The sequence below is a fragment of the Diadema antillarum genome, unplaced genomic scaffold (genome assembly GCF_040938485.1).
Source record: "Diadema antillarum isolate AM-2024a unplaced genomic scaffold, OU_Dant_1.0 seq00000718_RagTag, whole genome shotgun sequence".
NCBI lineage: Eukaryota > Metazoa > Echinodermata > Echinoidea > Diadematoida > Diadematidae > Diadema > Diadema antillarum.
The window spans coordinates 313,521-385,609 of NW_027271622.1; the positions used below are offsets into that span (position 1 = coordinate 313,521).

At 38.3% G+C, this 72,089-nt stretch overlaps 4 protein-coding genes across 4 annotated transcripts; 1 reads left to right on the plus strand and 3 right to left on the minus strand.

Moving 5' to 3' along the window:
* Positions 1-4,815: 4,815 nt before the first annotated feature.
* LOC139737981 (sulfotransferase 1A1-like) lies at positions 4,816-15,251 on the minus strand. Its single transcript, XM_071648646.1, has 6 exons — positions 15,236-15,251; positions 14,169-14,296; positions 12,880-13,201; positions 5,681-5,775; positions 5,096-5,273; positions 4,816-4,922 (listed from the first exon to the last, which is right to left on the minus strand). Exons 1-6 carry the CDS (start codon positions 15,249-15,251, stop codon positions 4,816-4,818), a joined length of 846 nt encoding a protein of 281 aa, XP_071504747.1.
* Positions 15,252-21,522: 6,271 nt separating this feature from the next.
* On the minus strand, positions 21,523-30,107 carry LOC139737982 (sulfotransferase 1A2-like). Its single transcript, XM_071648648.1, has 7 exons — positions 29,940-30,107; positions 25,736-25,918; positions 24,975-25,094; positions 24,239-24,517; positions 23,425-23,519; positions 22,719-22,902; positions 21,523-21,629 (listed from the first exon to the last, which is right to left on the minus strand). Exons 1-7 carry the CDS (start codon positions 29,953-29,955, stop codon positions 21,523-21,525), a joined length of 984 nt encoding a protein of 327 aa, XP_071504749.1. The 5' UTR covers positions 29,956-30,107.
* A 6,323-nt stretch (positions 30,108-36,430) lies between these two features.
* Positions 36,431-53,379, plus strand: LOC139738006 (uncharacterized). Its single transcript, XM_071648672.1, has 9 exons — positions 36,431-36,562; positions 37,629-37,761; positions 38,684-38,838; positions 39,956-40,117; positions 41,407-41,537; positions 47,630-47,732; positions 48,859-49,076; positions 50,953-51,039; positions 53,234-53,379. Exons 2-9 carry the CDS (start codon positions 37,656-37,658, stop codon positions 53,349-53,351), a joined length of 1,080 nt encoding a protein of 359 aa, XP_071504773.1. The 5' UTR covers positions 36,431-36,562; positions 37,629-37,655; the 3' UTR covers positions 53,352-53,379.
* Positions 53,380-65,790: 12,411 nt separating this feature from the next.
* Positions 65,791-68,767, minus strand: LOC139737983 (putative uncharacterized protein C7orf78). Its single transcript, XM_071648649.1, has 4 exons — positions 68,195-68,767; positions 67,597-67,693; positions 66,694-66,833; positions 65,791-66,096 (listed from the first exon to the last, which is right to left on the minus strand). Exons 1-4 carry the CDS (start codon positions 68,765-68,767, stop codon positions 65,791-65,793), a joined length of 1,116 nt encoding a protein of 371 aa, XP_071504750.1.
* Between the last annotated feature and the right edge of the window lie 3,322 nt (positions 68,768-72,089).

Genomic DNA, 72,089 nt, shown 5'->3' on the forward strand with positions numbered 1-72,089 from the left:
CAAACTTAAGATAATGAAGGAAGGAAAATGTATCAATTGAAGTCTCCTGACTAATGAATGAGCCCTTTGAGCTGCCAATGTAGAATGCCACCTCCAAAGAAGAATAGGTATAAGGGTATATTAGATAACCTGTCTCTATTGTATGGTGTATAGATAGAGTGGGGGTTAAATCCCTTGCGTGGGGGGGGGGGGGGGAATCATAAAAAGATAAGGGTATGAATGGGGGTGATATGAAAATATAGCAAGGTTATTTCAAGCTTCTACCTCTATTTGAAAGATATTTTTTGCTTCATCTCATCTGCTTCAGAACAATCTACTTTGAAATAATAGCAATCAGCGTCACCTGAGCTACCACTTGGTATGAAAAGTTAGTTTGCAGGCACCAACGCTTGTTTGTCAAAGAAAAAGTCTGCGTTTGCCAAGACTACTACACGCACCACTGGCACTGCTACAACCGCCAGTGCCAGTGGTGCGTGTAGTAGTCTTTTCGCGCGCAGGCTTTTTTTACGACCAACAAAGTCTTGTCACAACTAAAGTGGCCATTTTTACATAGTGAGTTTTCAAGTTTGAGACATTGTAACTCCTGAACCAAAAACGGTACTGACCCCTAATTTTCTCCAAGTATTGATTATATGTCAAACAAAATTATTGATATTTTTCAAGATAATCCTTCAGTCTTTCTCTGATTTATGAAGAATCAAGCACTTTCATGATTTTCCTTTTTTCAGAAGAATATCAAAAAAATGTGTGTTTTTTTCCTTAAAATCTCAATCCAGTTATAACAATAGCCCACAAAAATGGTATTAACTAGTAGAAAATTTCATTCTCTTTCATATGACATAAAATTTGTTGAAATTTGATGTTTCAATCAAATTCTATCTTTCAAATAACAAATTCAGTAAATATGGCGGCCATCTTGGACGCCATCTTGGATTTGGAGGCTTTCGCAACAAATTTTTTGAGGTAGACCAGTGGAATGTTGTTTGTTACAATAAAAACTTGAAAATAAGCGTGGTCTACTTAGTTTGTAGAGAGAGTGCAACTCGACCTCTGTTTTTAGCTTTTGCCCCCCCCCCCCCCCCCCCCCCCCGGTTATTAATACACTTCAACACTTCGCGAGTTTACTGAACAACAAAATGCAACTCTTATGCTACTTACTTTTCCAACAAAAATCCGATAACCAAAAATATCTATTAACAATACTTTCCCACAAAAGAAAACCCTAGTACAATTTCGTTCGTATTTACCCCAACAACATTGAAATATTCAGAAACAATTCAATGAAATAATAACGTTCAGGAGCAAATCAAGGATATCATATAATATGCAAAAAAATCCTTTCCTCATGTAAACACATCCTAGACTAATCTTATAAACCCGGGTGTAACCAAATACATGTTGTTCAATATTTTACTGTGCGCACGTGTGGTTTTACTTTATATTGTCCAACGGGGATGGGGGTGAAGTGGGTGGTGAAATAGTCCGTACGGTAATGCAGAAGTTGCCAGGATAATCGCGATGTCGAGGATGTCGTCCGGCTGGCGGGAATTGTTGTCGTGTCGACCGAGATGCCACCGCGTGCACCGGAGGACTCATACCAAGGTACGGGAATTCTGTCCAGGTAGCGGGAATTGCCCTCATGCTAACCGAGATGCCGTGGAGGTAATGGTGATGCCGTCAATATGATGCCGTCTATAGTTACCTGACGGTGCTGACGCCGTCGAGATAACGATGATTCCGTCGAGCGTATTAGCTATGCCGTCGAGCCCAGCTCGTCGGTGTCGATCTATATGGGGATATTATAACCACCTCTCATAACATTTATATTCACAGGGTAATATCAATCATGAACCACAGTTCAATATTTCCTTACACCTAAACAACAATGCTCCTGTATACTTCCGCCATCACAACCGACCTATATACATACTACAGAAATAGACCACTGCCATGTATATTATCATATATAAACATGACAGATCATCTCATATAAACTATCTCACAACACTATCTTCAACAACCAAAATTACATTCTAACTTATCACTTAACAAACATCTAACTTCACTCACTTTAATTATGAACAACAGAACCTGGATTGTATTTTCCTGATACAACCATGGAAAAACAAAATACACTGTATCCACAACTATCGCTGTTACTTTACCCATTTCACATATGATAACATTCACCTGCTGACTTGGCCTGCCTTCCTGCCAAACTAAACAAAATCCTATTTCATCATTATACAACATTATTATCCAATCTAACATACAGCATAACATAATCTTCACTCTAACATCATTAATCCACATATCATAGTGAACCAGCGAACATAACATAAATCTCTATATACAAAAAAAAAAATCACAATAATGACAAACTCAGAATATTACAAAAACAAATTAATACAGCCACAAAACTATTTACGTCTGATTTGGTGTTCAGACCCTGAAGTAATGGTGAGGAGGAGACTTCAGCTGTTGTCAGTGCCTGCAGCATGTCTTGCGCGTGCCCTGCCCTAATGCGTGGGGTTGCTGTGCCATGACTCTCCTGCCTGAAATGCAGCGCTGCGTTGTAGGCCGATCAGCTTCCTCTCTACTCCTATCACCCGTGAGTTAGAAGAGCATGTCCTGCTCTGACAGATGTTCAGATCCAACTGATTTTGCCCTTCAAATTTGCCTTCCTTGTCGCCTCTAATATAACTCCAACCTCTTCTGTGCTTAAACTGGTTCCAACTAGCTTTCCCCTTTTTATTACATGTCCCTTTTCTTTCCAACTAATTCTCCCTTTTTGCTTTAAACCTATCCCAACTATCTCCCCCTAACTAAATACCTATCCTTTCCTACAAACTCTCCCTTTCTAAATTAGCTATATTCTACCCTGACTCCACTGAGCTTCCCTCTTTCTTCTTCACTGTCCCTTCTCACTAACCACTTCTCTCCACCTGGCTTTCCCGATTTTGAATTTCTATGCTGTTTACCTCTGTTGTCCCCATTCCCACCTGATAACTTGCCTGAACAAAGGAATCTCACACATTCCACACTAGCACTCTCATTCACATCGTGACAGAGACCACAGACATTTATAAATTTCACAGATTTCTCAGATTTTCTCTTTCTCGACATACATTGTATAGTTGGTTTGTTTTTTATCCTTTCACGAAATATTTTCTCTCAATAAAGTGGGCATGTTGTATTTATCATGAAAGCTTAAAAGTCTGGAAAACTGGTCAACATCAGAACTAGAAAGCCATGTTCGATGACCATAATATGATGATTCTACTGTGATAAAAGATAACACGGGAAAAAGTAGAGTTTTGATTTTCTTCATTTATATTCTATTTCGTTTTCATAGTCAGTGATAGTCGGGTAGCCCTTTCAGCTTTAACCAAGAACTGTTCTGCTAAGGGGCCCTACTTTCCAGAGTATCCAATGATATTTTACAGACAAGGAGCTACACAGACCTCTTATTATACGACTGCTTTAGCAATTCATAAAACCTTCTATATGTCTCATAATATGTTACTTACATCGTTACATTGTACATGATTGGTTTTAATGTTTTCTTTAATTCTGTTGAATGGTTTTTAATTTACACATTTTGTACAATGTTGTAACTACATGCAAGATACAACTTTCGACTGTTCTCCTCACGGGTCATATAACTGCAGAAATTCATCACAATATAAAAGTACATTTTCAAAGTCCATCATTTCTATCATCTTAATAATTATTTCTCCCTTCTGAGATAGAGGTATACGTCTTCACAGTTTTGATATTCTTTGTATTGTTCATGCGCATAATCATAAACATAAATCAAACTTATCATGAGCTTATGATCTCTCTGAGCTAGGCTGATTTAAACCATCCGATTCATTCTCTGCTACACACGTAAGGTTGATTTTCACCATTGGTTGGTAATACATCGTACATACAGACGACATTTTCAATGTAAAGATGGGGCGTGCAGTGACATGGCTATTTTGATTTTATTTTCGCTAAGTTATCCTGCAGATCCTGTCTTGTGGATGGTAAGAATGATAAAGAATGCATAAAATTTAACGATTTAAGGTTAATGGTTTTCAAATACTTTCGAAGTTGGGACCACAAGGTCATTCGTAAAAGGTGTTCATTTTTAGACATGGCGTTATCATGATATGACAAATTATCAATGAACGAAACTTGCTAATGAGTTATAAAACGTTCAAAATACATAGACGCTAGTAAGCCTACTTAATGAGCAAGATTTTTTTTTTACTTGGCTTAGTAAGAATCATAGGGTTTGGACTTGCTTTTGAACAATATATTAATTTCTGATTGGGGACAATTCCTGAATATACCAGGGATGACTTGCAGTAGAATGAGTATCCTCTGTCGTTATGCATTCAAGGAGCCAACATGTGGATATTATCAAATTTGTCCGTAATTTTCTTCTTAGAGCAGGCAAATCGAAATTCTGCCGATCTGCTCCAGACTCATAATATCACGTAGTTTGTAAGCTAAGAATAAGTGTATTGTAGTAATGTCACGTGAGTAAGTGAGGGGACCGCACTATACGAGTTAGCTTTTTAGTAGCCCCTCAATTTTCATTTCCATCAAACAAGATATGTTGTATGTTACAATAATATATTGTCATTTTGATGTTTGTATCACCTCTGTATATTGTTTGGAAATCAAAATAAAAACAAGAATGAATGAAAGATATAATATCATGATTTAAAAAAGTTTGCATCACGCAGATCTAACTCTGGCAGCACTGAGGGCAATCTATGCATATAGTAGTCGGGAAACTTCGAGGTGGTGAGGTTGAGAGAGTCAACTCCTTAGTACCAGCCCTGTTCCAGCGAATTTCTTTTCGAAGAGAGCATCAACACGTCTGCTGTGGTCTTCAGACATGATGTTCTTCCAGTCACCGACAATCCCTGTAAGAGTATAATCGTAATGAAAATAAGATAACATCAACATACAGACTTGGTGACAGTTAAACAAACCGGTTACAGTTAAACAAACCGCTTTCTTCTAACTTTTCGTCACCATCAATTTCTTTTTATTTTGTTGTCTTGTTGTGCTGTGTTGTTTGACAGAGCGTACGAACCTTTTCTGAAGAACGACTTGTTGTCACTCTCATCAATCTCGTCCTTCAAGTCTTCAGAAAATTTGACGCTCTTTTTCATGGCGTCAAACGAACTGAGGGCGACTATTTTATCTATGACGTCATTGGGGAGCGACTTGCCCATGAATTCGGCAATCTGCACGACAGCTTTCCGCGGATCCTGTAGTGAGAAGAAAAACGAGGAGATTACAGAAAAATTTTACACCTCCATGTCCGCTCTCTCTGAAAAATAAATAAATAAATGAATAAATGAATGAATGAATAAATAAATAAATAAATAAATAGATAAATGAATAGATAAATAAATGAATAAATAAGTAAATAAATAAATAATAGCTCAATACACGAGTCACAAGGTGAGGGATGTTCCTATTACATACCAAGGCTTGTCATGTTCGGAGCAAGTTTCATTTAACTATTAAGCTTTTGCCCAACGTCAGTTTCCTTCGCACATGCGTAGACTACAAATTTCGACTTGCAGGAGGCTGTTGATTCTCCTGTAGCTACACTGTATTTTTAAATGGATTTTAGCATGTCACGTAAAGAAGAAACAATGATAGCTCTGACCTGTTTCATGTTTTCGTAGGTAAGAAAGAGGACGTTGGGGTGATTTCTCAGCTTGGTCCAGTACAGGGTGTGGTCAAAGTAGTCTCCTCCGGGCACTATGACATCAACATTGAAATAAACAAGGTAAATGTTGATACGTCTCATCAAATCTTGACAAAGCAATCCAGATTTGGCTTATTAATAACTGGGTTAATATTTTCTTTCCTTTTTTCCCCAGTGGTCACGTGCAGATAAAGCTTGATTAATGTGACGGTACAAAATCATAATTTATAATGCAATCCTCAAAAGACCTCATAGAAACTGCTAGATAAACAAGCGTCTTCAAGTGTTCGCGGTTGTTGCTTTTTAGTTTGGTGGGATTTACTTCTAATATTTTTTCGCAAATTTAAGAAAAACTTCAACATACTTTTATAAGTATTAAATAGTCAAGAAGAGAGCGATGTTCGCAACAAGCATCTTCAAGTGTTCGGGGTTGTTGCTTTTTAGTTGGGTGGGATTTACTTCTAATGTTTTTTCGCAAATTTAAGAAAAACTTCAACATACTCTTATAAGTATTAAATAGTCAAGAAGAGAGCGATGTTCGCAAGTTCTTTATGAAAGCCCAAACAGATCCTTGTAATTTGTACATTGTTTCGCATATGTAAAAGCTGTCAAGTTCTTTCCGTCATATCTCCCGCATTTTTAAGACATTCCAACGAACGTTTGGTACATGTTTCCATACAATGTCTTTTGATAATCATTACAAGCGAACAAATTTCTGTAAGGTTTGCCAAATATAGGGAATATGCATTCCGATGTAGTTTGTAAGTCATATCAATCCTTAAACAGTGATTGACATTTATGTCATTGACAGAATCTTGGTTCGGAAGATTTTCTTGTATAGGCGTATATACATGGAATCTGAGGTAAAATAGCGGGAAACTTATCGTAAGATATATCAGTGTGTATGACACGTATTTAGATATTCATTTGGCCACATAAGTGATGTTAAAAGTATCATGAATCAGCATAAATATGTATTTGCACTACATGGTCAGGTTTTGAGTCACGTGTTCTTCGTGTATTTGGACTTGCCTCAGATCAGCACTTCTTTTACTGGCCCCAAATTTTGGAACTTTCTCTATGATAGTATGAAACAAGTTCTAAGTTTAAACACATTCACATTCAAACTGAAGAAGTTCATAAATTCCTATAGAGCTGAATGAGTTACATTTTAATTAGCATTGATTTTGAGCCTTCTTTTTTATTCGTTATACTCATTCTTTTCTTTTCATTTATCTATTCCTTTCCTACATATACCTCGGTGATCCATCGCATCATATGCCTCGCGTGTGCTGGTATAGACCCTTTATCTCGTCTCCCTTCTCGACTTTTTTCTGTCCTCATGTCTCTTTCTGTTTCTTCTTTCAAAAATATTTCCTCCTTTTCCCTCACTGTGTTCTTTTTTTCTCTCTCTATCTTTCTTTTTACAAGAGAGGTTGCTTGTGTTTGATTGTCCGTCTGTTTGTTTGTTTGTTTGTTTGTATAGGTCTGTATGTGTTGTGCACCTTTTATATTATATTCAGCAAATTGCTTCTTTGATGTTATTTAGTCTGTTTGTCCACGAGGAGACTGCAAAATACAAACTTAGCTTTTTAGTTTGCATGTCTCCTCCATTTCCTGCAACTTTAGTTTTAATTCAATTTTCATTTGCTTTTGTGATGCGTAGTATTGTTAACTTTACGTATTTTTCTTTGTTACTACATTGTATTGATATTGTGTTATTACCCACGCCGATGAAAATCGGCAGGGGGTTATGTAAAGGGTTCCGTATGTTTGTTTGTTTGTTTGTTTGTTTGTTTGTTTTTTTGTTTTTTTTTGTTTGTTTGTTTGTTTGTTTGTTTGTTTGTATGTTTGTTTGTTTGTTTGTTTGTTTGTTTGTTTGTTTGTGTACAAGATAACAAGAGAACGGGTAAACGGATTTGCACGAAATATTCAGGGAATGTTTGGATAATGACAGGAAAGAATCGATTAGATTTTGGTGATAATCGGTTGACCCTTGCAAATTCTGTGTGACCTTGAAGTTTTGACCCCATGGTATAGTGACCATTCCGAAAATTTCCCGTTTCTCACTTTGCGATTTTCCGCTACCATACGAACACATAAACTCCCCAACGATCCGACTTCGCTGCTCAAATGTTCGTAAGAATTCCGAAATTTACGTTTAGGCCTATTTGAGGGACTATGTCCTTCTAGATTTATGAAAGTTCGTTCTCCGTCATCACAAACTGGCCCGTATTTTGATGATTTTTCAAATTAACATTGATTGTTTTTTTCGTTAGAGGAGCATTTTGCTCGGTCGCAGTCACACTGCACGATATGCGTGCTCAATGTCAATGCGTGTGCAAGGCCGCTGAAAATGCATCGCGCTCTACACTGTTGGTGCAAAATTGCACCGGGGACGTTGCGGCGCTCGTTGGTAGCCGAATACTGGTGCAGTAGACATTTGCATTCAACCCTTGCATTGAATAATTCCCGTAGACACTAATCATAGGGGTAATTGCCTAGGGGGTACGTAAATTTTGTTTTTCTTTTTTGCTTTTGTGGATACCATCAAAGATCGTACACTCATACGACCTTTGATATTTGATGATTTTTCAAATTAACATTGATTGTTTTTTTCGTTGGAGGAGCATTTTGCTCGGTCGCAGTCACACTGCACGATATGCGTGCTCAATGTCAATGCGTGTGCAAGGCCGCTGAAAATGCATCGCGCTCTACACTGTTGGTGCAAAATTGCACCGGGGACGTTGCGGCGCTCGTTGGTGGCCGAATACTGGTGCAGTAGACATTTGCATTCAACCCTTGCATTGAATAATTCCCGTAGACACTATTTCATAGGGGTAATTGCCTAGGGGGTACGTAAATTTTGTTTTTCTTTTTTGCTTTTGTGGATACCATCAAAGATCGTACACTCATACGACCTTTGATATTTGATGATTTTTCAAATTAACATTGATTGTTTTTTTCGTTGGAGGAGCATTTTGCTCGGTCGCAGTCACACTGCACGATATGCGTGCTCAATGTCAATGCGTGTGCAAGGCCGCTGAAAATGCATCGCGCTCTACACTGTTGGTGCAAAATTGCACCGGGGACGTTGCGGCGCTCGTTGGTGGCCGAATACTGGTGCAGTAGACATTTGCATTCAACCCTTGCATTGAATAATTCCCGTAGACACTAATCATAGGGGTAATTGCCTAGGGGGTACGTAAATTTTGTTTTTCTTTTTTGCTTTTGTGGATACCATCAAAGATCGTACACTCATACGACCTTTGATATCATCACACTCTCGGCTTGCTATAATCAAAATATCCCGTAAGAAAACGGCGTATTTCTCGATTCTTAGCGCTTTTTCCGCGACCCGTCGTGTAGACAATACTCTTAAAACTGGACTTAATTCGCGCGCGCTTGGAAAAGTTCCGATTCTGCACTTTTGACGGTGGAATTTGGGATTTTCGATGGATTTTTGGAGGAGACTTAAGGACTTTCCTGTACGTGAATGAGTGTTAATACCGTATGTGTAATGATGTGATTTGCGTGTGATGTGACTGTAGAACCAAAGATCGTACACTTCAGTGTACGATCTTTTGTAGAACTCACTGGCTGGTGATAAAGCACACTGGCAATTAAGTGGCCGAATTCTGGTAGATGACCGAATGCACATTATGTTTACCCCGACTTTGTACTTAGGCGTGGGTCTGCCGCCTTTGACGGCCCCTCTCTAGTTTTGTGTATAAAAATGTTTTACATTGTTGGAAATGAAATAAACGAAATGAAATTAAATTAAATGAAACATGACATTCACATACGTGTGAGAACTACGTACAAATTGCGCAAGGATTTTCGAGTTGCATACGGCTCCATTGTCGGAGGAAATGTCCCGTGACGAAGAAGATTTATGACGAAAATTTGATTACAGTTCGTTATTCCGAAGGTTCGTTATTCCGAAACTTCGTTTTTTTCCGAATATTCGTTATTCCGAAGGTTCGTTAATTACCCACGCCGATGAAAATCGGCAGGGGGTTATGTAAAGGGTTCCGTATGTTTGTTTGTTTGTTTGTTTGTTTGTTTGTTTGTTTGTTTTTTTTTTGTTTGTTTGTTTGTTTGTTTGTTTGTTTGTTTGTATGTTTGTTTGTTTGTTTGTTTGTTTGTTTGTTTGTGTACAAGATAACAAGAGAACGGGTAAACGGATTTGCACGAAATGTTCAGGGAATGTTTGGATAATGACAGGAAAGAATCGATTAGATTTTGGTGATAATCGGTTGACCCTTGCAAATTCTGTGTGACCTTGAAGTTTTGACCCCATGGTATAGTGACCATTCCGAAAATTTCCCGTTTCTCACTTTGCGATTTTCCGCTACCATACGAAGACATAAACTCCCCAACGATCCGACTTCGCTGCTCAAATGTTCGTAAGAATTCCGAAATTTACGTTTAGGCCTATTTGAGGGACTATGTCCTTCTAGATTTATGAAAGTTCGTTCTCCGTCATCACAAACTGGCCCGTATTTTGATGATTTTTCAAATCAACATTGATTGTTTTTTTCGTTGGAGGAGCATTTTGCTCGGTCACAGTCACACTGCACGATATGCGCGCTCAATGTCAATGCGTGTGCAAGGCCGCTGAAAATGCATCGCGCTCTACACTGTTGGTGCAAAATTGCACCGGGGACGTTGCGGCGCTCGTTGGTGGCCAAATACTGGTGCAGTAGACATTTGCATTCAACCCTTGCATTGAATAATTCCCGTAGACACTAATCATAGGGGTAATTGCCTAGGGGGTACGTAAATTTTGTTTTTCTTTTTTACCCACGCCGATGAAAATCGGCAGGGGGTTATGTAAAGGGTTCCGTATGTTTGTTTGTTTGTTTGTTTGTTTGTTTGTTTGTTTGTTTTTTTGTTTTTTGTTTGTTTGTTTGTTTGTTTGTTTGTTTGTGTACAAGATAACAAGAGAACGGGTAAACGGATTTGCACGAAATGTTCAGGGAATGTTTGGATAATGACAGGAAAGAATCGATTAGATTTTGGTGATAATCGGTTGACCCTTGCAAATTCTGTGTGACCTTGAAGTTTTGACCCCATGGTATAGTGACCATTCCGAAAATTTCCCGTTTCTCACTTTGCGATTTTCCGCTACCATACGAAGACATAAACTCCCCAACGATCCGACTTCGCTGCTCAAATGTTCGTAAGAATTCCGAAATTTACGTTTAGGCCTATTTGAGGGACTATGTCCTTCTAGATTTATGAAAGTTCGTTCTCCGTCATCACAAACTGGCCCGTATTTTGATGATTTTTCAAATTAACATTGATTGTTTTTTTCGTTGGAGGAGCATTTTGCTCGGTCGCAGTCACACTGCACGATATGCGTGCTCAATGTCAATGCGTGTGCAAGGCCGCTGAAAATGCATCGCGCTCTACACTGTTGGTGCAAAATTGCACCGGGGACGTTGCGGCGCTCGTTGGTGGCCGAATACTGGTGCAGTAGACATTTGCATTCAACCCTTGCATTGAATAATTCCCGTAGACACTAATCATAGGGGTAATTGCCTAGGGGGTACGTAAATTTTGTTTTTCTTTTTTGCTTTTGTGGATACCATCAAAGATCGTACACTCATACGACCTTTGGTATTTGATGATTTTTCAAATTAACATTGATTGTTTTTTTCGTTGGAGGAGCATTTTGCTCGGTCGCAGTCACACTGCACGATATGCGTGCTCAATGTCAATGCGTGTGCAAGGCCGCTGAAAATGCATCGCGCTCTACACTGTTGGTGCAAAATTGCACCGGGGACGTTGCGGCGCTCGTTGGTGGCCGAATACTGATGCAGTAGACATTTGCATTCAACCCTTGCATTGAATAATTCCCGTAGACACTAATCATAGTGGTAATTGCCTAGGGGGTACGTAAATTTTGTTTTTCTTTTTTGCTTTTGTGGATACCATCAAAGATCGTACACTCATACGACCTTTGATATCATCACACTCTCGGCTTGCTATAATCAAAATATCCCGCAAGAAAACGGCGTATTTCTCGATTTTTAGCGCTTTTTTCCGCGACCCGTCGCGTAGACAATACTCTTAAAACTGGACTTAATTCGCGCGCGCTTTTAAAAGTTCCGATTCTGCACTTTTGACGGTGGAATTTGGGATTTTCGATGGATTTTTGGAGGAGACTTAAGGACTTTCCTGTACGTGAATGAGTGTTAATACCGTATGTGTAATTATGTGATTTGCGTGTGATGTGACTGTAGAACCAAAGATCGTACACTTCATTGTACGATCTTTGGTAGAACTCACTGGCTGGTGATAAAGCACACTGGCAATTAAGTGGCCGAATTCTGGTAGATGACCGAATGCACATTATGTTTACCCCGACTTTGTACTTAGGCGTGGGTCTGCCGCCTTTGACGGCCCCTCTCTAGTTCGAAAATGTGATAAGGTTTGTTCCGAAGGTTCATTAATCCGAAAATTAAATAAGGTTCGTTAATCCGAAAATGAAACAAGCTCGTTATTCCGAAGGTTCGTTACGGACCCTATTTCATTTTCGGATCAACGAATATTCGGAATAACGAACCCTATTTCATTTTCGGATTACCGAACCTTCGGAATAACGAATCCTATTTCATTTTCGGACAAACGAGCCTTCGGAATAGCGAACCCTATTTCATTTTCGAATTAACGAACCTTCGGAATAACGCCACAAATGTTCGGATTAACGAACCCTTTTTCATTTTCGGATTAACGAACCTCTAGGTATAGGGAATTTGTGTGTTTCGGATCAACGAACCTTCGGGATAATGAACTTTCGTAATAACGAACAGCACCCACAATTTGATGGTATTCATGATGGCGATGATTGTTCCTTCCATTCTTATGTGTCAAAGGAAATGGTGCGTGGTATGGAATGGCGAATATGAGAGCTTGGCCTTGGGCATTGGGAGAAGCAGATGAAGAAAAGAAACACAAGGTAGAGAAGAATAAAGGGTGTAAGTAAACGACACAATTAGTCATAGCCATAAATGTGAGTGATAGGTTATAAAAAGAGGAGAGAGAATAAAATACTTGACCGAGAGCAATAGAGAAAGATAAGTATTAACAGGGAAATGAGTGTTCTAAATAGAGATGGAGTGATAGTGGTGTTGAGTAGATCTCTGTACCTCTTCCCGCGAGGAATTCTTCCATGAACTGGTCAAAGGACTCGTATTTGGGCATGGCTTTTATGTACTGGCAGAAGTGATAGTACGACACGGCCGTGTCCTTTGGGTTTCTGGCCACGTAAATGACCTTGACCTTCGGGTCATCGCGAAGGTCTTCCGGAAGCCACTGTGGCATCACGTGAGTCTTGAGAATTCTGGGAGAATCGTGAGGCATGTCGTCAGCAGCATCACAGTTTGTACGGGCAGTTTGCAACTGTTGAAGAAGTTTCAAAACATTCGATCCCGTGCTAGGTTCATTCGTTGCTTCCTTTGTAGTCTGCAACTAGAAAGAAACATGTAACAGGACATGTAAATGCATAACATGAGGTAAGAATCACAGTGGTCTAAGATGCAGTCGCGAATAGTTGCGAGAGGGTTACAAAAAAGAACGAGCTAAAAACGTTTAGAAACATTTTATTCCCCATAATTATTGAGATAGACCTCTATGCCTATAATTTTAATGTAAGATTCCTTCAGTTTTCTTTCGTTGTAGCTTTGCTTTAGTTTTGTTGTAGTTGTTGTGGTTGTTGTGGTTGTTGGAGAGGATAATTTGATCAATTCTTTCTAGGACTAATGTCTTGTGTGATCTGTTATGGGCCTCGTCACACAAACGCGAAGAGTGGTCGCCAACCCCAGCACACGAAAAATATCTAGCGGCCATCGACAACCAATCGACGACCACATCCCAAAATATTTGAGCAGCAACTGGTTGCCGACTATGATTACTGACCAATGGAAAATCATTTGACGACAATTTGAAAAGCGCTTCAAAGATCAGCATCGGAAACTTTTCAACTGACTAAAACCGGTCACCGACTGGTCTTCGCTCATGACTTTTGACCAGGGCTAAAACCTAGGCAGAACATATTTTTTCACTTACACAAACATATATATATATATATATATATATATATATATATATATGATATAGCGCGACAAAAGTTTCGTGCGACAAAAGATCAACTTTCTTTCTTTCAGTTTCTACCGCGATGATGAACATCTTCCGTACTATATGTATGTATATATATATATATATATACATATATTTATATACAGATATGTATATAAATACTGTATACATTTCATTCATTATATATATATATATATACATATATGTATATAAACACTGTATATATTTCATATATATATATATATATATTTCATTCATTATATATATATATATATATATATACATATACATACATGTTATATACACATACTGAGAAAGAGAGGAAATGAGATCATAGTACTTCGTGCATGGACTCGAAATCTGGCGTCTCCAAGAATTTCACTTCGTTCGAGATGTTCTTCCCTTCCAGCGCCTTCTCGTCCCCGTCCTCCTTTACGAGGTACGCGATTAGCTGAGCCCATGTGGTGCCTGGACAGGGGCAAGAGAAGAGACTAACACTGATGTTAAAATGAGGTCAAATGATATGGTCTTCTTAAGAGGAAACCCAAACCCAAAGAGAAATGCGGATGGAGTGATAGCAGCAACATCAATAGAATACATCAGTGAAAGTTTGAGGAAAATCGGAAAATCGATACAAAAGTTATAAATTTTTAAAATTTTGGTGTTGGAACAACTGGTTGAGGGGTCTACTAGAGGTTATGACACTACTAGTGTGGTCAACAATGTAAAGAAAATATAAAGGGAATTCCACAAATATTCCCTTTTTTCATGAAAATTACACATTCCATCAACTTGATACTGCAGACATACAGTGTATGTTACTAGGTAGCGATTATTTCTGAAAGCGGTTAGTCAAGTATTCTTTTATTATGCTTGAAAAGCAAATATTTGTAGAATTCCTTTTCTATATTCTTTAAATTGTTGTCCACACTCAAAGAGATTTTCCCTAGTGACCTTTTAGAGTGCGGAGTCTTCATACGCCCTGTACTATTGTTTTGTGAGCGCAAGGGGAGCACTGGATGACAACAAGGCGGTAGGCTCACCCCTCGTGCTAATAGGGAGCTTTAGATTTTAGACGCGAGGACGTTCAAAGGGAAAAAAACATGGTCTGAGCGTGCGTAGTAGCGCACGTCACGTTACTGCGCACGCTCCGACCATGTTTTTTCCCTTTGAACGTCCGCGCGTCTAAAATCTAAAGCTCCCTATTAACACGCTAGCAAGAAACGAGCAACCGAGGAGCAGCCTAAATCAAGTGCATACTCGCGTAAAAGTTCAGAAGTTCGCGTAATACGCGCTGTAGAAATGTATACTTAGTACACAAAGTCCGCCATCACTAGTGGGTACAATGCACCAAACTAGAACATAGTGGAATGCGTGTTCACCCAGGAAATACACAACCACCAAAACTTGCTACCACCGCCATTATGCTAGGGCAATTTTTCCTTATATGGAGTGCGGGCTGTGTCTCCGAAGCGCAAGATCATTGTCGTGTACAAACGTGCATTGTTACGTCATAATCACTAGCTACTGGACGGCGTACTCTTGCTTGCGCGCTACCAGTGGCCCAGTCTGACCGCGCCTAAGCGTGCACTCTATATAAGGAAAAATTGCCCTAGCAAGATGGCGACGCAACACGGTAATTTGGCTGCACGGTCTCGTGTTTGTTGGGAATAGGGACACGCATTCCACTATGTTTTAGTTCGTTGGTACAATGGCAACCCCCATGAAATCACTGACACCATTGTAGAGTCCGCCCTCTACTGGCGGGGAGGAGAAAAAAAATTCTTTGTCCACACTTGACCTCATAACATCTAGTAGTCTCCTCATGCAGTGGTTTCAAAACCAAAACTTTAAAAATTCATAACTTTTGCATCGATTTTCCGATTTTCCTCAGACTTTCACTATATGTTCTATTGGTGTTGCTGCTTTCACTCAATCCACATTGCTCTTTGGGTTTGGGTTTCCTTTAATCTAGAGTAGCTTCTGCACTGTTTGACACTGTTCCACCAGAAGGTCCTGACAATATTATTACCCTATCTTTGCCTGGTGAGACTTCATACACCTAGGTCGAGAGGAACATGATGGGCAAGGAACATTTTGTATCAAGGACTTCACTTGACGGAATTCGATCTCGGGACCTTCCGATTGAAGATGTAATACAGTGCATAAATCCAATGTGAAATAGTTCCATCACTGAATGCATGCTTAAGTACTGATGTGAAAATCAAACCTGAGTAAGTCAGAGATATGGTTTCATGACATTTGCTCCTGCGACAATGGCTCCCATGGAACACTTGCACACTAAGCCAAACATAAATCTACCCACCAATATTACGCTAACCCTAATCCTAATCCTCATATCAAACTAAACCTAAAACCCCATTACAAACCTCCATCTGACCATAAGTCCTCGACGAAAAAACGACAGGAGCAAATGTCTCAGGAGCAAATGTCGTGTCACTCAGAGATGTACTGTATTTGCCTTTCACAAGGTATACGCTGTGCGACCAAAATAGGCCAAACAGTGAATACAAACCACCTTGATTTTGATTATCATTATGCGATGTCGGAACCTAGAGGAAAATTATGCACAGAAGAGCTGAATTGATTACCTGTTTTGGGGTAGGTGACGACGAAAACGTCGTCGGGCCGAGTTTTGAAAGCCTTGGTCTTCTCGATGCAGTGGGGTGTCATGAAGACAGCGAGAATAACTCCATCCTTCTCATAACAAACACTCCTGGCGCAAGCAGGAATCTGGTCCATCAGGGACCTTCCAGCAGCAGCAGCAGCAGCAGGGGTGCTTTCTATTACCATAAGGAACAGAAAAAGAGGAAGGGGTGCATTGTTAGTTGGTGGAGACAAACGAAAAAAGTCATAGCAAACTGGTAAACGAAAATTAAACACTACTGTATACCATTCGGTCACACGGATTTCATTATCCATTAAAAGAATTATAGGATATTGCCATGTTAACAAAAATATTGGCGAATCAATCAACAAGCATTGGTTGCTAGTGTTCTTGACGTGGGCGGAACTCGAATAAAGCATACTAATTAAAACGTAGATTGATGTCACACGACTGCTCAATGAATTAAAGTCTTCGCCAAGTCGTGTGCCGTTCTATATCAGTTTGCAAATTCAACCTTGTCGGCAATTCTTACTGACTCTTGAAACTTTGAAGCTTTGAACTGCATAAAAGAAATGTTTCATGCAACTTTTGTCAGAAAAAAAAAGAATAGCAGTGTAACTACGTAGGGACACTTACCACTGGAGCTAGACATTGAAATGAATTCAAACAGAAGAAATGAAGGAAAGAAAAGTGTATGTAAAAATACACTGACAAAGTCTCTTGACTGACTAATGAGCCCTTTGAGCCGCCAATGTAGAATGCCACCTTGATCAGTGCTTATTGATATAGATTGTTATCAAAAGAGCAATCTATGGAAACAGTAGCTGACTCAACAACGTCTATATCTCACATAATGAGAGCAGTATCTGTACAGTGTGAACGATTGTACGGAGGCAATCAAAGTTTATACTATTACGACGTTCCTAGCTCTCTCTCTCTCTCTCTCTCTCTAAGTTGTGTTTGTTTTGATTTTGTTCAAAGTCCATCTGACAGAAGAAGCGGGATGAAAGAGAATTTGTAGCCCCTTGTCAAATTATTTGTTTCTCTTTCATCATGTACTCAGTAATACACATACCGTTATCTAGCCTGGAATATATATTGCATTAGAGCAAAATAAACATATAGGTTAAATTTTTTTCGAAGGTCGTCATTCCGAGGGTTCATTAGTCCAATAGTTCGTTTTTACCATTTACGGAGGTTTGTGAGTCCGAGGATTCCTTATTCCGTATTTTCGTCAGTCCGAGTATTAAAAAGAGGTGATTCTGAAGGTTTGTTCTACGAAAAAAAAAAAAATTCAATCTCAATTTCAATTTTCAATCCATTTATTTTCATTCTTCTTTTTCCAACAAAACATAACACATAATTAATCTGGAATTACATCATGAACAGAAACATTCGACTTTGCAAAAGATAAATGATACAGATAAACAAAAGAATGCATACTGGCAAAAAAAAAGTACAACGTTATGCTTCAGTTGAGAAAAAAAAAATGGCCCACTAACATGACTAAAAAGCAAGCTTGTATGTTGTGAACCACTCAAAAAAAAAGAACAAACTTATGAATTACTTATTTACAAACACGTGTCTTATCACATATGATTTACGACAGAACGGAACAAAACAGGAGAAGCACAAAAACATGACACGACTTGACAGAACAGATGGAAAGAATGGAAGGAGAAAAAGGAAAACAAAAGAGAATGCCTACACACTGAACAAGGGAAATGGAACAGGAGGTGATTGAGGGTGTGCTTCAGAGAGCTGGTACTGCACGCAGCTGTGCAAAGATTGTGATGGCTACTTCATTACGTAATAATGAATTCAGTGATCGATTGATTGGTGGATAGATGATGAACCCTGAGCTTGATGAGATCTAACTAATAAAGAAAACATATCAGAGAGGATGTAACAGAAAGAATTTCAACTTGCGGTTAAAAGAATGCAAAGATAGGGAATTTTTTATTTCACATCTCAATGAATTCCAAAATCTAGGACCGGTATATATAAATGTCTTCTGAGCTAATAAAGTTCCCAGGAGGGGTAAATGAAACTCATTAGATTGCCTAGTAAGATAATTATGAAAAAATTGGTTCCATGGGAACATTGAATTGAAAATATACTAGGAAGTGCATTTGCATTGTAATTAAACATAAACTGACCAAGTTGAAAAAGGTACAAATCTTTAATCTTCGAAATCTTATATTTAGTAAATAATGGGTCTGAATGGGAACGTAGCGGGACGCCACAAATAATACGAAGTGCCTTTTTTTTGCAGTAAAAGTAATTGATGGGCACTGCCCCATGCTAGGAGTCCGTAATTAAGACAAGGTAAAATCAGAGAAAAATACAATGTCAACAAAGAGGACAACGGAATATGAGACTTGTGTCTATTACGTGAAATTATTGTACTTTGATATGCGGCCTCCACGAAAGTTTATCGTCCACTGTAGTACCAAGGAATTTTATATGAGATCACGTTCTAGCAGAGTATCATAAAAAATGATTTATTTATTTATTTATTTATTTATTTATTTATTTATTTATTCAGTTTTATTTAAAAAAAAAAACAGGGTAGTCACGTTCAGGGCCCAAGGGCCTGCTTTTCAAGTGAGCCCTGTTACAAATAGTACATATTGTGAGTAATAATCACATAATACAACAGCAACAAAAAAGAAAGTAAATGAACACATAGAAACAAGCAAGATGTGATATCTACATAAGTAGATATATATAAGTATCAAAAATGATATTTGTGAGTAAAGCTTCCATGGAATTGCCAAAAACATATACTTAGTTTTCTGGAGATTAAGTGATACTTTATTAGCTCTTATCCACTGAGTTACTTTTTTTTCCAATTCGGAATTAACGATACGTACGAGAGCATCTGGATTTTGGTGAGAAAAGAAAATATTTGGATCATCAGCAAAAAGTATAAATGAGAGTATGTCAGATGATCTGAAATACAATCTGGTTCGTTCGTGCCAAAAATGAAAAAGGGTTACTTAATCGGAAAGTAAAATGAAATTCGTTTAGAGACGAAATACGGCCAGTGATGGCAGCGCAATAACGAATAATGACATTAAATCAAGTCGAAGAAAATTGGGTATGGTCTAAAAAGGATGATACACGTGCAACTTTCCGAGCAAAGCACGTGTTGCCTCATTAAGATGTGGTGTAGATCGATTCAGTAATCTTGCTGTTGATATCATCTGAGCTATTGCTACCGGAGCGAATAGAATTAGTATTGGGGGTTGTGTGTGGGTTATTTGCAGCCTACCTTGCATCGAAAACAAACTGTTGGTGTACAGCATTAATAAGTTTCCGAAGAATTTTTGTTCTCTTGCTATTGATACACACACACAGACACACAGACACACACATACACTATATGTATATATATATATATATATATATATATATTACATAATATATATATATACATGTATATATACATTCATTATACACATTATTATTATTATTATTATCATTATCATTATTATTATTATTATTATTATTATTATTATTATTATTATTACTATTATTGTGTGCATGAGTAAGTTAGATTCTACGAATTACGTATTCTTCTGGAACTTCGCAATTCATTGGAAGCATATTACAATGACATTTGAATTTTCCTCGAGTCAGTCTCATGAAGTCATCATTATCATAATCTTCCACCACAAACATATGGCCTGTTGAAATTGAGCCAAATCTTATCGATATTCTCACATCTATATTTTTTTCCTTTACACCTATCAAGGAATATTTTCTATTTCCTCAACAAAGTTGGTGTGTTTCATGCGTCATTCGAAAGTTGAAAGTCTGAAAAACTCGTCGAAGCTAGAATGTGAAGCAAGATTCAGTGAGCTCATAATTCTTTGTAATAACAGCATGCAATAGGCAGACTTTGGGCCTGCTTGCAGTATCTTTATTGATAAGTATCAAGCACATGGGAACTACATAGATCAATTAATGTGAGACTGCTTACCACTTTATAACATCTCTTACTTGAATATCATCGTTACATACACATCACCTTTCTATTTCGTTTATTTCAAATCACAGCTTTGTGACAACATGTAACATCGGACAGCATAATAATCCATTGGGTGCAGCTGTATTCATTACTTTCACAACATAAAAATGTTCAGAACATTTTAGTGAGATTTTTTCTACACTCCGAGATAGAGCCGATTATTCTTCTTCGCAGTGTTGCATTCCTTCCAGTATTCAGTTTGTACACGGTATAGTACGTATAAATAGAACGTACCCTCTTTTTCTCTCTGAGCTAGGCTGTTTTGAAATATCTGATTCATTTCTGTAAAGTTGTTTTTTATGTCATTGTTTGGTGGTAACATCTTACAGAAGACATTTTCGTTCATAGATGTGAGGAGCAATAACATCGGTATGTTGATTTAGTTTTTCGTTAATATTCCAACGGATCCTGACATGCAGACAGAGAAATAAAAAAAAAAAATAGAATAAAACTTAATATTTTGCGACATGAGATCGATGAACTTAGGAATGTTCTCGAAGTTGGCACTATGCAAGGTCTTTCTTGAAAGGCATTCATTTCTGGACACGCCTTATGAGAGATTGTCAATGAACAAAAAACAAGAGTAGGTTATTAGAGTGGCCTGAATATAATAGACACTATTTTGTAAGCCTACTTAATGATCAAGGTTTCTTTTCGGCCGGTCAGTGTCATAGGGTTTTGGATTTGCTTTTGAACAAATTAGCTATTTCTGATTCGGGCTATCCTTGAATAAAGCACGGAAAACTTACAGTACAATGATTGTCCTCTGTGTTCTATGAGCCAAAATATCATTCTGATATTTTGCATAATATAAAATTTGCTATTAACTTTATTTGTGGTAATGGGCAAATCGAAGTAAAGCCGATCTACTCGTGACTGCTGCACTATATCAAGTAATGTTGTATCATGATAAAAAAAAGAAAAGGTTTCCATCATGATCATGCAGCTATAAAGGTAACTCTGTCATTACTGAGGGCAATCTGTTTGCATATAGTGGTCGGGAATTTTGTCGCGGTGATGTTGATCGGGTTAACTCATCAGTACCAGCCCCGTCCCTGCGAATTTCTTTTCGAAGAGAGCATCAACACGTCTGCTGTGATCCTCAGACATGATGTTCTTCCAGTCACCGACAATCCCTGTGAAAATAATCGTAATGAAAATAAGATAAATCAACATACAGAATTGGTGACCGTATAGAATATGGAAAATAGCGTTCTTCTCCCTGGTCGTCATCATCGACATCTCAATTGTTTGTTTGTTTGTTTGTTTGCTTGTTTGTATGTATGTTTGTTTGCATTTTCCATCTGACAAGATGGCTTGATACCTTATATTCAGCTGCACTATTGGTTATCCATGGGGTCCAGTTGTACTTGGGGAGGACCACTTCACCGGTTTTGCACCCTATATCCATGTGTCATTTCATCTTCATCTGCTGTTCAAGTATCTTCGATGTATTTAGCGACCTTGAGAAGTCGCTTATAAAGAAACAGTACTGTTGCCCATGTCGTAACAATGGCAGACATGACACAGATAGGTCATGAAAGCATCCCGTCTTTAAGAAACACTTAAAGATGGAATCTGATTTGCTGTGTTCCCTCACAAAACCACCCTTTCCCTTTATTCTACCCAACTGCGACACCCGAACGAGGAAAAAACAGACAATGAGAAAAAAAAATGATATTCCTTTATCCTAAAGGTTTGTTGATCCGAAAACAAAATAAGTTTGTTATTTCAGAGGTACGGTATTCCGAAACACACAAATTCCGTATACCTATAAGTTCGGCTATAGGAGAATGAAATATGGTTCGTTAATCCAAACATTTTGTAGCATTATTCCGAAGGTTCGGTATTCCGATTTTCGGTAAGAGGCGAACCAATTACGAGCCTTATTTCGTTTTCAGATTAACGAACCTACGGATTAACGAACCTTCTTTTATTGTGGGATTAACAGCCTTTCAGAATAACGAACCTTCGTACCGAGTCTTCGGAATGAGGAACTGTATAGCCAAGGGGCTGTGTGATGACTCCTTGAGATAACTATTCTACAGACTGACAAATGGACGAGCCCATGTTTGTAATAACCATGAATTTGTGTGAGGACTTTCAGACAACCATTCTACAGATGAAATATTCCGTGGATTCTCTAACCTTCGATCTTCATAAGCAATCGTTCTAATACAAATCTTCCATGCAATGCATGCATGCCGGTGGCAGAGCACACAAACCTTTTCTGAAGAAATCCTTGTTGCCACTCGAGTCAATCTCCTCCTTGAAAGCTTCGGACAATTTGGTGCTGTCGCTCTTTTTCATGGAGTCGAACGAACTGAGTTTGACGATCTTATCTATGACGTCATCGGGGAGCGACTTGCCCATGAACTCGGCAATCTGCACCACAGCTTTTCGCGGATCCTTGGAGACAGATTGAGGCGGGAAGAAAGAAGTGGTAAAGAGATTTCGTCATTTATCCGTATTCTGACGTTGTCATCCATTTAGAAGGAAAACATGATTGTGTGTTATAAGTATTTGTTTACCTCTTTCACTATTTACCTCACTTTTATTACTGGAAGAGCGCTACATGCTTTAATTATTGCGTTTTATTACTTTTCTTGTTTTCATGTTCCTGGGGTTGGATGGAGAAAACTTCAAGGTAAGTCAGAAAGCCTATCAATCTTGTCGGAAATCTTATATGAGCATTGCTCTCAGGAAAGACCTAAGATGTCTCAACGCACTCACAAGACCGAGGGATATTGCCAGGCAAGAAGTAATATGACAGCGTAAAATCAAATAGATTCACGTACTTGGAAAAACATCAGGTACCATCTACTTAAAGGCGTTTTTTATCATTATTCTTCTGTAGCCTCATTTTACTTTTGCTTAAAAAGAATGGACCCAAAATAATTGGCGAGAAGAAGAAACAATGATAACTCTAACCTGTTTCATGTCTTCATAAGTAAGAAAGAGGACATTGGGGTGATTTCTCAGCTTGGTCCAGTACAGGATGTGGTCGAAATAGTCCCCTCCTGGCACTGTAACGTCAACATTAAAATGAACAAAATCAATGTTGACATGTCTTATCAAATCAACATCAAGCAATTCAGATTTAACTTAACGATGTCAACAACGCCACTGAACCTGGATAAAGACTTTTATTACGTGGTTTTTTTTTTTTCAGTAGTTCCTTTGCTAGTGATGCTAGTGGATACTGCTTAACCAAGTCAAAACTGCACATTATTTTTCATCCTCAAGTCAAAAGACTTCGTAGAAACTGTTCAGATAACGGCTATACACGTGCAAAAGAATGAAAGAGGAGGACTGTAGGACACGAAAATGGTCATGACGATAACACCGATGATGACACAAATATTGATAAATGATGACAAAGATGATTGATGATGATGATGATGATGATGATTGATCGTGATGATGATCGATGATGATGATGATGATAATGATTGATGATGATGACGATGATGATGGCAATGAAGAGTATAGTTCTCACTATCTTTATAGTTACCTTCTATATTAGAGAGAATGATGTATGGGATAGAAGGCGATTAGGAAGGCTTGACTTTAGGAGAAAGAGATCAAGAAGGGTCACCAGGGCTAGAAATGGGAAAAGAAAGGGTTAAGAAAAGGGTGGGAATGGAGGAGCTGCCCGAGACCAATGCCATGGAAGATAGGGAACATACAGAAGGACAGGTGGAGCTGTACGGAGAGAAAGGGAGTGTCGAACTATTTTTCTTACATCTTCCCGCGAGGAATTCCTCCATGAACTGTTCAAAAGATTCGTATTTTGGTAAGCCTCTCATGTACATACAGAAGTGATAGAACGACACGGCCGTGTCCTTGGGGTTCCTGGCCACGTATATGACCTTGACCTTCGGGTCATCGCGGAGGTTTTCCGGAAGCCACACTGGCATCACGTGAGTCTTGAGAATTCTCACAGAATCGTGCGGCATGGCGTCGGCAACTTCACAGATTGTACGGGCATTTTGCATCTGCTGCATGAGGCTCAAAGCGTTCGGTCTTTCCGTTTCCTTGTACATTGCTTCCCTGACGGGCGCCAACTTAAAGCAAATCATAGCACGTGCAACATAAGAACACTTAAGAACCAAAGTGGTAATGAATAGTAATGAAGATGTGATATGCTTATTTTAATGATATTGTAGGATTTGGTTGAATGAGAGAATGATACAAAACTGTGGAGAAGATCATGTTATTTTTTAAATGTTTGACCCAAGGCCACCTGCGCTGATGATTTGGAGAGCAAACTATTTCAAAAGTCTTTTATTCATTTCTCTCTCTCTCTCTCTCTCTTTTTTTTTGGGGGGGGGGGGAGGGAGCCGGGTAATACCCTCCTTTGTCCTGTGTAAACAAACTAAACATTGGCAGACTTTTTTTTTCATTCATGTAGTATTTTCATTATCATAATATAAACATATCAACAACGAAGGAGAAATTAAATGGGCTTACTTCCTCATGAAAGTCGAGATCTGGTGTCTCCAAGAATTTCACCTCCTTCATGATGTGCTTTCCTTCTAGCGCCTTCTCGTCCCCGTCCACCTTTACGAGGTACGCAATTAGCTGGACCCATGTGGTGCCTGGACAAGGGCAGTAGAAGAGATCAACATTCAAGACATGCGAGATTTCTTCTTTCCGGTTTCGTCAATAAAATTAATGATTTTAATGGTAACATGATTTCCTTCAACCTTTATCCAGAGTAGCTTCTTCAGTTTTGCAACTGATCTGCCAGATGGCTGAGGTGTTATCAATACCTTAGCGTTGCCGGGTACCCATTCATATACCTGGGACAAGATGGATCTGACGTTAGACAAAAACATTTTGTGAAAGACGTTGACCATTGACGGGAATTGAACTCGGGACCTCCCGATTGAAGGTCTGTAATCCTTTTTTCGCTGTGCCACAGTGTTCCCACTGTGATTCATTACTACGAATATAGGTAAATCATACTGTTCGACAAAATAGGCCAGACATTGAGTAGAAATGATCTCGAGTTTAAGTTTCATTTCATTCATTTTATTTTACTACGGATAAAAATGCCCAATCAGCAAAAGCTGTTTTTCATTGGGACCGTGAATCAATGTACATGAATCATGTTAACACGATAAGAAATTATTTAGATAAAAACAAACAAAAACATCAACATTTGTTGCACTGCATCAACAAATGACTTTGATAATTTGATGTTGCAGAAGTGATACACTAGAGCAGAAATAATGACCTGTTTTGGGGTAGGTGACGATGAAAACGTCGTCGGGCCGAGTTTTGAACGCCATGGTCTTCTCGATGCATTTCGGCGTCATGAAGAGGGAGATGATGTGTCCATCCTTTTCATAGCAGAGACTTTTGGCGCAATCCGGGAGTTGGTCCACCAGGGACGTTCCAGCAGCAGCAGGGGTGCCTTCTGTTTCATAAAGGGGGCAGAGAGAAATTAAGGCCATAGTTCACCAAAATTGGAAGAAAAAGTTTCTTAGCAGACTTGTAGATGATAAAGACACATTCCTATCGATTCAATCACTCTGATCTCACCATTGCACCGATTAAAACAATTACAGGGATAATGCCAGATGGATATATATTGCAGAATAAATCTGCTTGTTGCTAGTATTCTTGACATGGACGGAACTCGAGGAAAAAGTGTTGACTTTGTAGATTCAATTTACTCAATAAAATCAATGAGAGTTTTTAAAACTAATTATAAGGAAAACATAATCATCGACAAACAGCAGATATCGAATAAGACAAGTGCAGAAACATACACGGTAATACACAAAACTTGTTTTGTACAGGGGAATTGAATCAACAAAGAATTTGTTGTAAAGTTGTATACATCTATGATTCATTTCAATTTCGAAATTTAGTCGTCCCAAACAAATGATCCGAAAATGGCTCTTGAAATTTCGCAAAACGAAGTAAAAATCGCCTTTTACAACAAGAGTGCTCCAGCACAAACGGTATCTAATCTTCATCACAGATAATAAAACGACAAGCCTTTGCCTTAATTGGGTGGCGGTCCATAAAAGAAGAATATTCTTTCAGAAACATGCATTGGATTTGAAATCAGACTCGCACGCATTAGTGTAGATGTCGCTATTAGGGGTGCACGTTAAGAGTCCAACATCCACGAGTCATACAGCCCACTGCTCAACACAGGGCAAGCAAGACCTACGAATCCGACAGTGTTGGTCTCATGTGCCTTTTAATTTAGCCTTATAGTGTGGGACTAATGGGCCCTTTTTGCCTTGTGTCGGACTCATGGGCCTTACACCTGTAAGCTATTTGCCTAGTGTCAAGCTCATGAGCTGCGTATGACTCGTGAATGGGCTGCATGATTCATGGACATTTTGTCAATGCCGAACTTGTGTATTTGTTTGTTTGTTGTTTATTCTCCATTTCACATTAAAAAACACACAGAACAATTCAGAGATTTCAAAATGGATGGATTGCTCATTTCAGATTCATTATTGTAATGATCCTGTTCTTCGATGGGGGTCCAGTATTATATAAATGCTGAAAATCATATATGAATAATACATGCATTTAAACATACACACAAATGATACACATTTCTTCCCCCTGGCATTAAAAACTGACAACAATGAGAAAAAGATTATCAGTATTCGTATTTATTACACACACTCACGCCGGTCTCGGAAGACCCCGCTTTATATAGAAAGGATATGGCGACCCTTTCTAGCAAACGCTTGTAAAAGTTTCCTTCTCCGCCCCTTTGCATTGTAGAAATCAAATGAAGTCATAACAATTATATCTACAGAAATAATGTGTGGACTCGGCACGACATCTCGGTGAAGGATGTGGACCTTGGACTGTGTACGCTGTGACTGAGCAAGGCGGTGGTGTTTTGAAGGGGTTTTTGAATGAGATGCACCAGTGCTTCGTATAGCCACGTAATCACGTGATCACACTTGTCGAGATTGAGTTGATAGTGGTACACTGACTCAGCTATTTTCTGTGGTGTGGTTGGTGTGCTTGATATCTCAAGAGTAAGATCCCTTGCAATATTATCATCATAGTGTATCAACATCAAAGACCTTAAATACTGCGTTAACACGGGCGGGACTCTCTCACGGAACGCTCGGGCGCTCTTTCGTCCTTGGATGCAATGCCGATCTATACATACGTATATAGGCGTATCACACGTGTATCATCATTGCATGGAACATCGTGTTCAGTATTGCTCGTTTCTTTGTTTCATTTTCAATTTAAACTTTATTTCCATTTATCTTCCGTAGAGAAAATTGCAAATATCACTTCTGCTAAACATTGGTTGATTGTAAGATTAAAAGATTAGAGGTAATTCCTAGCTCCTGATTTGTTTATTCTGCAGTGATAGCTGTATCAGGTTCAACCTGGTACTTTAAGAGATGATATTAGTCAAGGAAGCTCAAAAGATGGAGTTCCAACTGGCTATAAACATTCAAACATATGTCAGTTTTCTATTGATGCATAAAAGAATTCTACAGGTGCAATTGTGCCATTGATGATCGGGGTTCAATGTCGCCATCTTTCTAAGCAAATCCGATGATTCAATTCAATTCAATTCAATGTTTTATTTCATTTTTCGACAAGAACATAATATAGACATCACTTTTTTGGGTAACAGAAAATAAGGTGCGTAAAACTATGTAAGATGAAAAGAATGTACAATGATTGTAGCACTTTACAACTATTATACATTATCATAAAACTCAAGTGATTAGAAGTAAGTAAACAGTATGCAAAATTCGAAAAATGGAGGGACCCACTAAAAAGACAAAGTTTCATGTGTAACGCTAACATTATCATTTAAATTTTGCTCGTTTATGAAATGAAATTTCACAAAGTCAATCCTGTCAACAACAAAAAAACAACAATATGTGCAAGATTGTAACTCTGAGCTGTATGTTGTGAAAGTGTTTGAAATGGCAACCTCAATCATGGAAAGCCGATATTATCACTTACCGATTACTTCAGACTTTATGAATTGATATGCCAGATGAATGTCCAATAATGTCACAGTCGAGTACGCTATTAGATATTTGTTTTTATTTCATCAATATCTTTTTCATCAATTTCTATTCCAGCATCCCCTGTCTTTACCATAATGTTTCGCTCATCTTTTACAAGTGCAGATAGCGAGAAGTAAGCCCTTCTTACCATCATAAAGACACATTACTTGTCTTCCTTAGAGAGCGGCTGGTCATTACACAATAAGACAGGAATCAAATGACGTTTTCTTGTCAGTGACTTAGATTCAGTTTGGCAAAATACTCAAATATTTTTTTTTCGTAGCAGCGTTGAACACGGCTTCAATTGCAAAGGGAATAAGATAGCTGTGACTGAAATGTCTTGAGGTGCTTGAATTTAACTGAATTATATAGACTACTTCGCGTCTATGACTGTAATAATCTGTTCAACGGGTTGGGTTTTTTTTTTTTTTTGTCTCATTAATATTATGTGTCTGTTAATCACCTTTTCTCTACAGTTTATAAAAACTATAGGTAGGTCATAGAGATAATTATACAGGCACTAAGCACACTATCTCTATGGTGTAGGTATGTTGACGTTGTATAACGGATTACTTATAGCTGAATATGTGTAATGTCCCAACATTTGTTCTACTATGTTCAAGAAGAAAGGGTTTGTCATAATACACAAACACATTATTGCTTGCCATTCTTTTATGCAGTAATAAACAGAAAAGAATACTTTCACGTCACATTTTGGCATGCACCATTCTGAATATCAGTTCCCAAGTACACCTCCTGATAGGCATGTCTAATTACTTAAAACTTTAAAATTAAAACTTTGCAACTTTTAGCTCTATAAGAAAAAAAATATATGCCACAACTGTTATAGATACTTGTAAAGTATAGTAGTAGAAGTATAGTAGTAGACAATAACTGCGTCAGAAGTAGGGGCCTATACAAGATAGTGATAGTCTATATACCGTACATCGTAGTATAGTAGTATAGTAGCACAGTAGTAGTAGTAGTAGTAGAAGTAGTAGTAGTAGTAGTCAGTTGCGGATCCAGGGAGGACCGCAACCGGCGCACGCCCCTCCCCCCCCATTTTTTGTTGAAACAAAAGAAATAAAAAGAAAATATGGGGGAGGGGTGCGTGCGCCTCCCCTTATTTTGTAAACGCGCCCCCTCTCTACGGAATCCGCCCCTGGTAGTAGTAGTAGTAGTTGTAGTAGTAGTAGTAGTAGTAGTAGTAGTAGTAGTAGTAGTAGTAGTAGTATAGTAGTATATAGTAGCAGTAGTAGTAGTATGTCCTAGCAGTAGTAGTAGTAGTAGAAGTAGTATAACAGTGATAGTACAGTGTTGTAATAGCAGTAGTTAAGTAGGAGGAGTAGAAGAAGTAGTAGCAGCGCAGCAGGAGAAGCAGCAGCAGTTAGTATACAAATTATTAGGAACACTTACCACTGGATCCAGACATTTTCCGAGAGTACAGACCCCGCTGAAATTAAAAGACGAAAGAAAGACATATAAACACCAGAGATACTAATGCAGTCTACGGGCGCAGACCTTGTATACGACAATGTAGATTTCCACTTCGATCAGGCAGAGTTGATGGTACAGACGCGCAGACTGTTATCCAAAGGAAAAATCTGAGGAGCACTAGCACTGTCTCCAGAAACCCAGAGTGAACGTCATATCTTATCCACCATCAAATACAGTACGCATTAAAATAGTGTGTGTGTAATTTTGCGTATGAGTGCACGTATCGCAATCATTGTATCCGATATTTGCTTGACCCGGCAGCCTTTTAGTATTTGTTTTCGCCCCCCCCCCCTTTCACGTCTGTCTCTCTACTGTCTACAACTTGTGTGTGTGTGTGTGTGTGTGTGTGTGTGTGTGTGTGTGTGTGTGTGTGCAGTGTCCAACAGACAGGACATGCAGATAAAGCAAAATAAAAATGACCAGTCTCTTGTTATTCAGTGCACACTTTTGTACATCGTGCTTTGCTTTTATCGGTAGGAATAATGAAGTTACATACTGATGCTGCAATGTATTCAATTTCAATTTCAATTTCAATTTATTTTCATATTTCTCGATGAAAAATTACATCAAATATAACAAAATTGAATAAAGTACATGACATACAATTGTACATAGAATATTGCAAATATGTAAAACATAATAGTGGTCGATCTGTTAAGTTTGGAATCTGTGAATGAATGCTAAAGAAATATGAAGGAACCTACTTAAAAGCGAACTTGTTGAGCGTAGGTCCCGGTTAAAAACGAGTTTAAGATTGAGAAGGGGAGCACGGGTACAACAATGACCGGAACATAAGAGAAAAACAAAATAAAAAAGTACAAATATACAGTTATATAGCAAATTCTTTTCTAGTGCAGGTTAGGGGTCGGAAAAACCACATGCAGTATATAGGCGGATGAACCATTGTCGTTCTGGCAATACAATATGACTTAATATAATAACAATGATACCGTTTAGACAGTATTAGAAATGTGTACATTGCGTGTATTAAGAAGGGAACACATGCACCTGCAAATTCAGAAAAAAAAAGACATTCAACAACCAGTTGCAATGCAGTGAGAATGTGAAATACCAGCTGTTTCCTCGTCCCAGCTATCTTTACAGAAGGAAAAATATGCATAAACACAGTGATAGAATTTAAGGGCGCAAACAGCTGGGCTCTTAAAGTCTGGTTTGACATGACAACAACCCTGGAGTACAGTATAACGGGATAGTCCTGGACAGCACAAAACAGAATTTCAATGAGCTGATGTAGCGTAATTATTCAATAGATATTGTCTTAATTTGCATTTGAAGGATGATAGTGATAAACAACCTTTGAGTTCAGGGGGGAGGTCGTTCCAGTTTTAATTTGAATTTGCTTCACTACAATGAAAATGTTCACTGCCAAGAATTTTTAGATCTGATGTTATCCAAATACCTTATACCGTTAATAAGAAAACCAACTCGTGTGACTGACACATCATCCACGTTGATAGACAATATTTTTTGTAATAGTATTTCATCTGTATTATCTGGTGTCATAGTATCCGATATATCTGATCATTTCCCGATATACGCAAAGGTTCCTCTCGCGAAAAGTTGTCTTAAGTCTCAAGGATTTACTTTTCGTGATTTTTCTGAAAGAAACATCGATAGACTCAGGGAGAGGTTGTTGACTGCTAACTGGGAAGAAGTTTTTGGTATTGACAATGATGTAGAAACTGCATTTAATGTTTTTTTTTTTTTGGATAAATTTTCACTGCTTTATGATGAAATTATTCCTTTACGACAACCCACCCGTTCTACCAAGCACCAAGAATGCATTGGATCACCAAATCCCTCCTTAAGTCTATCAATCATAAGAATAATTTATTTTGTAAATACAAGAGGAATCCAAATGATAAAACGAAAGGTAAGTATGCTCGTTATCGTAATATTCTTACAACTACTTTGAGACTTGCTAAGAGGAATTATTTCACAAGGCAGTTTGACCTTTACAAAAACGATACCAAGAGCACGTGCAAGGTGATTAATAAAAATCTCAGAGTTAAAGATAAACCAGAACAAGTCAAGGAAATATCCCAGCATGGTATCTTGATCCAAAATCCGATACATGTTGCTAATGCGTTTAATGATTTTTTTGTTGATTTAGGCCCCAATCTTGCTAGTAATATCCCAGTAACAGATAAAAAATTTCATTATTTTTTAACTGACCCAAATCCTCCTTCTGTGTTTTTTACTCCCATCCAAGAATACGAGGTGAGGGATGTAGTTCTTAAGTTAAAAGCAAAAAAGGGTGCTGGATATGATGGTATTACGAATTTTTTACTGAAAAATATTATATCCGCAATATTGTCTCCTTTAACATATATATTGAATTTGTCCCTTGTTACTGGCGTAGTGCCTAGTCAAATGAAAATGGCTAAAGTTGTTCCGGTTTATAAAAAAGGTAATAAACAAGATGTAAGTAATTATCGTCCTATTTCTCTTTTGACGGCGATTTCTAAGATTCTTGAACATTTGATATATTCTCGTGTAATTAAGTTCTTAAATGAATGTAATATTTGTTGTGAGTCTCAATTTGGATTTAGGAAAAAACACTCTACTACTCACGCTGTGCTTGCTTTTATAGATAAAGTAGCCCACGCTATAGACGACTCATCACATACTATTGGTATATTCCTGGACCTGTCCAAGGCCTTTGACACTATCGATCATGGTATTTTGTTATATAAACTCTCACATTATGGGATACGTAGAAAGGCCTTGGACTGGTTCAGGAGCTATTTAACTAACAGGAAACAGTTTGTAAACATCAACGGCTTTAGTTCCAGTCTAAAAACACTATCTTGGGGGTCCCTCAAGGATCCCTTTTAGGCCCACTTTTGTTTATTCTTTATATAAATGACTTTAGAAATTCATCTAATGTTTTATCTTTTCTTCTTTTTGCCGATGATTCTAATATTTTCTTTTCACATCGAGATCCAACAACTCTTTTAGAAGTAGTGAACAGAGAATTAATGTCGGTTCAAATGTGGATTCAAGCAAATAAGTTATCTTTTAATGTAAACAAAACTGTTTATATGTTATTTAGTAACTCTGTTACGCATTTGCCTGGCGATATAAAAATGAACAATGATTGTTTGACTCAAGTTGAATCGTCTAAATTTTTAGGTCTTTATATTGACCATGAATTAACATGGAAATATCATATAGATTATTTGTCTAAGATGCTTTCGAGAAATACTGGGATCTTAAATAAGCTAAAACATTTTTTCCCAAGTATATTCTAAAAAAATTATATTCAATGTTTGTTTTACCCTATCTCAGTTACGGTATACTTGCCTGGGGCAACCAGTGAGCCAAATTACACATTGATAAAATTTTCAAACTACAAAAACGGGCTATTCGTTCAGTTAATTTAGCCGATTTTTATTGTCACACGAATCATTTTTTTTCTTTGAGAACAGACTCCTTAAGGTTGCTGACTTGTTTTTATATAACTTAGGCACATTTATGTTTCAGTTATCAGCCAACGGATTGCCTACGTATTTACCCACATGTTTCAGAAAAACTATGCCGTCCATGCTTACCCAACAAGACAAAGAGATTCATTTCATCTTCCACGTACCCGTACACTCCTTGCTCAAAAAACAATTGTTTTTACCGGACCTAAATTCTGGAATGATCTTCCCACCGACTGAATCAATTGCTGTAGTATGTTTATATTCAAACGAAAATTGAAATCAAAATTAATAAATTAATATAACCTGCCTGATTAGAATTTTTCTTTGATATGTTATCTGCAGTATCCTAATTTAATGTATGATGAATCAACCTGCAGTTTATGAATGTTTACTTCTGGTTTATGCTCCCATTATATAATCACTGCATCCGTACCAGTATTAACATATTGAACTAGTTATGAATTTGATTCTGTGTGTGTATATACATGTGTATCTATATGCTATATATTAACTTTTTTACCCTGTTGTTATTCCTTAGGTTCTTGTTTTCTTTTTCTTTTCTTTTTCATCTCTTTTATTTTCTTTTTCCTTTGTACCTTGATAATTTGGTTTTTTATATAGTTTCGTCATTATTTCTTTGTGTCCTATGATCCACTGAATGCATATCAAATTTACACTGGATGTTTTCTTGGAACCTGCGTTATAGAGAATTGTCTTATGTACATTATATACGCTGACACACTTTCTGTCCATGACCCGATTTATAACATATTTTGTATCTTGCTTGGTTTGTATTCTTTTTAATGTATTTCGATGAAATGTATCTCAAGTGAAATATGAAAATAGATATGCTGAAACTGTTTACTGTGTCTCGAGTGTAAGACCGGTGCAGTTTCAGTTATTCAATATTCAATTCAATTCAGTATTTCGGTCCCGCATACATAATTGTTTAAATCGCGAAAATTGTGCGAGTACGTGGAAGGTGATAAGCGTCCCGTTGGCGGGTGGGATATAATAATTGTGAACTGAGTACAACCCTACTCTTTTGAACATGTGAAGAAAAACATCAGGAAGATCATTCGTGGGGTATTTATACATGAAAACACCTAGATTGTAATCAAACAAATCAATCAATTTCAAAATTTTATTCTTGTGAAAAAAATCATTTGTATGAGATAAATATCCGGCGTTATTGATAATTCTGATGGCGCGTTTTTGAAGAAGGAAAAGCGAATCAAGCAAAAATTTGGACGAATTACCCCATGCTAGAATTCCATAGTTGAGGTAAGGGGAAATCATTGTTGAATATATAATTTGTAATATATGTGTGGGGAAATTATATTTCAGCTTGTTTAAAATTCCAATGTTTCTGGACAAAATTATACTTAAATAGTTAATATGGGTTTTCCAGGATAGATCACTATCAATGTAAAGTCCCAGAAACTTGATACTATCTACCTGGTTTAAATTGATACCATTGATCTTACATAATCAGAATCAGAGTTCAGAGAATTGCTGAACAGCATATAATGCGTCTTATCAATATTTAGTGACAACTTATTTGCGTGGATCCAGGACTGAACAACTTTCAGTTCATTGTTTAACATAATGTATAAGCGTGTTTGAGTTACGATGTGAAAGAAATAAATTTGTGTCATCAGCAAAGCATGAAAGAAAGAATCTGGGACGAATTTTGGAGGTCGTTTATGTACAAGATAAATAATAACGGGCCAATATGGAACCCTGAGGGACACCTCAAGAAGTTGTTTTCAAGAGAGACTCTTATCCATTTACATAAACATATTGCTTTCTATTAGTAAGGTAGTCTTTAAACCAATCTTGAGCTGTCCCATGAATGTCGTAATGGCTTAACTTATAAAGCAAAATATCATGGTCTATCTTATCAAACGCTTTCGAGAAGTCGAGAAAAACACCTATAGTATGGGAAGCGTCGTCTAAAGCATGTGCTACTTTATCAATGAAAGCTAACAAAGCGTGGGTTATGCTATGCTGTTTTCTGAAACCAAACTGAAAATTCGAAAGAATATTGCAGTTGATAAGGAATCTAAGAGTTCTCAGAGTTCTCTTTGAATTCTGTAGTCGTTGCTTTTAGTGGCGGTCAATTTTCAGGAAGGACTAGATATGGCGGGCCTTTTCTTTTTCACAAAAACTCTTTTGTTTTAAAGGTAAGCCTAAACTTACTTATTTAAATATGTTGATCAATATGTTGCTCAGTTTAGAGTCACCTTTCATCATAATGGCCACAACTGGCCCAAAAGACCACATGGGAAAAAAAAAATAGGTCCCAATAAAATAGTGGTCGTTGGTGTATGTCTGAATATGAACTGACTATTATTATACAAATAGTGACATGGTCACGAGTGCAATGGTACGAGATTTCGCACGAGGTGAAAGATAGAGGCGCTCTATTCAACGAGGCGAAGCAGATAATAAGGGGATTACTATTCAAGGTACCAAGTATTAAGTCTATATTTTGTGTTGAAGCATAAACATACTTTTTAACACTACTATACAGGCCCTAGTTCCCCTGTAATGACTCCTGCCCTACTGTTGACTTTCCACTGACCTGGGGGGTGTTTCATAAAGCTGTTCGTAAAGTTACGAATAACTTACGAGCGACTGGTGATCAGTTCTGATGTGCTATACTTATCAGAATTTCCATAATTCAGCACAAGAACTGATCACCAGTCGCTAGTAAGTCGTTCGTAACTTTACGAACAGCTTTATGAAACACCCCCCTGGGAATTCTTCCCCCGCCCCCCTCGCATACCGATCCCCGCGCCGCCCTTTCCACATAACGGGGATTGTCATTCATTCAACAGAATTCACGTCGTCCGTCGTGGCCTCCGACGTGATTGTGACCCGCTGAACCTGAGTGAGCGGTATTGTTGTTCTAGAGATGCCAAGGCTCTACGTGTGCCTGTCAACGCCCCCTCTCTGGTACAGCCTACCACCCGCGAGACCGCCGTGGATCAAGTTGGCATGGTCCCATATCTAGACTTTTGTGTAGTGTTGTTTCAGCTTCTATCATAGCAGACAGCAAAAACTGTCTAACTCCATTCTTGAATACTGGTAAGCTGCACTTGGACCCCCAATGGGAGTCATCTGCTGACAGCTAAAACATGTGTTAGAGTCAGTTTAGATTCTTCATTACTTTTTATTTATTTTTTCCCATTTATTTTTACTGTACGAAAAGATTGCCCAATCGCCAATGAATGGCAATCAAATGGATAAATCCTGTAGGCTGTAAGGCTGTACAATGAACTGTGTCTACCTGTGTGGTGAACATCGTCATTTGATGTGTATCATCTTTGTACGACTACTGTACTAGTAAATGGTAGTGGGCGTGGGCACATCAAGGATTACAGATCATTACCGACCTAGTAATTTAACTCATTTGCCTGACGAAGAAAGCCTGATAATTACAATTTGTGTTGAGCAGTAGGTCGGGTGCCTACATGATGTATCATTGTATGGACATGCTTTTTATCACTCTAGTAGACCATCATAGTAGGGTCTAGATCTAGACTAGTAATAGTAAGTAAAATACAGAGTAATTATTTAGTTTCTTTCACTAACAACATGTACTAAATCTAATAAATTCATTTGTCATATTCGATCAACTTGTCCCTCACACTAATAATTGCATTCCCCCTGCTTTCTGAAAGAAGTTAGGCAAAGTGAAAGTATGTTGAATTTTCTTTATATTTTCTTTATAATTGTTATCCACACATGATGTCATAAACTGAAGTAGTCTCCTTATCCAGTCATTACTCCACCAAAACTTTAAATATTCGTAACTTTTGCATACGTGCACAGCATAGATTGTCCGCTTTTCCATAAACTTTCCCTGATGTGTTCTGATAATTTCCTGCTTTCACCTGTCAATCCACATTGCTTTTTGGGTTTGGGTTTCTTCAACATAAATTCACTCTGCAAAATCTATCAATCATCTCAGAGTACCGTACCACTGCGATGAAGTCATGGTCTTTTGTTAAATAGCTTGGATCGGATTCAGGGTACGAGCATGGTAAGCAACAATAGTGTTCACAGATGCGTGGGCCAGGTGAGATTGTTTAGAACCAGTTTCCATGGCGATGAATGATTCTGACATCACACTTTGGTACTCTTTACCCAGTTCGAGTGTGCGGAGACAGAAGAGATCATGATCCGAACATACGTGGAGGGCTTCCATGATGAGGAAGCAGTCTCCAGGATGCGGTACTCGCCCCTCGGCAACACGGGCATGGACGTTTCTGCTGTAGGATTTGGTAAGATAATTAGTGTAAACACTGTTAGGTGATGATAATTGCACAAAGGTAGTGGTTACTGTAAAAGTAGATAATTATTTTATACCAGTAATTTTTTTGCGCTTTGCTGAGTAAGATGAATTTCACTTGTTTGTAATTCCACTTGTTGTAATTCCACGAAATCAAGACATTATATAGTGGTACATATAACAAGCAAAAACGTTATCATGGTTTTTTTTCACGTTAGTCTCTGGTCATGGGAAATGTGCAAAAATTTCCACTTTTACATTGATAACAAAGAAAAACTCTACTTCTGGTAGATTCCATTGCTTTTGCACCATGCTGTGCATCTTTGGCTCTGTTGAATGCAAATATGTTTAGTGCTGGAAAAAAAAATACCCTCATTGGAATTTTTGTATCGTGTGGTATTAACATATTGATCCTAATAATGGCAGAATTAACTCCAGAAGCTTTAAAAGTTAGTCATCAAAGATATTTTCTAAGAAGCAGTCTACATCGTCAGATGTAAGGTGTTGTTTGGATTGGAAGAGAAAGTCATTTTAGGAAATAAAACATATATAGAAAATCTGCCCAATGTCATTGCCCAACAAAACCTCAAGTTAAGTTAAACAGTTTTTGACATGAATCTCTTGATTTTACACCAATTCACATTCAGGTAAAAGTCTGACATCTGGAGGATACAGTACTTTCCACTGAAGATGATTCATCCCTCTGTGTTGCGGTCATGTAGCAGCATGGAAAAACATCTTATCGAATAGTTGCGATAAATTTTCTGACTTTTTGCCCTAACTGCACGTACAGTTTGTGACGATGAGCTGAGAGATGACAGATATGCTAATAATTCACCTCTTACTTACACACTCTCTGATTTTTCTAACATTTTGTTGTTGTTGTTGTTGTTGATTTTGTTTCTGTCTTGCAGGTGCCTCACCCCTGGGCTTCCCATATTATGGCACAGACGGCCCCTCTGCGGAAAGATGCAGGGCCACGGTAGAGAAGGCACTCTGCAGTGGCATCAATTACATCGACACCGCTCCCTGGTACGGCCAAGGCAAGTCTGAGGAGCGACTGGGCGTGGTAAGTGTTGGGACGCATTTCCCTTCGCTGTTTGCAGATTTATAAAAACAGTGTATAATCTCAAATTATATGCTTCATGGTGTGGTACAGCAAGTGCATACTAGTACAGTGGACTCTCATTATAACAAAGTCCTTGTGACCAGCAATTTTCTTTGGTTATATCAAAATTTCATAATAACTGAACAAATCAACAATAAATAAACATGTTGTGGCCTGCATTTTTACTTCATTGTAACTGGTATTATCTTATATCCGTGTTCATTGTAACGAGAGTGCACTGTATTGAGATAGGTTCGTGTTGTTGGTTTGATGTAGACTAGCCTCAAGATTTCCTGTGAAGATTTTACATCTGAAGAGCTTGCTTGATCCATCTTTTATTGGCAAATAACAATTTTTCTTGGAAATAGGGAGTGGGGAGAATCTAGTCTAGAGCAAATAACATGTAAGATAAAAGAATATCAAGGTATAAATATATCATCCAAGACAACTAAATTTCATCTCTTTGCTCAACCAGATTTCAACTTAGAGTGACAGGGGAAAGAGAATCAAATCCATTCCCTTTCCTCGACAGTTCTGTAACTGCTTCAAATTCACTGCAAGCAGGAATGGACATTACTTCCATGGACTTTTCCTTCTGAAGTCTTTTTACAGTTTAGGATACCATACAACTCCAAACGGATGAGGAATGTTTTATTCGATTTTATCACTCATGTGAAAGGCTATATTGCTGTAATGGAGAAAAAGGAATATTTTTCCAGTCAAGATCCATGAGTCATAGATGCTCTGAAATGTTTAATAAACATACCTCGGTATCTTATATTCAAATCTTTGTGTTTATTCTAGATATCCATAGATTTCTTGATAATGTACTTGTTTATGAAAAAAAAAATGAAAGAATAATCACTTCTGCCTAAACAATGTTCTTCATTCCTTATTTTCTTTTTTGCTCGTCTACTGTTGTAGCAATCTTTTTTGCAATACCAGTTAGCGTAGGATATTAATTCTGCTTTTGCTCCACAAGAATAAGCAGTATAACTTGGTTACCTTAATGAGGAATCATTCTTGCCTCTGTGAAAATTGGCTAAATGTTGCATCCTAATCATGTATTTGTGCAAAGGCACTGAAGGGCATTCCGCGAGAGAGCTACTTCATCGCCACGAAGGTGGGCCGCTACGAGACAAATGTGGAGAAAATGTTCGACTTCACGGCGGAACGCACCGCTCGCAGCGTGGACAAGAGTCTTGCCCGGCTCGGTTTGGACTGCGTCGACATCATCCAGGTTGGTGCATTCCCGATGCGTCGTTTTAAAACCCAGCTAGCTCAGGGATACTGTGGAGTTGGAAGGCTGGCCCGGCTCAGATACTTTTGAGAATCCCCGTAACAAATTGTGTGCAGTGGACTCTCATTATAACGAAGTCCTCGGGACCGGCAGTTTCCCTTTGTTATATCGAAATTTCGTTATAACCGAACAAATAAGCAATAAAAATGCATAGTGTAGATAACGTTATGGCCTGAATTTTTTCTTCGTTGTAACAGGAATTTCGTTATAACTGTGTTCGTTATAACGGGAGTGCACTGTATAGCTTTAGCACATATCCTTGCGAGTGTACACTCACAGCTGAAGAATCTAGACCGGAGTTGACCATTACCAATGAGTGTTCATTTCGATGCTTCTATTTGCTGGTTGGTGCTATTTGTGATTTTCAAATGTGGGCAGCAAATGAATTGGGCCACCATGAATCCCCACCCTATTAGGTCTTTAACCCTTTTTGTGCTTTGAATTTGAAATTGAAATTGAAAATGAAATTGAAAGTGAAATTGAAAATGAAATTGAAATTGAAATTGAAATTGAAATTGAAATTGAAATTGATCAGGTTTATTGCCGTCCAAAAACACACAGACGGGTGAAAAGTCTGAAGACTTATAATTCCTGTTTACAAAATTCAAATTATGAATAAATTCATGAAAATTGTTTGCTGGTTGCCTGGCGTGCAGGTTGGTTTTCTTCACCAGTCGACACAATAGGGAGCTTTAGATTTTTGCGACGCATACATTCAGAGCAAAAAAAAACAAAAACATAAAAGTAGTTCTGCACATGTGCAAATTTGCTCGTAAAAATCAATCTCGCGTCATCTGAGTTTGCACTGTCAGTTCTGGGCTATTTTTGTGTCCACGAGTCCTCGAGTAATTTAGAGCTACTTGACAACACGATGCAGGCCCCCGCCCCCCCCCCCCCCCCCCCAATTATTGGGGAGAAAAAAAGAGAAAAAAAAATAAGAGCATGAAAGTATGCTTAAAATTGCAAGCTGGCAACCCTAAAAATGAAAAATCTCCCTACTGTGGGAGGAGGGATGATTTTTATTTGTTGTTATTAATAATAATAATAATAATTGATATGATTTATATAGAGCCAAATCCACTCTGCAGAGTGCCCTAGGCGAGGAAGGAAGAGAAAGTGAAGGAGATAAAGAATATACAAATTTCAAAATACATGTGATGAGTAATCAAATGGAGGCCATAAACAGGTGAGTTTTTAGACTGTTGTTGTTTCTTCTTCACTTCTTCTAGGCTCATGATGTTGAGTTTGCTCCAAGTCTTGAAGTTGTGCTGGAAGAGACTCTACCAGCGTTGGCGAGGGCAAGGGATGCTGGGAAGGCGAGATTTATCGGTATCACAGGCTACCCCATCAGTACTCTAAGGTGCGTTTTTCATCGTTCTCTCCATTGGCTTCCTGTTGAAAAGTGAATTATTTTCAAAATTGCTCTTCTTGTGTATCATGTGGTTCACTCAACTGCACCCGAGTATCTCCAGAATTCTTTATATTGTTATAACCCTCCTCGCAGACTTCGATCATCCACTTCCTTTTCATTTCAGATACCTAAGGTTAAGCATTCATGGGGAACTCATTCTTTCTCCCACATTGGACCAAAAGATTGGAAAGATATCCCTGTCACTGTTCGCCAGTCATCCTCTGTTGAATCATTTAGAACATTCCTAAAAACATATCTGTTTAATATGTTGTAGGAAACAAAAAAAGTGCAGATGTCACATAATTCCTTTTTTCTCTCTCTCTCTCTTCCTTCTTTCTTTCTTTCTTCTCCTAACCTTAACCTAAAAAAGTGCCATGAGCATCTTTTGATGGACTGTTGCGCTATAAAAGTATACACTATTATTGTAATATCCAGTCCCACAGTTGCTAAAGAGCACTTGCCAAGTTGGTTTTAGTCAAAGTTTGATCCTCTCATCCTCTCCAATCTAAGAATCATAAAAAACCTGCGGTATGATGTTAGTTCGATCTTTTTAGCATAACATAATTTTCATTATTGCTTGTATATCATGAGGCATTATTTAAAAAAAAAAAAATCACTTTCATTAGAGCTCAGTTGTGGTCATATCATTGAAAATTTTAGTTTCAGAATTATTGAATGCCTGTAGATCACTCAATCTATCCCTATATTGTCAACATGTTTAGATGATCAGGATAAGTGTTTCTGAGTGAAATTGCAAAATTTTGTTGTTGTTGTTTTGGTTTTTTTTGTCCCCGCCGAACGAGTTCGAGCAGGGGACTATGAAACGGGCTCCGTACGTGTGTGTGTCCGTGTGTCCGTCCGTCCGTCTGTCCGTCCATCTGTGCGTCCGTGTGTGATCAAAATGTTCAATTTGCTACCTCTCTGTCATTTATGAGCCAATTTTGATTCTGTTTGCTTTATATGATAGCACTACATGGGAGCTTTGACACTTCTACACAGAATTTCAGTTGTGACCTTTGACCTTGACCTTTGACCTATATTGTACATTTTGCTTCAAAATGCTACTCCTTTGCCATTTCTAACCCAATTTCGATTCCGTTTGCTTTGTGTGATGGCACTAGGTGAGGGCTTCAAAACTTCTGCACAGAATTTTGACCTTTCACTTCTTTGACCTTTGACCTTGATTTTTGACCTATATTGTACATTGGCTACAAAATGCTACTCCTTCGCCATTTCTAACCCGATTTCGATTCCGTTTACTTTATGTGATGGCACTAGGTGAGGGCTTCAAAACTTCTACCCAGAATTTTGACCTTTGACTTCTTTGATTTTTGACCTTGATTTTTTACCTATATTGTACATTTTGCTACAAAATGCTACTCCTTCACCATTTCTAACCTGATTTTGATTCCGTTTGCTTTAAGTGATGGCACTAGGTGAGGGCTTCAAAACTTCTACACAGAATTTTGACCTTTGACTTCTTTGACCTTGATTTTTTACCTGCATTGTACATTTTGCTACAAAATGCTACTCCTTCGCCATTTCTAACCCAATTTCACTTCCGTTTGCTTTATGTGATGGCACTAGGTGAGGGCTTCAAAACTTCTGCACAGAATTTTGACCTTTGACTTCTTTGACCTTTGACCTTGATTTTTTACCTATATTGTACATTGGCTACAAAATGCTACTCCTTCGCCATTTCTAACCCAATTTCGATTCTGTTTGCCTTATGTGATGGCACTAGGTGAGGGCTTCAAAACATCTACACAGAGTTTTGACCTTTTACTTCTTTGACCTTTGACCTTGATTTTTTACCTATATTGTACATTTTGCTACTAAATGCTACTTCCGGCGGGGACATATATTACGCTCCGCGTAATTTCTACTTTTCCTTGTTTTTGCTGATTTTGTACAAATTTAAGTTCTTTCACAGAACTTAACATCACATCATCATGTCTGCTTAATTGCAATTTAAATTCCATACATGACTCTGCATCACAAAACCAACTGAAACCAACAAAAAGTCTCCTGACATGGATTTTTTAGTTGAGGGCAGATTCTGAAAGAGTAGACTCTAAGCTTTAAAATGATGTATAACTCAGTTCAAATGGATTCTCCTAACCTATCTAAATAGTTGAAAGAAAGCACACACTCCAGAAAAGTGTGAACTAAGAAAAGAGGCTCTAAAGTACAGGGTCTATTCAAGCGTTTTCAATCTTTACCATCTGTGCTAGCTGTGCGATGAATGGGACAAAAACAGGCTGTAAACCACTGAAGCAACAAGAATGAAGGGATGATTAGATTAAGCTGAAATTGAGCCTGCATTCTGTTCATGATTAATGCAAACTTTCGAAGCAGTAGCATTATCTTTTCAAAAGTTATTATAGTTGAAAGTGAAGAGTTTGCAAAGGATTTTCAAGAAATGGAGAGGGACCTCTAAGACATACTTGATCTAAATACTCTACAAAAAAAAAGGATTGTAGAAAAACTGCTGAAAAAAATGCTTTCCCATTCATTTTATGATCCCGAACTTAAGAATAGTGTAGACGAAGAATGGCTCTTACAGAAAATATGAAAAACTTAAAATTGACTCGGTCGACCCATTTCATCTTTTTTGAGTCATTATGTAAAATCAAGGGATGCGACTTCTTGTTGGTTTTGTGACTCACATATACCAAAAGAATAGATACTGTATATTTTTATATTTCGCGGGGGTTTTATTTTCGCGAATTTCGCGAGTCGGGAGCTATTCGCGAAATTAACAACACGCGAAAATATTACCTTCCAAAATGAATCCCTTGCCTTGATGATACGAACATTTCAGTACTAGTATACCATGTCATGGCTTACCGAACAGACCATACTGGCTAAGCTTGTTTACGTACATATAGCACGTCCACGTCTACTTACGAATACTGTAGAGAGCAAATCCATTATCGCAAGGGGAGCACTCGTCAGAAATCTAGCGCGATGGACTTAACCACTTCAAAAATGTTGAATTCTAACTTACTAGTTCGCAGAGTTTGGTAAGTTTTTTTTCATGCAGTGTATAACTAGTATCATTCTTATTTGCTTGTAAGTTGAAAATTCACACTTTCTTTGCCACTTCATATTTTCTCTGGTCCCCCAATCGCGAATTTAACCACTCGCGAAAATGTGTGACAGCGGCAATTCGCGAAAATTTATGTACGCGAAAATTATAGCGTATACAGTAATCTAAATGCAAAAATATCTTATCAAAATCGACAAACCATTATAAAAACACATAGACCGTATTGAAGTTACAAAGGAAACAGTGAATCCCTACAAGCACCTATACCACAGTATGGGGATACGTCTGTTCTGCCGGCATGGGGAATCCACCTGTGTGAACAGTGCTCCACAACAAAGTCAGGGAAGTCTTAACTCGTTCCATGCCGGAACCTGGTGGCCTGTGTATTAAGTCTTTGGGGATTTAAGAATTCAGTATGGAGTGGATTAATCTTTTCCAGGGAACAGAATGTTGAGATAACCACCTAGATGGTAGGGAGTATGGAGACCTTCAGAGATCAGATAGGATAGAAGTACATGGGATAGAAGAGAGAAGGATTTACAGGAAGGTACAGAATATATGTGCAATATTCAGAATATGCCTTGTATATGACACTGTAAATTCACCCTAAATTAAGTGTGTCATATTCTCCAATTCATCTTGTGTAAACAACTAATTAAAAAAAAAAAAATTCCAAGAAGTTAGTATACAATGAAATCAGTCTTGCAGATAATCCAAAGGGAACCAGATATGGGGTTGTGGGCTGTATCCCCCCCCCCCCCCCCACACACACACACACGCACACATTCTTTTGGCTCTTTTCCTTTTTATCTTGAGGAATGACAATTGAGCAGATAAGAATAGATTCTTCCCATTGAAGTTTCTACATCGCCTAGTACAATCAACACAGATCAATGAGCACAGACAGCATTGGGCCTTTGTGGTTTTTGTATTGGACTCCTCTCTCTCTCTCTCTCATGGGAAAATGTTTGTTTCTTTCCGTATCAGAATGATTAACCCCCGAGGGCAATAACACCCACCCCCCCCCCCCCCCCCCCCCCCCCTCCGGCTAAATACTGGTTAGTGATATTAAAGGTTAGAGTAAAGATTAGCATTAGGTTTAGGTTTAGGTTTAGGGTCTAGATTTTGGGTTAGGGTTAGGGTTAGGATTAGGTTCATGATTAGGATTAGGGTTAGGGTCAGGGGAAGGGTCTGGGGTAATTGCCCAGGGGGTAATTGCCCTAGACTCCGTTTTTCAAATGGGCAAAACATGAGTGTGGCAATCTATATACAGGCTTATGAACATGAAAGACACATTCTCATTCCATTGTGCTCATGAATGCAGCAATAGTACACTTGAACTCAGCATGTTGTTCACATGAACACAGCATGTTATATACGTGAACATGGTATGCTAGAGGGGTAAAGAATGGGGTATGGAAAAGAGCAGTGTGTCAGTGGACTGATTCTTCTTCAATAGTTTAAACACTGGGGAGGGAAGAGCTAAAAAAAGCCCCCCTCAACATTTTTCATGATTTGTGTGTGTGTGTGTGTGTGTGTGTGTGTGTGTGTGTGTGTGTGTGTGTGTTTTCTGTAGCAGAAAAAAGATGTGACGCTGAAATTGCACGACTCTTCTTTCTTTCACATCTATTGCACATTTTAAGGCCTAGTTTGCGCAAATCAGGGGTAAGCTTGCAGAGATATAGCATGTATTTGGGACAAACATCACAAAAAATGGCTCTTTCCAATTATTTTTATGGGTTATATGGGTTATAGGTGTCATCAGAAGAATCTCTTTTTGTATGAATTTCTTTGCATGACATTCCTTTTTGCTATCATAAACTATTAAACTGAGTAATGCAAAAACCAAAGAATTGCAAACAAGGAATTATAAAATCGATTAAACACAAAGAATTGGGAAAGGAAGAGAGAAATAACAAACTTTTTGTAAGTATTCATTCGTTGCTAATATGCATAAGGATTTTACATTTGGATTATGGGCATACAGTATATTGTAAAAACATACACTAAATATCTCCTTTTTTCAACTTACAAGTAGAAAACACCCCCCCCCCCCATCATGCAGCTTCAAAATGTGCCTCCAAAACCCCAGTGTGGTATTGTTATGGATGCAGATGATTGCATAATCCTAAATTAGAGAAGTAGTGTCTTGATGATGGTACAAAGTTGAAGAGAAAAATGAAAAATTAAAGACGAAAAGAAAGATATGACACCAGGGGATTCCCTGCTTGGTAGACAAGATGATGACGTTAGCCTTGAAGAACAGTTCTGCATCAGAAAAACTGCTCATTTCAGCCTTGCTAATGAACACATAACAGCAGCCCTTGAGACCTTCACAGAAAATTTGTATGGACGCGTCTGATAGGATAAACCAGTGGATAGCAATTTTATGTATTCACATGATGTGTACAAGTACTGTACTCTTGTGTCATATGCCCTTGGCTGTTTTGTTGTATTCTGCTTTGTTATGGTGTTTTTTTCTTTTTGTTCATTGGTTTGAATTTGTGTGTGGGTTTTTTTTTTTTCAACTTTCCTATACCATTTGCTTTGCAAAGTATATGATATACAAATCATGTTTTATCCTGGAAACAAATTAGAATTCAGTCACAAATATTGTTCACATTTAAGTTTAGTTTTATCATATAGGCCTAAGCATTCCCCTTTTCCATTGTTTGGTATTATCAATTTATCTGATCTGAACTTCTTATCTGCTCTCCATTTCTCATTCACAAACACTGATTATTCAGGGCTTTTGAGTAATGGCACAGCCACACGAGCTTGCTTTTATGTAGGTCCCGTCATACTTCTCTATGTACAACCTGAACTGTAATTTTGATTTCCACCAGTAATGGCTGTGAATATTATGTTTGTTTATTCTTTTGTTTGTTTATTATTGACAAGGTACTAGAATTTTTGATGTAACATTACGTAAGAAGTATGGAACAAATTGAAACTGAGATTGAAACTATGTCTCTCACAATATTTGCAGGGAAATTGTTGAGCGGAGTAAAGTGAAGATAGACACAGTGCTGTCCTACTGCCATTTAGATCTCAACGATTCATCCCTCCTCCAACATATTTCATTCTTCAAGGTTAGTTTGACCTTAAAAGTACACCTTTTTGTCTGTTTTTGTTTTTGTTTTGTTTTGTTTTTTGTTTTGTTTTGTTTTTTTCATATTCCCATGTCACGAGTGCCAAAAAGAGTAGCCCATCTTCTTTGGGACCATGATTAAAAGCCAGGAACTTAATTATCCCTTGCACTGTTACATCACCATATGTACATTGCTGAAAAAAAAATCTAGAAAAGATTTGAGGTAGAACCCAACGAGACATCATTCCTATTCATCATCATCATCATCATCATCATCATCGTCATCAGATGTTACATTACTCCTTGTGTATTACGTGGACTAACTGTACAAAAAATGGTAATTCAACTTATGGCTTATTCAGTGCTTAAAATAATCTTCTTTTGACAAGTGTCATATATATAGTTTTGGTTTCTGTGTTTCGTGACTTTTTTTGTCTGCTTTTACACCTGCGTGCACTCATTCTTTGCTTTTGTACACACTCCCTATTTATTAAAGTCATTGAAGAAATTCATGAACTTTTCCATTGATGTTCATCATACTTTCCTATGGATGGGGAATATTTCAGGGCGCAAAGAAGTCAGTTGGTCAGATCAGTACTTCACTCAAAATGTCACATTTCATGCCATCATATTGTAGATGTGACATTTGGGTATTCATTCATTTGTTCATTCTATGCACTTTTGATCATTCACATTCTTTTATTCAATCTTTTCTTTCACCTTTTTCCTTCATTAATTCACAAATTCATTGTTTTCCACTCTCAATCTAGTACTGTTTATATCACGGAAAGAAATTGATGAGTTGTCACAATCTGAGCCAAAAATGCACCAATGTGTGGAAGGCTAGTCTCTTAGCCTTTACTCTATTGTAAAACCAGAAATTGCATGAAACTTTCATGAATTTCATAAAGAGCCAAAATTCACAAAAGTAAAATGTATACACAAGTTTTTATCTACACAATGCACATTTATTCACTATACTCTTATTTTCTTCATGGTTGACAATTCATGAAAAGGGCCATCAGCTCCAATTTGCATAAGTTTCATGCTGAGAATAAATGTTGCTGGTTAAACAGTATTGTCGTCTTGGTTTCCTTCATCTCCCCCCCCCCTTCCCCCAACCGTAGGAGAGAGGAATAGGGCTGATATCAGCCTCGCCCCTCTCCATGGGGCTGCTCACCCCCCAGGGCCCCCCTTCCTGGCACCCTGCCTCAGCCGAGGTGAAGGAGACGTGTCTGGCTGCCTCCAGCTACTGTCGTGAGCACTCTTTGGACTTTGCCAAACTTGCCCTGCATTATGCCTTCTCCCATCGGGATGTCTCCACGGTCCTGGTCGGACTGGACCGGTCAGTCCAATCAGTCGTTAGCAAATGTTAGACCCATCAATTCCTAGAAACTTTGCAATTCTGTGATTTGGTGCTGTTAAACTCTGAAACTGTAATTCTTGCTACTCATTGGTACTGTTGCATAGGGTATCTGGAGTGAGAAATTCCCTTTGATTTGAGCCCTTTCTTGTTCATATTATATTTCATTATTTGTTTCTTTTCAAGGATTTAAAAACCTTGTAATTGCTAAATATATAATTGAATCTTAAACTGGAAAACAGCGAAAAAGATTGAAGTTCCCTTTTCTTTCTCAAAATGGCACATTTTTGTGAAGTTCCTTCTGATTTGTTTAGATTTTATTAATTCAAACGCTTTCACATAATCGTTTTTGATGTATGGTGTGCACAGTTAAGATTTGGAATCGCCAATTTAACAATACAAGAATTTACATTGGGACTTGATGGGTGCACTCTTCATATCATATGCGTTTCAATCTAATTGATGCGCTTTACATGGTGAAAATTCTTCATATATTTGATAAATGTCAATCCTAACATTTGAGGCATAAGCTGTATCATAGATTAGAGACATATTTATTGTTAAAATGCTCTACATAGATCGCACAAAAATTTGCAGTACTAAATGGAGATTTTAAGAGAATACCATCAAACATTGTACAAAATTATGTGAGTATTGTATTGAAAGGGTTGCAGGGATTGCTCAGTTCCGGAACAAGATAAATGTCACAAGAGTCTTGATAAAGGATAAAGTATAAACCTAAATAATTAAAAGTCATGTCACTAATGAATGAATGAATGAATGAATGAATGAATGAATGAATGAATGAATGAATGAATGAATGAATGAATGAATGAATGAATGAATGAATGAATGAATGAATGAATGAATGAATGAATGAATGAATGAATGAATGAATGAATGAATGAATGAATGAATTTGTTATCCAATGCAATAACAATCATTGTAAATGTTTATAGTCGTTTCAGTTACATAAAAAAGTGAGAATAATAGGAACCAGAAAATAGCATGAATGCTAGTCAAGTCTGGCGCCTTACAATTTATGCAATTTTAAAGTATAATTATTTCTTAGTTTATTACCGTTCAGTAATGTGTTACGATTACCAACTATCAATAACTTTTGTACTAAAGAAAGGAAAAGATATCTGATTAAATGAGCAGTTTGTGACGTAATGAATCTACTGATGATAATCTGTAATCCATGTATATTAAAAACATAAACAACGTCTATATATAGCAAAAAAATTAGTATTTACATTTAAAAAGGTAAAATATATGCTAACAAAATGTCAGGAGTACATTAACTTTCCAACAAAAGTTCTACGACAGCTTTTCGAAAACTTGACCTTGATGGTTTCTTCCTAATTTTGATTGGTAGGTCATTCCAAAATATTGTACCTGGGTAAGATTAAACACTCTTTTCCCAAGCTCGTCTTTACCTTTGGTATATAAAGATTCTCATCTTCTTTTTTCCTTGTACTATAGCCATGTTGAATTAATGAACAATATTCTGACAGCGAATGTGGCAAATTCTCATTAATAAAGTCATACATAAAACCACAGATAGATAATCTATGCAGTTGATAGACATCAAGTATCTTAATATCCCTGAATAATGGTCTTGACCTTGTCATGTACATACTGAATGTTATCACACGTAGTGCCATTTTTTGAATTAATAATATAGAATTAAGATCAACTTTTTTAGAACAAAACAAAACAAACAAACAAGCAAGTTGAGAGCACAAAAAAGTATACTGTATTATGTAGACTGCATAATGCAGAGTTGTTCTGAAAAACACTGTCACGTTCAATTTTCTTCTTCTTTTCTTTCCTCCACTCATTATCACACAAACAGGCCCGAGTATGTGGAATCAAATTTGAACGTTGCACACAACAAGCTCAGTGATGCAGAGGAGAAGGCCTTATTGCACATCCAGGAAAGGTAGAGATGAAATATATCGCTGACTTTTTAATCGTCAATAATTCATGCTTTTTCACAACATGGACTTCAAATCTTCATTAGTAGTCCGTGAGTATGCATTTGTTGTCCTGCAATGAACTAATAATAATAATACATTTATATAGTGCATTTTCCATAAACATACATGTTCAAATGCTCTTTACCAGTGGATTATTGACATTAACGGAACAAGTGGGTTTTTAGATGTTTTTTGAAGGTGACGAGAGATTGCTGGTTGCGGAGAGTTTTGGGTAGTTGATTCCACAGTTTGGGAGCAGCAGATGAAAATGCTTTATCACCAAGTGTGGCCAGCATTTTGGAGGTGGGATGGTTCAGTGTGATACCATGTGAGGAGTGGAGGGTGTACCAGGATGGATGACGAATGGTTATGAGTTCAGATATTAAAAGTAAGGAGGGGCGAGACCGTGGATACATTTGAAACTAAACCTGAGTTGGAGTATGGAATACACTTACAGCCCTACGTTTCATTGTCAATAACCCAACTGATTTAGAACTAAGCATGCTGATAAGAGGGAATTTTTTGCTACTAACCTTGTGATGCTGAGGACGAGTCCCTTGTATACTTCTCAGGCATGTGTCTATGGGAAATGTGTGTTGTAGCAAAATCAGCCTGTCCTCAACGGATAAAGATGTGTTGACTCCTGCAATGTGATAAATGTGAGCGTGTGTTATATATTTGTATCATGTGTGTTGTTCTTAGGACCCATGAGAATTTCCTTACTGTGATTACTACTGCTACTACTACTACTTCTACTACTACTACTACTACTACTACTACTACTACTACTACTACTACTACTACTACCACTATACAGCTGTGACTATCATGATCATCAGTGGTATATAGTAGTTGTTGATGTTAAGTAGTGGTAATAGTAATAGTAATACTACTAATAGTAGCAGCGGTAGAAGTAGCAGTAGCAGTAGCAGCAGTAGATGTATAGTAGTAGTACAAGTAATAGTAGTAATACTTAGTAATAGTAGTAGTAGTACAGTTGGCATCAAAATTATTCAACCCCTCTTGCATTTTGGACACTCTGGCATAATGAATTACATTATAACTGCAGATTATTACTAAATCATACAAGTGGTGATCAGATAGTTTGTTACAAGTAAGTAGCAGATCAGTAGCCTTTGATTTGCATATAGTTACAAACTTTGATCATTCATGCATAAAGAGATATGGTCCAGTGAGCACATTTATGGTAATTTTTAGTCCTTTTGGTGATCACTGAAGCGTAATGTGAAATGCTTCGTTGAACATGGTTTGTTCACTCAATGTTTGATAGGTGACACAATATAACTGAATTTGATGTAGGATTCTTGATATTTCAATTGGTATTTTTCATTGTACAAAGATATTTAAATGAACTAATTTCTAGTGAAGGTTGCCACCATAGAGTTTGTACAGAGGTTTAGCCGTGATATTAATAATTCAAAGTTTAAGTCATGTCAAAATGAATATAACCCATTGAAATGCTAAGAGTTGTGTATAGAATGGCAAGATATTATTTAAAATTCCATAAAAACAAAACAAATTAATCATGATCATCAGACCATAACGAGTCATGCTTCAGTGATCACAGAAAGGTCTGAAATTACCATAATGTGCTCACTCAGGGGCGGATCCAGGAATTCCGTGAAGAGGGGGCGCGTTTACAAAATTAAAGGGGGGGCGCACGCACCCCCCCCCCCATTTTTTTTTTTTATTTCTTTTGCTTCAACAAAAAATAAAGGGGGGGGGGGCGTGCGCCGGTTGCGGTCTTCCCTGGATCCGCCCCTGTCACTGGACCGTATCTCTTCATGCATGAATGATCAAAGTTTCTAACTATATGCAAATCAAAGACTATTGATCGGGTAAGCATTTGTGATAAACTATCTGTTCACCACTTGTATGATTTACAGTCGTAATATTGTAATGTTATTCAGTTTGCCAGAGTGTCCATAATGCAAGGGGGTTGAATAATTCTGCTGCCAACTGTAGTAGTAGTAGTAGTAGTAGTAGTAGTAGTAGTAGTAGTAGTAGTAGAAGAAGATGCTGTAGTAATACATGTAGTTACTGTAGTAATAGTAGTGTTGTATCCTTGTGAAGAAAAAAACAACAAACATAATCCTTATGTATTCCTAATATATGTTTCCATTTTCTTTGTATAAGGTACTTCCCCTCTGGAGTGAGTCGATCGTGGGAAGGAACGGAGGTTAACAGATACTGGCAGAAGCTCAAGGCGAGGCGTGCACAGCAGTCAGGGGAGCCTGGGGGCGAAACCAGCTGAGTGTTCCACACTCCCAAAATTCCCTCTCTCACTCTCGACGACAGAGAGTGTCCCATTCCCCCAAACATTGTAACAACAACTACATCCAAGCAAAACAATCAAAAGAATCACCCAAACCAAGAGAATCAGCTGGAAACACCCCTTGGTTTAGGGAGCGATTCTTCTGTAATGCATTTTTCTTCTCAAGTTTTCTATATCATTAGCAGGTCTGGTCCGTGTCTATGAATTACTTGTAGCATTGATCCAATAAATGCACCAGACTGTAGACAGTCCAATATGCAGTATTGAATTATGACTGAGAAACAGTAACGCCACTTGACTCATAAGCAAATTCTATATGGGTATTTTTCTGTATGGACCTAGTAAAGAGACTGTTCCATGTGCAATGTACCTGTGCATACTTGATGGAATATTTTGGGCATTTTGTGTGGCATTGATTGCTTGGATGTCTGGCAAACGTCAGACAAAATTTCCTTTTGTCAGGCAAAAGTCTTTGTTATCGAGGTATTCATGATACAAATGTATTTGAATGTGTTATCAAACTGCTCCACTGTGCCTTATCAAATAGGGAAGTGTCACTGCCTGTGACTGATTGACCCTACTGTAATCTACTGTATTTGAGGCTTCTATTACTGTTATGGTGTGCTACTCTGAATAGCTGTGAGTCCCATGAACTTACCACCCGTGAAGCACCATTGCATTAACTTGTCCCCTAAAAGACTGTAAATCCCCATAAACTTTCTACACAACCCATTAGCTTCCAGTATGTAAGGGATTAGTGATTTTGATCACAGCATTTCCTTCCATTCACATATGCAAGTTAAGAAATGAAAGTGGATGCAGCTGTGGGCTACCCCCTCCCCCCCCCAAAAAAAAAACAAAAACAAAAAACAAAAACAAAAACAAAAACAAAAACAAAAACAAAAACAAAAACAAAAAAAGAACAACTGTATTGGAGGAAAGGGCCTCAAAAAATAGTGTAGATTATGTGATATAGGGTAAGTAGAATGTTGTTTTGTTTTGTGTATTTTTTCATTGACTATGCATGCACTATGCATGGGGGGGGGGGGGGGTTCATTGTTCAAGATATGCAATACGAAATTTGGGTGGGATTCCGTCCCAGTAAAATCCATTAGGTGTGCTCACAAATAAAGAAAAAAAGGAAAGAGAGGTTAAACTCCGGCCGAAGCTGCCTGGAGCACATTATTTAAAGGCCGACAGCATTTCTGGGTTTTTTGCACGGCATATTCAATTGCGAAGGCAGCACGATTAGACACGATACCAGTCGGAAAAAAAAAAGATAAACAAAACGTGTGGTTGGGGATATTTTTAGATATAGGCAGGTTATGTGAATGATTCAATTCTTGTTGTTATTGTCATTGTTGTTGTTGTTGTTTTGAGGGGGAGGTTATTCTCAAGAATAAGAAGTAGCTTATTTAATTTTCTACCTTGTTGATTTGTATAGTCACCAATGGTCAGCAGAGACTTTTGATGAGACTTTTTAACCCATCCCCTACAAGATTCTTTTGTCCCATGGACTCAGTACAAGACCAAACAGATTCTAGTAGACCGGGGGTTAAGGGAAAAATTTATGGAGAAAATAATGAAGTTTTCAAGTACTATTGAATTTAAGCCCAAAGTTTATGAAACCCAGGATATGTTGCAATTAACACCACTAGCTGTATGCCTAAATGCCATGCTGCATATTTGATTTTTATTATTACTCGGTGCTCATTTTTGTTTTGTTTTTTCTTCATCTCAGTATGGATTTGTAGAGTTTTATATTGACTTTCCTGACTTTTGTTTTGTAGCAATGTGCAATGTACCTGTGCATACTTGATGGAATATTTTGGGCATTTTGTGTGGCATTGATTGCTTGGATGTCTGGCGAACGTCAGACAAAATTTCCTTTTGTCAGGCAAAAGTCTTTGTTATCGAGGTATTCATGATACAAATGTATTTGAATGTGTTATCAAACTGCTCCACTGTGCCTTATCAAATAGGGAAGTGTCACTGCCTGTGACTGATTGACCCTACTGTAATCTACTGTATTTGAGGCTTCTATTACTGTTATGGTGTGCTACTCTGAATAGCTGTGAGTCCCATGAACTTACCACCCGTGAAGCACCATTGCATTAACTTGTCCCCTAAAAGACTCTAAATCCCCATAAACTTTCTACACAATCCATTAGCTTCCAGTATGTAAGGGATTAGTGATTTTGATCACAGCATTTCCTTCCATTCACATATGCAAGTTATGAAATGAAAGTGGATGCAGCTGTGGGCTACCCCCTCACCCCCCCCCCAAAAAAAAAAAAACAACAACAACAACAAAACAAAACAAAACAAAACAAAAATGAACAACTCTATTGGAGGAAAGGGCCATAAAGAATAGTGTAGATTATGTGATATAGGTTAAGTAGAATGTTGTTTTGTTTTGTGTATTTTTCCATTGAGTATGCATGCACTATGCATGGGGTTCATTGTTTGAGATATGCAATACGAAATTTGGGTGGGATTCCGTCCCAGTAAATCCATTAGGTGTGCTCACAAATAAAGAAAAAAAGGAAAGAGAGGTTAAACTCCGGCCGAAGCTGCCTGGAGCACATTACTTAATGGCCGACAGCATTTCTGTTTTTTTTGCACAGCATATTCGATTTGTGACGGCAGCACGATCAGACACGTTTCCAGTAGAAAAAAAAAAAAGGTAAACAAAATGTATGGTTGGGGATATTTTTAGAGATAGGCAGGTTATGTGAATGAATCAATTTTGTTTTGTTTTGTTTTGTTTTGTTGTTGTTGTTTTTTTTGAGGGGGAGGAGGTTAATCTCAAGAATAAGAAGTAGCTTATTTAATTTTCTACCTTGTTGATTTGTATAGTCACCAGTGGTCAGCAGAGACTTTTGATGAGACTTTTTAACCCATCCCCTACAAGATTCTTTTGTCCCATGAACTCAGTACAAGACCAAACAGATTCTAGTAGACTGGGGGTTAAGGGAGAAATTTATGGAGAAAAATGATGAATTTTTCAAGTACTATCAAATTTAAGCCCAAAGTTTATGAAACCCAGGATACGTTGCAATTAACACCACTAGCTGTAGGCCTAAATGCCAGCCATGCTGCATATTTGATTTTTATTATTACTCGGTGCTCATTTCTGCTTTGTTTTTTCGTCTCGTATGGATATGTAGAGTTTTCTATTGACTTTCCTGACTTTTGTTTTGTAGTAAGTTTGGAATGAAATGTTGATATGTGTGTCCAGCAAAAGCAATCACTGATAGGAAAGAAGAATGCTTGCTGCAGTGTGGAGTCAAATTTTGTCATAACAAATATTTTTGTCTCTTTTGTCATAAGGGGTTTGGTTAATTTTACACTAAAAAGAGAGTATAAAGAAAATCCAGCATTTGACAAGTGCTGCACAAACTTTACCACACTTCAGATCATGTACTGCTTGATAGAATTTTAACATTATATATTTTTTTTTTAAATACAGTGGCAGACTGTCAGGAATTTAAGTGACATCTGACTAGTGTAAAAAACAAAAATGTCATTTCGCCATTAGATCTGGCATCCCATGGGAAAATCATCTTACGGGGATATTAGAGGGGCTTTCATGCTTATATGACTGAAGTTACTTTGGGAGAATTATGTGCCATGCACACCCACAAAAAAGCATAAAAAATATGATTTCTTTTTTTTCCAGAAACTAAAGTTCCTTTGCCAGAGAGGATGTGTCATACTGTTGTGTTGATGATGTAAATGTTGTCTGAAAAATGATTATGATTGTGGAAAAAAAAACAAAGTCTTCCAATGAAAAATGGTGTAGAGTTACCTATTCGATCATGTACAAAACAGGTGTGACTGTGCATCACAAAACCAACAAAAAGTTGCACCTCGTGATTTTACATGAGGACTAAAAATAGGTGAAATAGGTCAGCCAAGTCAATCTCGACTTTTTCATATTTTCTGTAAGAGCTATTCTTATTCTACATTACTCCTAAGTTTGGGATCATAAAATGAATGGGAAAGTGTGTTTTCAGCAGTTTTTCGACAATTTTTTTTTTTTAGATTAGTGTGATCAGGTATGTCTGAGAGGCAATTTGTCATTTCTTAAAAACCCTTTATACATTCTTCCCTTTTGACTCTAAGAACTTTTGAAAGGATAAAGCTACTGCTTTAAAAGTTGTTTATTAGTCACGGGAAGAGTGTGCTAATAGAGCATGAGGAATTTCAGCTTGATTTGATAATCCCTTGATCATTGTTGATGCTGCGGAGATTGTATTTTGTCCCGTTCATTGCACAGCTAGCACGGTTTGAGAAAGATTAAGCGCTTGAATAGGCCTTTCTTTCCAATATTTTAGATAAGTTTAAGAGAGTCCATTTGAATTGAGTAGTACATCATTTTAAAGCTTAGAGTCTGGTCTCTCCGAATCTGCCCTGAACGAGTAAAAACCCATGTCTGGCGACCTTTTGTTGGTTTTGTGATGCATGGTCACACAAATGCGGAGGCTTATAATAGGGTGCGTTACAGTCTTGTAATCAGGACGTGGTATATGTTGTGTGTAAGCATTCCGTCCCCTCTAGTAAGAGGCAAAGTACTCTGTCCCTCGGATAGGACATAAAACGGAATTCTCGTGTGTGTGTTAGCCACGACACACGCACGTCAGCAAAAGGATCCCACTTCATTCATTCATCGCAAAGAGCAGGGTGCCAACCCGGTGAAGTGGTCCCCTACCCACCCACACAAGAAAACGGGCGAATGATGCCGACCACTCGTGGTTCGTTCCAGTGAAACGGTGTCGACCAGGTACACTGTGCCATATGCTTGAATGAATAAAGGATGGGGTATATTGGTTAAGGTGCTGGTTTTTTTATGTTCTTTTTATTATGTGGTGTCATTTTTTCTAGTCAATTATGTACCAGCGTGTTAATCCCATTTTTAAAATGAACAAATGTATTTTGTATCAGAGATATTATTCTTTGGTGGTGGGTTGATATAGGGAGGCAAATGTTTGTATCTGTTAACTATGTGTGATGAATCAATGACTAGATAAGTCACCAATTAAATGTCTTGTTATTTTTTATACATTGGTAGAGCTATAATATGTGCCATTAACATTGACATTTGTACATATGATTTTCGTCTTTCATTATACTCTCCCATTTCATTCATATTGAATGTTCCTTTACTTTGGTATTAAACTCTGGTGAAGAGATTCTGCATGTGGGAGTATGCTTCAGTCATATATTCCTGTACAGTTCCTTCACACAACACTTGCGCTTAAAGCTCATCAATTCATTCACCTTCTAAAAAAAAGAGAAAAAATGTCATGTGGATACCCCGTGGTCGAAGTGCACCTTCGTAGTTGTGTACCACAGGGAAGGGCACACCATTGATATATTCTTCGAGTTGCCAGGGCAACAACTGGGATACAACCAGTCAGCTGGCTGTAAGTGGTTTTGTTGCCATGGTAACTACCATTTTCGTAGCCTAGTACAACAGCAATGACAGTATTGTGACACAGAAGTCACCCAGTAGAATCTTGTAGCGTTTATGGCCAGTTATGCCCACTTTAAATACCTCTATGCATGTTTGCGCGTTGGGGCATTTCTCACTTCGGTGATCAGCCATATGAAATTCTTACTAATTTATTCTTCTTCATTACTGGATGTCAGATTATTCTCACTTGATACTCATTGTACAAGTATTGTATGCAATTTTGTGAACTATCAATGGCATTACTTGTTTGAATACAAATTGTAGTTGGTGTCCGTGGGAATACAAAATGTGCCACATGTGTAAAAGAATCTGTTTTTATCCATGCTGCCGATATTCATTATTATTCATTATTATTGATGATACTATTGATGACATTGTTGTTACGATTATAATGATGATCATGATGATCATGATGATCATGATTTTTGCTTCTTGTTTTCTGTTATCGTAGTCATCATAATCATCATCAAAGCTCGTTTGTATAGACGACACCGACACATTACTGTTGTAATTGCTCTCTCATATTTCCATTTTTATGCCTCCGCCACGAAGTGGTGCCGGAGGCATTATGTTTTCGGGTTGTCCGTCCGTCCGTCCGTAATGAATTTTGTGGACAGGGTAACTACCAAAACCTTTTGAGGTATCCTAATGAAACTTGGCATGTATGTGTATTAGGGGGTGAAGTTGTGCCTATCAACTTTTGGGTGCACATGCTAAAGGTCAAAAGGTCAAGGTCAAATGCTTAAAATTTTACTATTTCCCCCATATCTATGCAATGCCTGAAGATAATTTCTTGAAACTTAGTGTATACATGTACTACCCAATTAAGATTCTCTGGTGAAAGTTTGGGGTCATGAGGTCAAAAGGTCAAAGGTCGAAAGGTCAAGTAAAATGTTAAAATTTTACTTTTTTCTCTGTATCTTGGAAATTGTTCAAGGTATCTTCATGGAACATAGTATGCATTTACTGACTGGCAGTGGTTATCTAGGGAATTTAGGGTTCATGGGGTCAAAGGTCAGGGTCAAAGGTCAAGGGCAATACTTCAAAATTTTACTGTTTTCCTTATATTTATGCAATGCCAGCAGGATTATTTTTTTTTTAACTTGATGTATGCATGTATAACCCAATTGAGATTCTCTGGGATTTTTATTTTCTTGCCAAGAAGGTCAAAGGTAAAAAATTCAAAGATCAAGGGAAAGTGCTGAACTTACTTCTTTCTCCATATCTCGGAAAAGGTTCAAGTTATCTTGAAACTTAGTACATGCTGAATTTATGTATGTTGTTCTGCCTGACAGTGATTCTCTTATAAATCAAAGGCCAGATGAAAATGATAACAATTTACTGTTCAATACAGAAATTGCGCTTTTTCTCCATACCTTGAAAATTACTCAGTGCATAAACTTATGAAATGGTCAAAGTCAAGTTAAAGTTCTTAAATCCCCAAATACATGCTCTCCTATTCATCCAATTAAACATAGGTCAAGGACGGTAAACATTCAATACATTTGTGACAAACATGTCATTTCAATATTTTGCCAATTTTGTGAAAATGTAATCTCACATTGTCCACATGTACTATAGACCTATTAGGAGAATCGTGCATTATGGCGGAGGCATACCAGTCGCCATAGCGACATTTCTAGTTGAAACTAAAACTTGATATATACATGTATTCCCTAATGGAGATTCTCTGAGAAATTTCCAGCCAGAAGGTCAAAGGTCAAAGGTTAAGGGTCAAAGGTCAGGTTTAAATGCAAATATATATATATATATATATATATATATATATATATATATTATACTGTAATTACACACTTTCTTCATACCTTGAAAATTACTCAATGCATAAACTTATAAAAGGGTAGGTCAGAAGTCAAGTAAAAATTCTCAATTCCCCAAATACAGGTACCTGCACTCTTAGACAATTATAGCAAACCTAGTTCAAGGAAAGTGAACATTCAAGATATTTCTGACAAACCTGTCATTTCAATATTTTGTCAGTTTTGTGAAACTGTCACAACACATTGTGAAGACATTGTACCATACACCTATTGGGAGAATCATGCATTATGGCGGAGGCATCAGTCGCCATAGCGACATTTCTTGTTAGTTATTAAACTAAACTCATGTACAACGTTACTCACAACTCAATAATCAACCATTTTAATCAATCAACCATTCTATTATCCCTCAACAACATGAGTGACACACCTATTGAATTCAAACAACTCGGCGTGACGCAGTATAAAGTCCGTTGTTGGTTTGTGTATCATTATTTTGTTTTTTGTTTTTTGTTCTTGTTTTTAGGGAACAGAAAACAATCATAATTGCTGACAATTCTTTGACCTTCTTTTAAAAAAAAATGATTGTTTGAAATTTAGATTATTTTACGCCACCGCTTGGAGGCAGTTGCATGTTTATTAAGCAGCAACCACGAGATCAATATTTCAAAGTTTCCTCCAAGGAACTTAGCACCTATAAACTCGACAATATCTATCTGCATAACTTGATGGTGGTGGTTATTCATTATATTTGCATATCGATTATTATTCATTGATCAAAATTTAGGGGAACAAAATGTTGTGTAGGGCTATCAAATAATTCTCCACCACACATGTACAATGGACCGTATCACAGAATAGACCGAAACATTCTGTATCTTGTCGTCGGGGATATGCTCGGTGGAGACTACGTCTGGCTTCACGGAATCCCCTCCTTCTCTGGAGAAGTAAAAAAGAAAAAAAAAAAGATGTTATAAAACTCCTCCGGACACACTGATCGTTTTTCTTCCTAGTAATAGAACTACTGTAACATGCAAGGCGCGGTCAGACTGGCTAAAGATGAAGAAGTTTAAAGATCGCTATCTTTTGTAAAGATCTCAAAGTTTTGCCCCGCAGTGATGTGACCGCGCCCCTATTGTGTAAGGCATTTACGTATACATGTATTTGTGTTTACAATACGAGGAGACACCATTTCTCGGCAGGGCTTCGGAGCAGTGTGTGCTTCAAGCACTGAATGAAATGTGTGTGATGACAGGATAATCTTCCAGGTGTAAGTGTCGCAATGAATATCAAGCTGTCTTAAGCCCGCCGCACACTATACGACTCACGACTATACGATTGACAGGCGTTTCATCCGAAATAAGTCACAACAGCCTCATAATTTAATACGCATGCTTATTTCAGATCCAAAGTCTGTCAGTCGTAGAGTCGTGAGTCGAATAGTGTGCAGCGGCCTTTACCGGTGATGATCTGGAAATCTTTGATCCTGGTTTTGTTCAGGATAGTTATAACTTGGTTCTGTATTTAAATACCAAAACCTACCGATACAAAACAGTACTATTATTGTATATGTATACCAAAATGCTCCATTGGTAAAGCTCAGTGTGCCGATTGAAGTTGACAATAGTATTTTGGTGAGGTGAACCGAGTCAGAATTGTACCTGTGTCTCGTTCCACCATACAGTGTCTGCTCTGTTGCTATCACTATTGAAGTGCATACAAATGACATGGCTGCGGTGCACCATGGGAAACGAAGCGTACCCGTGCCGTGTCGTGTCGTGGAGTATTTATAATGTCAGCTCCGAGGAGTGAGAAATTTCTTATTGCAAGATATGAATGGGGTCATCTGGGTGTATTTTTCTCATTTTGTGGTATTGCGAATGTGTCCAAAGAATCTATTACAACTGTCGTTAGGTGTTTGAAGTACTTGAATATTGATTTGTAATCATGATAAAAGAAATATTTGAACTCAAGCAAAATAAAAGCTTCAATATTTTGACTGAAGACCGGTTGTGTAGTGTTTGTTATTTACATTTGAATATGTAAAATATCATTATACCAGTGTATACTTAAGACAATGTGATGGAAAAGCCGCTTTTTGAAATCATTAATTGTCAGCTAGGTTTACATTTGCCCGAAACACTTATATGCGACATTAAAATTGTCCTATTTTTGTAAGCATTTCATAAATTTCATATTCTCCGATCTTGTTAACGTGATTCTTGCCCTCTCTTCGTACGTCAGTGCATGCACTCGTTCATGTTGTGCTGTTTTGAGAATGACGCTGAGAGTTATGGTGAAAGAGACCTGCTATAACATGACTACTTTTTTCGCTGCATCAGAGTTTATGTGATGGGACAATTAAGAGATGTATGAGGGTCTAGGGCAATTACCCCGGACCCTTCCCCTGCCCTTATCCAAATCCTAATCCTGAACCTAATCCTACCCCTAACACAAACTTCTAACCCTAAACCTAACCCTAACCCTAATCTTTACTCAAACCTTACCACTAACCAGTATCTAGCCCGGGGTGTAATTGCCGTGATGCGGTATAATTATAGTAGGGGAGTTGACGCCCCCCCCCCCCCAAAAAAAAAGTTGATTGGATGATTCAGGTTGTATATAATGTCTCTGTGTAAATGAGAGTGCGTTTGTTTTAGTGCTTGCATGTGTGTGGGCATGTATACTTGTGAGTATCTTTATGTGATTGTATAATGTATGTGTGTGTGCGTGTCTGTGTGTCTTTGTGTCTGTGTGTCTGTGTCTGTGTGCAGGTTTGACCCTTCCGGATTTACCACTGCATTCATTTAAGTTGGCAGGACTGGGCCCTTCGTATCTTAAAAAACGCAAACGGACAAACAAAACAAAACAAAACAGCAACTGCAAAATAATTTTGAGTTGTACAAAAATATTATGTTCACTTTTTGCTACAGAACACCATTCCAAGTTACGTAACTCAATACAATACATAATAAACGGTAAGCATTTAAACTGAAACGTAAATTGTCATTTATCTCGTAATCGCTAAAACGAGATACGTACGTAGTTTTGCCAGATCACAGCCGACCTGGCCATCACTGTACATCAACGAATGTCGCCCTCTCACGGTTCTTTGCCGTTACTCTACCTTTTTACATTTAATTGTACACACTGAGAGATCAGTGATTGTACACAATCCCCCAGTCGTCATTTGACATGCGCCTTTCTGCTGCTCCACTCTCTTCTCTCTCTCTCTCTCTCTCTCTCCCTCTCTCTCTCCCTCTCTCTCTCCCAAACACAATGTAACAAAGAACTAGTATTTCGGTTACTAGTAGTTACTAGCCTTAACTTTCTCAGCAACAGATAACGGCCAGCAAACTTGTGAACAAACAAACAAACAAACAAAATGAACACATGACACGTCTCCGCTTTGGATATTATTATGATTTTTGTTCAGCCACTTTATTTGCATAGATTTACAGATTGCCTTCTCTCATATGGCACAATATTCAAATCGATGGCAGATTTGCTCTGCCCACTATGATTAAAATTGCACATTCATACATTAAAAGAAAAGAATCCACATGATCCTTTCGAAATGACAGAAGGTATATAATTACACGATTTGAACAGATGCATAGTATCACAGCATTTGTATTGTGAACCGTGTATGTCGCCCCCTACATGCGCACCATCAATTAAAGTTAGTTTGCATAATTATCAGCATAGTAAACCTGCCTACGTTCTACATGGAAGAGTTTGCACCGCAAACCACGTATATATGTTGTTCGATGCGTGGGCCAACATAGCACATGACATGTGTAGACTCCCTGGGTTGCATGTTATACACAAAGGTCATGATTATACATGGACATTAATTGTTGCAAATCTCATTAACCATTCACATTAACATGATACCCTGTTATGACTTCGAAGGGGGTCAGCCTAGTTTAGTTCCACTCTAGTTTTTGGTCCTTTGTTTGTTTGATTTTTTCTTCTTCTGAAAAAAAAAATACAACCCTGTCGTTGACCCGATCTGACCCAGTTTGCATCGTCCAGTTAAATGCAAGGACGGGGTCACCGCTAGCCAAAATCAAATGGGGTCTGGAAACAATCGAAGAGAACGAATGGTTAAGAATCACAATACGTGACTGTCAACGACTTAGCTGTCTTGGTGTCTGATACCAACAAGTATAAGTACCCTCCATCACAATTCAGCTCATTAGTTCAGCTCATGTTCGAAATATTGCCTTTTTAAAGTACATCAAACATTCTATAATCATTATAACAGGGCCCGGTTTTATCAAAAGATAATCGATTTTAAATTTCCTTACCACACACGCTGCCATAGACTTACAGTTGAAATCAACTATATAATCAATTTTAACCCAGGTATAATGTTACATTGCATAGATCCTGTAATTAGTGTTGCAAGGGGAATAAAGTTGAAAACCTGTAGCACCGTTCCGAACCGTCAGCGATGGCGGTGGCTTTTGCACTTTTTTAAGCTCTCGGTGAGACGTTATTTTCATGTCCCTGCCTCATAAAGAAATCTATTGATAGCAATAGATACAAAATATTTTGCAACAGGCTTCTGCTCCTTCCTTCTTAGGCGGAAAACTTACAGCTTTGAGGCTGTCCCACAGTATCATCTTGGCCTAATAGGCCTAATTAACCCACAATTTCTATAGGTTAATGATTCTAATTATCGAGACCTTTCCAGCGATTCTCCACGCCCCCTCCCCCTCCCACACCGGATGTTTTGCAGAAGAGAGCATATAGGAGGAACCAACAGCTTCGAGGCCGAAGTATATCGTGAGCAACCATACCTTATGAATGTCGTACAATCACTGCATAGTGACAAATTCATCTTCATCAACCTCTGCCAGCTCCTTGCTATCAAACTATTCGTATGATATTAGATGATAGCAATTTAGCCAATACTTATAGTCTCCAGGCATAGACCCCTACATACCAGAGGACAGTCCTGGCTGTATTTGCAGCATTTGATTTGCTCGCTTCTTGTGACGTCACGAACATGAGACGTCGTGCTGCTGTCGAAAATATCAGCCGATGAAAATCCACATCACACACAACCTCGACGATGAGCAATTCGACCTCGACGGCGTCTGTCACATCTGTCTTATAATAAAAGTGACGATGGCATAATTTACCGTCGTCATAAGTCGCTGGTAAGATCGCTTGAGGGAGTGCTCGACGAGCTCCCGAACTGATTCTTCGACAGTAGGTGATCGTGCCACGCCCCGAATTCGTTGTCTCGCACCGCCAGCCGTTTGGTCTTTTCCGTGACGTCGGCCACTTCGCGCGCAACTTTCTCCTGGAAGGCACGCTTCTTCTCAGCCTCCTCCCGCTCCTTCTTCCGCCTCAGCCGCTCTTCTTTCTCCTTGGCCCATCTTTTCGTCAACGTCTCTTCCACGTTGTCCATAAGCACCGTGGTCGGAGACCGGTTCCTTTGCCGATACCGCTGTGACGTCATTGGGAGAAAAAAGACAATTAGCGTTCTGAACAAAGTATGAGTAACTTTAGATCTATGACGAATAAGATATTGTCCATTGTGGGTTGGTGAGTGATTTAATTTGACTGTTCGTTTACTTGACTTATTGATGAATTAATCAACTGGACTATTTAGAAACGTATCAATGTACAGATTGATTCACTAATTTGTTACTCTGAGTCATGCCATCCCGCTAATTTTCTTTTGACTGACAAATTGCAAAGCGTTTATATTCTTGAATACATTGTCAATGTCTCATTTGTTTGCACTATCCATTACCTTTAGAACACTATCATGTAGAATCTTAGTGATCTTTATGAACTAAGTGAAAGAGAAAATCGACATTGCATCGATGCTGCCTATTGCCTACAGTTATCAAGGTCAACTTAGACATGATGGAGAGAATTGCACTTTGAGTTGTACTTCGACAAAACATCGTCAAACTGAGACTTCACAAGATATTGGTAGAGCTTATGAGAGAAGAAATATTAATATTTTCTTGCTTGACCCGGAGAATTGTCGGGACAGCGCCCTACTCTGGTCTGTTTTGAGGTCAATGTTACTCACCGAAAACTCGCCGGATGGTGACGGCCACTTGCCCCTGGGATGCATGAGGGAGGAGTCAAACTTGGGCGGCTGCACCAGGACATCTCGCCCCATCTGGATCCCGTTAAATCGGTCGGATAGCTCCGGAGGAAGACCGTACACTGGACAAGGAAGGCGACAAGGAAGCACCAAGAATGTGAATGATTCTGCAGTAATAATCATGTCCCTATCTATACTTAGTTGAGGGACAGACAGACAGACAGACAGACATGCACTGACATTTTTATTTTAGATCAAAATATATTTCCCCTTATCATTGTGAAGGGGTTTGTTGTCGCGCGATTTGCTGTATTAACCTGCTCATTGGTGCACTGTTTTCTTTTCTATTCATATCTATAATTTTATGGCTTTGCAATGTATTCGATTTTGTCATAGCCACCATCACATTACCTGGTTATGTCTAACTGTTGGACTCCTTTCTTACTAGTCCCAAGTGCCTGGAAAAAACGCGACCATTAACAATATGTTTATCCTCTTCCTTTTAATGTACATGGTACCCTCGTTTGTCCTTCCGTATATCACTGGTACGTCTGTCTGTGCAGTGTACATGTATTTATCTGTTCATCTATCTAATCTATCTGATGCTTTTATCTATCTTACAATCCATCCGTCTACGTCCATCCACCTATCCATGTATTCATATATGCCTCTTTCTGATTTACATGTATGTCCGTTCTACCCAGTTAACTAGACCTTCCCTTGTGTGTGTATCTATGCGAAATCAACTTCCATATCCTTTTCGATATCAATCCTCCCATCCCCACCCCACCCAGCTCCATTTTCCCAGCCTTTCGATATACTGCATAGCAAGGTGTAGCCTTTCAACCCTCCAGTGGAATTCCAAACTCGTTTACGTTTACTTACCGATGTCGATGTTTTTCGTTTTGAACCTGATGTTGTACGGGTCGCTCTCTTTGTGCGTCAAAAACTCCTCCAAGCCCAACGGTCCCAGGGGCGGGTACTGCGGGGGAACAAAATTGGAAAATGTATGTTTTCTTTTTTTTTTCTCATTGCTAATGACAATCATATTGTATTATATAGTTTAGGCCTACTCGAAGATTCACATTCCATGGCAAGTTCAGATCAACACTCGTAGCATCTACAGACAAGCCATGCAGAAAACGTGCATTACTTTTAGGCTGGTATCAACATAATATTGTAATTGAGCTTGAAGTGATACACTTGTTTTGTTTGATGGTAAGAAATGGTGGGCTTATTTTTTTTTTTTCATTCAAGTCATTTCAGTTTAACGCAGCTGAACTTGCCCTAGCTGCTTTATTTTTCAAAAGCTGATCGACAAACTCTTCTATTCGTAGAAAACAATGAGACAATGATTTATGGAGTTTCAAGGTTGAATACAGTCCCTTGAACTAGGTAAAATGTGCTGTAAAAATGTTACACCGAGGAACGAAAAAATAACAACAACAGCTTTGAATGAAATAGAAACAAGGGAAATCATTACCTGTCTAAAATCGTGCGGTTTTGGATTTTCGTATCTCTCCTGAGCGTGCATCAATTCCTTGACGGCTTGCTTGCGGGCAGCGTCGGGGTCGGCGATCCTGAATTTGGTCAGCATCTTTCGGCTCCTTGGCCGCGGAGGTTGCAGGATCTTCGGTAATGTCACCGTGGTCTTGTCAGCGACCTTCTCTTCCTTCTTCGCTCCCGGGTAACAGCCCCACCTCCATGGTTGCATCGACTCCCTCGTGTTCCTCTTCGGGGGCTTCGGCATGTAGCGCTGGAGGGTGAAGTCCGGCGGCGGTCGCTTCCAAATGTCTTCGGGCTCCTCGGGGGGCCGGATGAGGTAGGAGTCGCTCCGCGTCGTCAGGAGGTCGTGCCGCGCCTGGAATTTGCTCTTCTCGATGAAGGACATCTCGGCCGGATTCATGATCGTGGTCGCCCTCGTCCTCGTGTGCCCACCGCCGCCCGTGCTAGTTCGACGAGGGCTATCCTTTGTTCTCGTCATCATCGGAATCGATGGACCGGCGATCTTGCAGTGGGCTTGATTCTCTGAGACGCGAGACTGGACTTGCGTCATGTCCACTGGACATTCACCGATCCTGGACCTCTTGTTCTTATACTCTAATAAATGTTTCTTTAGTATTCATCAACCTGTAAAAATAGAGCAGACGAACGAAATAGGGATGAGTCCAACCGTGCCAACTTTATATGTCAAAATGCAAGTTTGCATTGATTTGCATATTCGATTGTTTAATTAGGTACATTGAAAGCCTGTATCAAAAAGACAATTCTTACTGATTTATTTTATCGTGGAGTGAAGAAAATGCACATGAATCGTTGTAAGGAATGTGATTAATCTTGGAGCACATGGACACCCATGAAAGGAGAACCCCCTCTTTAAGTAGTGCGCTTTATTTCAAAATGACATGTTATTTATAGATCCCTCTAGTATGGCAGGCATACCAAAGTAAGAATACAACCTGTTTCCTACAGAGACTATAAGGTTAAGCAACTCTTACTCATTGTTCTGTCCTATACTTCCCTCTAACTCATGTATTGTGTATACTGTCTGGCTTGGCAGTCACAGCAGCCGGTGGCCATGATTAACCTTCTAATTTACCAACGTATTCTCAAGCTGCAGCCTACTATGACAATGCGTGGAAGATATTTTACGTTTCCATTGTACTTTTTGTAATGCTTATGTCACTGTTTCGGAAACTCGTAAGATCTTACACTGTAGCTGGTATGAATTTTGACTACAGTGGAACATTTGGAACATGGGTATGGTTATAAAGAGCAGTGTAGAATAGAATAAAATTATCTGTATCTGCGCGTTTGTAATATCGCGAAGAAATAAACAGAAGAGGAATGACCTCCATTCATTTTTTTTAAACTACTTCCAGTGCGACGTGTCAGTGAGAGTTAGAACGAAGACGAGACTTAATATAAGATGATGAAAATAGATAAAAAAACACACACAAACAAACAACATTGTTTATATAGAAACAAGTTGGTGAATCAGACACGTACACAATGCTATGCGTACAAAGCCAGTGAGAAAGGAACTGATCATTAATCAAGACGTTGCCAATGATATTTGAAATTGGCCACTTGAGAATCCATAGCCCCCATATAGATGATACCGGTAGTAGTATCGTCATTGTGTATATACAACAACTATAGCAAGGTACATGACACTTGTATAAACAGATAGCAATATATAGGGATCGATAATCGTGTTATCTTACCTCAATAACAATCTGTTCCTAGTGGAGAGCCATCTTAGAGTCTTGTAATACACTTCAAATGTATCACGAAGTAATCCTTGTTTCAAGCAGAAACACGACACAGAAATCACAACGACAATCGTAACTTTGTTACAGATGCATATAGCACTACACAGACCGGTTACCGGTTGCACACAATACACACGAAACCTGTCAACGTATGTTTACCAGTGCACATGGTTCCGGCCCGTAGGAGGGTCCAAAGCTTGCACCTGTTGACCTTAGAAACGGACCGTAGCAACGCAAAGCCTACGGGACCAGTCCATTATCCGAGTAGGTGAGAAACGTACGGAGACCGAAGTGCGAAAAATTAGAGTGCGCAGCGGTGACAATACTCGTACAAAAGAATAAAGCTGTAGCGTGGGCAGCACCCTGAATGCGGCTTGCACCCGCCCGTACAGCAGATTTTGTGTAGTGGTATGGTCCAGTTGCTGAGTTTGAATGGAGGAACTGATGAATGAAATTGAACTCCCTGCTTCAGTCCTGGATCTGATTTACAGTGTATAAAGCACTTCGCCGGTTTCAATATCCGTCTTCTTTCTGAATTGTATTTACTCCATGTCAGGCAGGAAAGAACGGGGTATGATAGTTTTATTAGCCTTTTTATTTGCACAGCTACGTACCCATTATTCACCCTGTGTACATATGTCTTGTCGCTCCACTTCATACCCCTCCCCCATGAAATATGAACCGAGCTTCACGGAAATATAATTTCACAATGCCATCAATATATTGTGTGGTTGTTGTTGTTGTTATTTTGTCGGTCTCGCGATTCAGGTTGTTATTCACTCATTAACTCGTTCACTCCTGCGTTTGAAATTCTGCACGTTTGTGTCACTATGTCGTCCAAATCATTACAATTTTAGATCTCATTAACTGCTTTAGAAGTGTCATTAATTCACTCTTTGGATGTCGTATTCGTTGCGAGAAGGGGAAATAGTGAATGTGAATTTGATAGATTTCAATTTAATCAGTGATAAGGAAATTTATACGGTGAAATCATTGTGATAATATACTAGATAAGACCCTCCTTTCTTAAACGGAGTCCTATGTTCGAATTCCGTGGGGCTTGTTTTGTTTGTTTGTTTGTTCATTTCCATCTGAGAAGATGGCTGAATAGCCCATATTCAGTTACGCTGTAAGCTGGTCTTCCATGGGTCCTCTTGGATGTGAGGTGGGACCACTTCACCGGGTTAAACACCCTGCTCTTTGCGATGAATGAATGAAGTGGGATCTTTTACGTGCATGAGTTGTGACTCTCTCATACACGGGACCTCCATTTTATGTCCCATTCGAGGGACAGAGTGTTTTGCCTCTTGCTAGAGTGGACGGTATGTTTACACACAACATTGCTCAGTCCAAACTCGGGTTCGAACCCGGGTCCTTAGGATCGTGAGGCAGACGCGCTACCGGCTGAGCCAACTCACCGCCCTTGAACATGCCTTGACTGCCTTTTACGTCCCTCTAGCAAACTTAATAATTATTATGTGGTCGCCTAGCAATGTTTGAGTGTTGATAACAGCAGACTTCTCCAAAAGATTACGCTCAGTCTCAACTGGCTTCTCTCTTTCATAACACTATGACTATCGATTATTACTTTCTGCATGATATCACAACACAACATGCTTTGGTGTTATAGGAGGCGTGGGATGTGACAAGAAAGGATTTTAATGGAGTTTAAAGGAGTTTAATGATAACACACAATCTCTCAAAATTAACATACTATAGTTACATTTTATTTATATTAGTATAATTATCATTCGACATGTTAACCTTAGCCATCTACCCTGTGGACTATATACGACACTAGCTTATTAAACACGTTCAGCTTGTTTAACTAAAGAGTTTTAACTGGATGGTACAGTATTTGTGGAGATGAGAATTGGGCTTTTAACTCTTTGCGAGATACCAAGAAAACACTTATAAAATAGTATAAAGCATACCATTCTAGGAGGAATTCAGAGTTTGTTTGATGAAAATCAGTTTTGGAATGGCTGAAACATCCAAAAACAAAGTAAAGCAAAGTGATCGTAATAAAAGGTGGGTCCCGTCTTTTATTAGAATCGCTCTGTTTTGGATATCTCAGCCATTTCCGAACCAATTTTCATCAAA

Bases quoted from the DNA above. Each gene is read 5' to 3' on its own strand.
- LOC139737982 (XM_071648648.1), bottom strand. The intron at 23,520-24,238 runs GTAAGAAAAATA...TTGACGTTACAG, and splicing joins GGAATTCCTCGCGGGAAGAT to TGCCAGGAGGGGACTATTTC. The intron at 22,903-23,424 runs GTTAGAGTTATC...TCTGTCTCCAAG, and splicing joins CTTATGAAGACATGAAACAG to GATCCGCGAAAAGCTGTGGT.
- LOC139737981 (XM_071648646.1), bottom strand. The intron at 5,274-5,680 runs GTCAGAGCTATC...TTCTCACTACAG, and splicing joins CCTACGAAAACATGAAACAG to GATCCGCGGAAAGCTGTCGT. The intron at 4,923-5,095 runs GTTCGTACGCTC...ATACTCTTACAG, and splicing joins CAAGTCGTTCTTCAGAAAAG to GGATTGTCGGTGACTGGAAG.
- LOC139737983 (XM_071648649.1), bottom strand. From the start codon at position 68,767: ATGACGCAAGTCCAGTCTCGCGTCTCAGAGAATCAAGCCCACTGCAAG. The intron at 67,694-68,194 runs GTAATGATTTCC...GTTCCCCCGCAG, and splicing joins AACCGCACGATTTTAGACAG to TACCCGCCCCTGGGACCGTT. The intron at 66,097-66,693 runs GTGAGTAACATT...ATGACGTCACAG, and splicing joins CACCATCCGGCGAGTTTTCG to CGGTATCGGCAAAGGAACCG.
- LOC139738006 (XM_071648672.1), top strand. From the start codon at position 37,656: ATGATCCGAACATACGTGGAGGGCTTCCATGATGAGGAAGCAGTCTCC. The intron at 37,762-38,683 runs GTAAGATAATTA...TCTGTCTTGCAG, and splicing joins CGTTTCTGCTGTAGGATTTG to GTGCCTCACCCCTGGGCTTC. The intron at 40,118-41,406 runs GTTGGTGCATTC...CACTTCTTCTAG, and splicing joins ACTGCGTCGACATCATCCAG to GCTCATGATGTTGAGTTTGC.